The sequence below is a fragment of the Perca fluviatilis genome, chromosome 12 (genome assembly GCF_010015445.1).
Source record: "Perca fluviatilis chromosome 12, GENO_Pfluv_1.0, whole genome shotgun sequence".
Classification (NCBI taxonomy): Eukaryota; Metazoa; Chordata; class Actinopteri; order Perciformes; family Percidae; genus Perca; species Perca fluviatilis.
The window spans coordinates 604,324-676,412 of NC_053123.1; the positions used below are offsets into that span (position 1 = coordinate 604,324).

The following is a 72,089-nucleotide window of genomic DNA, read 5'->3' on the forward strand; positions in this document are numbered from 1 at the left end:
AAGAATTAAAAGTAAGACTTACTCTGCTAGGAGCTCTTTTTCGGTGCATGGAATTTCTGCAAGTGCTAGCACTCCAGTCCTGCCCGCGCCAGATTCAGGTGAAAGCCTTGATGGTGTTGGACTTGATTCCATCGAGTGCACCGAGGGAACAGCATCGGTAATAAGCCTCACATTGTCCTTACTCCAAAATCCCATCCGAGACTCCAACAAATCTCCAGGTCTATAACTCTCCGGAGTGAAATGAGCACCACAAACGACCGAGTGCGGTGACAGACGCGGCAGTGAAGTCTGCTCACTTCACCTGCACAAAACGCACCCAAAAACGTAAAACCTTGCTTTTCCTACAAGGAAAATGATGTACACGATTTCCTGACAGGCTGGACTTTGTGCAACCAGCACAAACACAATAATTTACCATTATGACTTACATAAACTTTCTCTATAGCTCACTCTCTCTCACCACTGTAGAGTGAGAAGAAACCTATTGTTCACCTCTGCCTACGTCATATGACGCGTTGCTAGCGGGAAAGGCTATTTCAGAGCCTAGCTTAAAAATGGGCACCCTTTCATCAAAGTTTCTGCTTTAGGGTTTGTGTAACATAGCAATTTCTACTTATGTGTTTTTAAAAGACCTCTTCAGACAACATTAAGTATTAATTCAGTTATGAATTCAACCTGCACATTGCTCTTTAAGTTATTACTGCTATTGTTCTAGAACTGGGGTACTATAAATCCACAGCCTGAGGGGAGAGTTTTAAACTGAAGGTGAAGAGGGGTGATATGTGCAGTCTAATATAGACCGGGCCTTGTGGAGTACAATTTTGGTTTGTTTGTCAGTTTGGTGTGGATGGTCCTTTGGGCATTGAAAGGAACCAGTTGAGGTGGTTCAGGCCTGTGATCAGGAGGCTTCCTGGCAGGGAGGAAGCCCAGTGCAGATCTACAGATTTGGAATATCGCTAAAGGCATGACATATCCTGCCCTTTACACTAATGCTATGTTATCGGAACCGGGGGATGTTGCTGGCGAGAAGGAGATCTAGGCCGGTGGTTCCCAAATTTTATTCACAGCAAGGACCCCTAAACCAACACAAATTAGACCACAGACCCACATCTGATTAGAGTTTTGCTTTTGGATGTTTTATTACAGAAAGTGTATGAGCAAATTAGTCATACAATCTGTCATTGTCTTACTTATGGATGGAATTATAGTAAAAAATAAATTATTCCCCCTTTTGCTGGGGACCCCTTTGGATCTCACTTTGGATACCAATGATCTAGGCTACCTTGCTGAGCATAATTATTTCCTGTTTCATTAAAAATTACATAATTTCATAAATTACATTCTGGTAGTTAAAGGTTTTCTACCTCTTAAAAAAAAATGTAACACCGTTTTTATCTGTTTTCTCTGGTCATGTAGCACTAATTTCAAATGTACTTGCACATTTCTACTGCACAGACAGTTTATGAGAAGTTTTTGAGAAGGCCATCTCTCCAGCAATGAACTACTTGTGTACCACGTCTTTGTATGGGCACATGCATGCACACACACATCCACACACACACACAAATACATGTGCTTATGCATGCACATGTGCATGTACATTAGGGTTAGGTACCGAAACCCGGTGCCTAAACGACTGGTATCTACCCGATCGAATTGCAACGCAGATTTTGGTGCCTCATTTTTATGCCAATTAAATGCCTTTTGCGCTGCTCTCTGATGCTCTGAAACGGACGTTAGAGGCAACAAGACCATGGCTGCACATGATGCTAGTTAACACTTCACAGCAGGTAACGTTAGCCTACCGTTAGCTAGCAGCTGGATTAAACACAGTTAAATGCTGACAGCTAAACAGTGTAAAGGGTGACTGTATTTCACTGTAGAGGATTCCGACAGCGTCACCGTTTAGGCACCGGCACCGTTTTAAAAATATTGTTTTAGCACGGGTATCGGAAAAAAAACCAAACGATACCCAATCCTAATGTATATAGACATTTTCATCAGGATTGAGGGACAATTATTTCAGTGCTTAGCACACCTACTGTGCAAACCTTTCAGACATTGAATGACCGTTGCTTGAACGTTTGATCAGGGGGTCCTGTCATGGTTAGAAAATAGTTCCAAAATGCTAAATTGTGTGAATTCTGTGATGTTACCTGGCCGCCTATCTTTTTTTCCTACGATGGTGAAGGCATTGCAATTTTCCCCCACCCTACTCTCCCTTTGATTGGCTAGTACTCGTTCCCTTTGTTGGTTAGGGTTGGTTAGGTTTAGGGTAGAGGAGTGGGATTGGTTAGGATCAGGGTAAGAATATCATGGTAAGATAATCAGAGGCAGAGGAGGGCGGGGAATGCCTTCACATCCTGGGAAAAAAAAAACAACCTCACTTCCTGGATGATCTAGGGACCTCGTGGTATGTCGTTACCAAGTCACCAAGTCAAGTTTGGTCAAGGTTATAGAGGAAGGTGTACATTTGTATAGCATGGGTCTCACGTTTCACCAAAGCCTGTATAACAGTCTATTAAATATGTATACACAGTTGCTACTGAATCAAAGTATACCTCTGCAGTACTTTGTTTTATCTCATGGAACATGTGTCTCTTGATAGAACTACCAGAATATATTTGTTCTCATAATATTACCTCTGAAACTGACCATGTTGCCAAAGAATGTGTTTTGGTTTACAAGTTTCATCACTTAGAAATGATGGATCATGTAAACGAGTGAACATTCTTTGGCAATGTGACCAGAGTAAGATTTGAGATGATGAAGAGAGATCCAGAAGATTTAATAATATGTAATCCATGTTCAGATGAATGACGTATGGGCAGTGACCTTTCTCTGCATGTCATTTTTGAAGCTGTCAGTGGATTTTTACAGGCAAGGGAAAAATGAAGAGAGTGCTTACAACCAATGAAATTGCAGGGTAATGCCCAAGAACCATTGGGGAAAACAGTGCTATAATGACTGAGATGGGGACCATTTAAATACAGTGCTGTGATTATGGTAATGCATTATGTTCATCGATCTATAAATTGCAGGCCCGTCTCTCTGTTTCTCTCTCTGTGTCTGTATGTGTGTGTGTGTGTGCATATCTCACGAACTATTAGTCCGATGGATGTCAAACTTGACAAGTGTCTTGCTACGGGCATGTGTAAGTGCAGTGCAAAGTTTGATGTTGTTTGGATTAGAAATGCAAAAGATATCGTTAAATATATATCGGTAAAAGAAGCACACATTGGCTTTTGCTACTCTAGTCTATGCCACTCCCACTCCTCACACTGAGGAACAGAAAGCAGCGGAGGTTTGGCTGCTAAAATGTGACATACACCTCAGACCCACAAAAATTTGCAAAGTTGCACTACTTTGGACTGTCTTTGACTTTGAATAAACAAACGACAATTCCCGAATTTAAAGACGTTTAAGAATCCCACACATGCAAAGCACAACCAGCTACAGGCAACAAGTGGCAGACAGATGCCTATAAGTGGCCTCACGCTCTGTCTAATAAATATGTGTGTTTATTAACTAATATGTGTGTCCGTGTTTGGGGGGAAGGTAACCTGCACATCACACGCAGACGCCACAAGCAGAACGCTTTACAACAGCGTAATTTCAGAGATTATACACTGATAACATTACCGTTGCCAAAATACCCCACGAATCAAATCCATACTTCACCGTTAACCGTCAAGCCACTAAACTTGTATGGAAATTAACACCTATGGTGAAATGTTAAATTCGTTAACGACCATACGACACAAGACAACACGAATCTCTCTCTCTCTCTCTCTCTCTCTCTCTCTCTCTCTCTCTCTCGCATTTTAAAACACACATAGCAATCGTGATGCTTAATGCACTGCTAGCTCTTTATTCGGTCTCTTTTGTTGATTACTTATTTAGAGCCAACACACTTCCTGCAAAGCACAATTTTATTGCCGTACTATATGGCACATTTCCCAACTGGCATTTTGGCTATTGATGATTTCAACTGCCAGACAGCTACACGTGCTACCTCCAAAAGGCATATGCTCCCTAATGTAAAAGCTGGTAGTGGTGGCACACAATGTGTTAAAGTTGTGTGCCTGCACAACAGAAACAATGTCAATGGAAAGTCAATTGGGATCTAAAAAATAGGGAGCAAATAGTAAAGCATGCACCCCAAAATTAATACATTTTTAATATTTGTTGCATCAGTGATATTTAATTATTGCTGAACTGGAAGCAGACAGTGATGCACGTGACAATGCTGCACGTACGTAGGTGTTTTTACTTGCATGCTCACAGGCATCTGCTTCAGAGACAATGGCGGAGCTAATAAAGTGGTGTGACTGTGCAAACATCTTTGATAAAGCTTTTATTCTTTTATGTCACATGTTCATTATTAAGCATGGCATATAACTGCATAATATCTTAAAGGGGTGATTTCTCATGCAAGATGTAGAGGTCAAATATGGGCCGTTTTACGAAAATTGATGTCTAATTGCAAATTTTGTCCGACTGTGTGTCGGAGTTCAGTGGCCGGTGCTGCCTGTGTTGCTGCCTCGCCGCCTGGCCTGCCTTCTTTCACAGACCCCGGCCTGCTGTGAGCTCGATTGAGCTCCGTCACGGCTGGCAGCCCACGGCACTCCATACCCGCGCAAAGTCGCTGTTTTGTGGGTTAATGGACTACCAAATGCTGCTGCCTGGACAGAGCTCCAGGGCCTGCAGCTCCCCTCTTCCTGCTAAATGCCCCGTGTGTGTGAGTGAGAGCGCGGTCAGCGAGCTTGTTACGCCAGCAATCTCTTACCACAGGTTCCAGTTAATCTTATAATGTGTGTAATGATAATGTGTTGAGTTATTTAAACAAACGATCTGTGAAATTGTCCGCGAGTCTAATTGATAGAGCCTGCGGCTGGATGGAGCTCTATCAATGAGAGCTAGCTAGCCTCCTCTTAGAATTCCTCTGAAATTCACAAAAAATTATAAAATTGAAATCGGACACCATTGTTAGCTTTATAAGATCTTGGGGTAGAGGTAGAGCTTAGATCGGGCCCAAAAAATCATATGTTGTCACTTCCCACAACTTGTTTAAAATGGTTCCATACTTCCGACTTTCCTCCAAACTTGCTCAAAGGTAATTCTCCTGTTTTTCTTTTTTTCTTTACATCCCCAAGCTCCATGTTGCACTTAAGCTCCACCATACAGCCCGCAGCCCCGGTGTGATGTGTGCGAGACGAGGAGACTCCGCGCATGACACATGTTGCATTTTGTAACTGTAGTCCAACTTGTGTAACTTTTTGGACACATTTGTTACTTTGGCCTAAATATAGCCTATATAGATACTAGTTCTGATTATGGCATAGCTTTCTCCCCACCCAATTAGGCTAAAGTAATGATTAAAAAAACACAAATGCTTGATCAAGGGCCCGGTTTATCTATCCCCGAGGATAGTGGCGGAAAATAACGGCCCGGGCCGGGCTCAGGTCGGGCTCGGGCAGAGAATCTAAACTCTAGGTAGAGGTTATATAAGTGGCGTGACGAAATTCAAACTGTAAATATACTCAAATTACGCCGAAAATTAAGCTTACTATCCGTGATTTGTAGCTACACGTAGCTAAGATTGAAGGGACAGTCGCAGCTAACGAAAACCTTAATGTTCACAAATATTCATTAACTTGAAATCGGACACCGTTGTTAGCTTTATAAGATCTTTAGGTAGATGTTGTAAGTGGCATGACGAAATTTGAAATACGCCGAAAATGTAGCTAACTAGTCGCAATCTGTACACACAGGATTGAAGGGACAGTCGCAGTTAACAAAAACCCTAGCTAGTGTTCACAAAAATTCATTAAATTGAAATCTGACACCATTGTTAGCTTTGTAAGACCTTGGGATAGGTATGATATAAGTGCCGTGACGAAATTCAAACTGTAAATATAGCTACTATAGTTATGCCGAAAGTGTAGCTAGCTAGCAGCGATCTTTTCTCATTGTATAGAATTGGACATATAGGTAGCTGCTCCTCCTAACAAAACACCTGACGTTCATAAAAATACCTTACATTGAAAACGGACACAACCTTAGCTTTGTAAGACCTTGGGGTAGCTGTGATATAAGTCCCGTGACGAAATTCAAACTGTAAATATATTATAGTTATGCCGGCAGCCGGCCGCCGGCCGCGGAGCCCCGTATGCATTAATCCACAAAGGGTGACTTTGCCCTGGGTATGGAGCTCAGCAGGCTGCCGCTTTCTCGTCAGACTGTGTGGAGCTCCTAAAGTCCGACACGTCTTACCAAATTTGCAATTAGCCATCAATTTTCGTAAAACGGCCCATATTTGAGCTTTATATAGTTGATTTCTCGCATAAAAAAGTCTCAGAAGTTAATTTGGTAATGAAACATTGCAGTGTTTGGAATATGAGATTCTGTCGCTTCTCTAATGTGTGGGTATGGGGGATTCGCTCAACCAATCAGCGCGCATCTCTAATATGTGTGTATGGGGGATTCGCTCAACCAATCAGTGCGCGTCTCTAATGTGTGTGTATGGGGGATTCGCTCAACTAATCAGCAGAGATGGGAAGTAACGAAGTACAAATACTTCGTTACTGTACTTAAGTAGATTTTTCGGATATTTCTACTTTACTTTACTACTTTTTTTTGTGGCGACTTTTTACTTTTACTCCTTACATTTTAACACAAATATCGGTACTTTCTACTCCTTACATTTAAAAAATTGGCTCGTTACTTTAGTTTTGTACAACAGGTCGTAATGTCGGAGAATAGCGCGACCAGGGCGCCGCGACCTGGGTATGTGTTTTTAACACCCACACTTTTCCCGGTGATCGCTGTCTGCCCCCTGTCATCTCATATACCAAATATGGTCATTTCCTTTTCATCAGCAACCAATCTTGAAAGTCAAAGGGGGATTATTTGATTCTAAAGCGCAATCTCATTGGCTGATGCCAATTTCTGACAACGTGATTCGCTTAGAATGGTCACGGGGACGCGGTCTGACATTTCCGCCGTAGTTCAGAATGTCAAGGAAGTGCGACAACGGTCGAAAATCACCTCAAAGAAGACGAAAACAGTTGTTATCAGCAAGAAGACACAGGGGATTACACACTAAGACAGCAGATGATGAAATGTCTTCACATGAATACGTTGATGTGTCAACTATTGTTCAGAAAACAGGAGTTTTCAGACGCGGAGGGTAATCAATCAATCTCTCCCTCTCTCTCTCTCTCTCTCAGCAGTTTACAGAAATCCATAGCCTAGCTACATGTCATATATTAAATATGTGGGTGTCACATATATACTATTCTACTATAATTACTATAAAATACTAAACCAATCTGTAATTTTGGGATCCTAAGTGGTTGTGAGTCCCTCAGGCTGTGGCAGGCAGATCCATATTTAGCTGTCAGTAGAGCTGCTGTTCCCTCTCCTAGGAGAACTACCAGCTTCTCTTCTGGTGTTAACTTTGGGAAGTTTTATGTTTTGGGCTATTTTTCCAAGGTGTAAATCTCTTAGTGAAGATACTTTTTCCCAGTGGAGGAGGAAGTGCATCTCTGACTGACCCAGTTGGTGGTCACTGAGCCTGTCTCTCTCGACCTGTCTGTCTGACCCGGTTGGTGGTCACTGAGCCTGTATTTAGTATGGATGGTAACTGGGATTTTTTAGTTATGCAACGTTAAATGAAAGCTAATATGTACGAGTAGTTTCCCATGTAAGAGGTATAACGTTCCGTAATATTAGCTGCGTTATAGCATTCATAATGAACGGATAAACGGATCATAATATAATTACGTATGTGGTAATTTGCATAAATAGCACAACAGATCTAAACATTGGGTATAGCCAGGTGAAAATGTAAAAGTAAAAAGACTTAATGTAAAGGTCTGAATGGAACCCATTTAGGCTACCCATGAGCATTAATACATAGAGGCAGGAAGAAGTGCTTTAAACCAGTATTGATTATTGAGTGTATTAAACCAGTATTATTATTATTACAGAGATGGGGTCTGGGGCTGAGTCAGTGGGACTGTTTCTGGGGGATGAGTCTGAGGGAAGAACAAGGTAAGGAGAATGCAGAAGACAAAAGGTAGGTCGAATAAAAATGTAACCCCCAGAAACAGTCCCAACGGACCCAGCCCCAAACCCCATCTCTGCAATAATAGGCTAATTAATAAATGCTGGTTTAAAGCACTTCTTCCTGCCTCTATGTATTAAATTGCGCATAGGTAGCCTAAATGGGTTCCATTCAGACCTTAATATTAAGTCTTTTTCTGTTATATGTCAACAATATATGCGTATTGGAAACCAGCATCAGCTTTAAATACGGTCCTAATCTAGTCCTCACTAAACACGTTTCAAATAATTTCCGGGTAACGTTTTTTTTTTCGTGTGTCATCAATAGGCTACCGAATTCAATCTAATTGGATACTACGTTGTTGCATGTAACGCACCACTACAAGACGACTCGACAGATTCGGCCGCATTCTGCATTCATTTGGCGTGCAAATAATTGCAGCATGATGGTGGTAACGTTAGCACTAGTAGTATGGACGGCGACATTATTGAAAATGAAGAAAACAGAGATCCCAGAGATTAGGCAGACAAGCAGCAAGACATTCCCAATCATCCCTGGCCTTATCTGAGAGAGATGTTTGAGATAGGCTAGGAGGCGCATCGTATGACTCCTGGCCAATGTGCTGTGTAACTCTAAAAGTATGGGGAACTTCTTAATTAATCTATGTTTAGTAATTCATATTGTATCCTTTATTTTCTTTTTATATTTGAGCACACACACACACACATGTAGATTCCTTTACATGTTAAGGGGACGAATAAAAAAAGAGAAACTTGATCTGTGAATTCTCACAGAATCACAATTAAATTCATATCTTGCTACTCAGTCAGAATCTTATTAAGTTGGAGTCCCAGTCTCTGTAACAATAATCATATATGGGATGTTTGGCAGACATCCATTTAAAATGTAGACGATGGCATATAAAGAGCCTGGTTTTTATGTCCACTGAAGTTTCTCATCTTGCACTCTAGTAACGTGTGTGGTCCAGGTAGCTTTGCATAAAAAGTGGTTGTCATTCGCAAGGCTACTTTTACTTTTATACTTTAAGTACATTTCAAAGCCTGTACTTTGTTACTTTTACTTAAGTAAAGAAATTAAATCAGTACTTTTACTTTTACCAGAGTATTTTTTAACACAAGTATCTGTACTTCTACTTAAGTACGGGAAGTGAGTACTTTTGCCATCTCTGCTAATCAGCGCGCAGCTCATCTAAATATTCATGACCATACCATATTTGGAAGAAAAGCTCTTGTTACAAATAGGGCCAAAACAAAGGGATGCATAAGGGCCAATAAAATATCAACCAGGCCATTTTCAGCCCAACCAATGTTACATACCCCATTAGGAGACCATAAGGAACAGTGTGAAATACCCTATATAATCATTCTATCACCACTTTGGTTACTTAAAATGTGAGAGAGAAGAGAGCCATGTAAGAATCAGTCAACCATATTTTCAGTTTCGGGAACCAAAAGCTGATGCCTTAAAATAGTCTTGAGCCCTGCATGGGCATCCATTGGGAGAGATGAGCGCACATCCCATCAGTGTGGAGATTCTCTCTGACCTCTGGCAAACCTTAGCACAGACGTGCACAGTTTGTCCCTTTTTACAAACAGAGGTAATGCACCAAACTAGTTCACTCTCCTCAGAGCTCTATAAAACTGTTGGGTGCAGCTTCGATATATGATGTGCTTCCATAACCCCAAGCCCCTGAAAGCACTTTCATAACAGCTGTAAATGGGACAGTGAAAACAGGACAAGCGTGTTACTGGGCTGTGGTGACAGATTGCATCCAAGCTGTTTACATTGGACTGAGTCGGACATAAACACTCTCTCTCTCTCTCTCTCTCTCTCTCTCTCTCTCTCTCTCTCTCTCTCTCCATCAGGGTTGCCAGGTCTGCGGTTTTCCCCCAGAATTGGGCTACTTTAAAAGTGTTGCCGCGGGTTGAATTTTTTTGTCCGCTGGTTGGGTAGACACCAGACCCACACACATACAACTTGCCCCTGGACAGAAACCAAGGCAGCATTGTAACGTCAACAATGCTTTCATTTACATTTCTACATATTTAAATCTGTGAATTTGTCACCTACTACTGTTGGTGTAGTTAGTTACCTTTTTCAGTAAATTAATCATTATCTGGCGATGCCACTAAAGCTGAGGTAGGGGTAACCATGGTTATGCGTCTCCAACCGGCAAGGAGGCTCTCAGGAAGTGACGTTGAAAATTACAAGGGGGTAAGCCTCTCTCCGCAACGCGTAGCTCCTATGGCGCTATTTTGATGCTACCTAGCTCTCACCCTCCGTTAGCGTCCCACTGACTGCCATTCATTTTGACGTCACTTTGACAGCGAATAACTTTACTTCTGAAGCGTTTAAAGACTATTTGTCTATTCTTTATTTCTAAAGAAACACAACAATGTATAAAAGGCTCCATTACTTTGTATCTCATGTTATGGCTCCGTAGCAGACGTTTTTGTAAAAATAGGCTAACAATTGTGTCATAACCACGCGACTTATTGTCGCATAGTACAGGAATTACCATATAGTACAGGAGAAGCTCACAGGCAGTTTTGACTTAACATTAGCTGTTTAAGTTTAATTACTAATGTTAACTAGCTTTTTTTCAACTTTTAGTTAGCAATAATTAGCCTGTGCCTATGTTATCTCCTTACATATACCTACGCTCTCCGTCTCTGTAAGATTCGGAATGATTGAGATTTCTCTTGACACAGCTACCAGAAGACCTACAACTTTCAGACAGGTTGCTCACGTCACACTGGAGTCTTCAAGCCATACCTGTCAAGTTTTGAATTTGAAAATAAGGGAAATTTTTCGGCGCCCACCGCGAGCAGTCCCACCACCCCAACCAAGCTCCAGTATGGCTCACATTTTAAGACAGGTGTACAAGAAAGCTAAAATCACCACTTGATGCAGAATGCTGAAAACATTTACAATTTATAACATTGCTTGTCTTTACATTTACATTTTATTTTCATTCCACACATTCTTTTCATTTCATATTGCTTTTCTTTTACAGTTTTTCTCTTCATTTCACATGACTTTTCTTTACTCTTTTAGTGAGTTATTGTACAAATGTGTTGCAGACTTTGCATTCTTTAAGACTGTTTTGGAAGGAGTGTATTTGTGGGCTGGGCCAGAGTGGTTCATGTTACATGAGAGTAGAGCGCAGACAGTTCTGTTGTCTAACGTCATCCTATTCTCTGGAACAATCTTTCGTACCATGCTAAACACCCTTTCTCAACTTGCATTGCTGTGGGGAATGCATAGTAAAGCCTTCAGAAGTTTTGGCAGCGCACCGTCTCTGTCGTAGCGTCCATCATCTGTCTCTGTTTTTTTTTTCTTTTTTTTCCCTGCGTTGTCACTCATCATCTGACCTCACACACTAACCTCGCAGCAACTGCCACCTACAGCACCTGTAGTAGCTACTGCCCATATATCTATGGGCTACTGCCTACTGCAGGTTATCGCGAGGCTAGTGACAGAGCTCAGATTGGGAATGTTTTTTTTTTTTTATTCTGCTCGGGCCCGGGCTGTTATTATTTTTAATAACGCAGGTTAAAATACGGGAGATTTATGGGAAAATACTAATACGGGAGGACGGCGGGAAAGAAGAGTAAAATACGTGACTTTCCCGGCCAAAACGGGATACTTGACAGGTATGCTTCAAGCTCAGTTTGCAGCTGTGCAGTAACGCTCAGCCATCACCGGAAAAGTGCTTCTAATAGACTTCACTAGTCTCCGTCCAGAGCAACGGGATCTGTTGGTCCATTTCCTTAACTGCTGCGAAAAATTACAGCTTAGTACGTCCGAAAAGATACACTACTGTTTATTTACACAAAAGTAGTGTTGAACGATAGTATACATATTGAGTGGGTAGTGCATAGTATGTTGAGTTGGGCTGGTTTTGGGTTGGCTTTGATTGGCCATTGGGCTGGTTTTGTCATACAGACCTGGCAACCCTGCTCTCCATATTATCGCCTCTTCTCTCCCTCTCTCAGTCCGTGTGTGTCTCTCTCTCCTCCGCTCTGGAGGACACACAGTGGCTTCTCCTGGCAGAGCTCTCTGCGCTGGTGCTAGAGTCAAAGGTTAAATATGTGACCTGGCCATGTCAGGATCGGCTGCAGGTTCATCCAGACTAAAGATAAGACTCTGCAATGGGTCCCTGTGTTTTCTACAGTCAGAGTCGCATACAGAACCAACTGTGTTGGCTGTGTGTGTGAGTATTTATATAATCTGTCTGCTGTGGAACTCCCACACTATTCATCTCTGCATAATGGATCTATAGATAGCATGTGTATGGGTGTGTGTGTGTGTGTGTGTGTGTGTGTGTGTGTGTGTGTGTGTGTGTGTGTGTGTGTGTGTGTGTGTGTGTGTGTGTCTGAAAGTGTGCATGCGAGTGCCCGACGAGGTTGTGAATGTGGATTTGTGTAAACAGCAGTTGAAATGCTTCCCCTATATGGTTCACAGCCCCAAGTCTTCTTCTGTTAACATTAATACTGCGAGTCATCGGCTGTTAGCAGCCAGTCAATTTCCCTTCATTTTATCAATAAAAGCAGCATCTAAACTAACCAAAAGGGGTGGGAAAAAAAAATCCATTCATGTATGTATTGTGATTTTTTTGCAACAATTTTTTAAGATAGTGCAGATAGATAGGGAAAGGGAGGAGAGATGCAGCAAAGGTCCGCAGGTTGGATTCAAACCCGGGCATCTGCCAAGGACTCAGCCTACATGGGGCGCACACTCTACCAGGTGAGCTAGAGGTCGCCCCATTGATTTATTTATTTTTACCAATGATTTACCAAAAATTTTCAAAATCGGCACTCATGTACCGTGAAAGAATCAAATCGTCCCAGCCCTAGTAACCAAGTCTCTAATGATGATATAAAGTTGAGCAATTTTAATGTTTGACAGGAAACCGATAAGATCTCATCATTGCCATGTTTTTGAAAAACAGTTATGTTAAGTTTTGATCACTTTATTAAATTTGCACCAGCGCGCCCCCCGACCCCCCCCCCCCCTCCTCCACGCAGTTGCTAGTAGCCAAGGAGGACATGGAGGATTAAAAAAACATGATGGACTCTTCAGAAGAGGTTTTTATCTTCACTTGATCTTCTGCGTGGGAAAGTTACCAGACGCCACAATCTTCTGAACATAGTCATACTGAGAAATCCAGAGAGAGTTGTGTGAAGCTGATAGTCTTAATTAGCATTGTAGCAACTCATTTAGCAATGGCTTGAGTGTAACGGATGGCCATTAATATAAAAAAAGTTATGCACTAAAGCTTTAAACTTATCTATAAAAGCCTACATAGCCAGGCTCCCCAGGTGCTCGGTGACCTAGTGGTTCCTCTCAGAGCTTTGGGTTCAGTAACACGTGGAGCATCCAATCCTTATTAGGACAAACAGCTTTCTCTGTTCGGGGAATCAACATGTGGAATTCCTTACCTACTGAACTCAATCTAGATCCTGATCCCTCATGTTAAACTTCTGCTGAAACTGTTTTTAAACAGGGAGCAGCCATGTAGTCATGATTGATCTGCTTCCTGTTTCATGATGATTTATTGTATTAGTCTGTGTCTTGCATTGTTTCGTCTGTATTTTCTTGTTGAGTACTGAGTTTTGCATTTTAAGGTATCTGTTGTTGAGTTTGTGTTCTGTACTGTCTTGTATGTGAGTATTGAGTTTATTATATTATAAAGCCCATAGGGAAGGGCATTCCAAATGATCTTAGGCTATAAATGCAGTGGTGTGTGGCCATGCTACATACTTGTCCCTTTACAAATAAACATGAAATAAACAAACTTTTTTCAATAATGTTACATAAACTAGACTGCATGCTACTGTACTGCTGTTTCATTGTAGTAATGTAATGGAAGCTTATGAATTGATAACATTTTATGTACTTTCTAATACTGTATATGATTTTTAGTTTTTTTTATTGATTTAGTTATTAAAGGCCCTATTTTATCTATTAGTCTATATAAAAGGTCTATATAAAACAAATTGTTGTAAATGTGCCAGAGTTAGGCAAAAGGCTATATTTCATCTGTAGTTCCTGGACAGATGTTACATACTGTATTCGCCCTAAATAAGAATACAGGGTAAAAAATAAAAGAAGTTATTGAAATAGTTCATAAGCATGTGTGACCGGATGAGGTTTTTCCCCTCCCTCTTACCTGCACACAGGAGGGTGGATCAGCATACCTGCGGCTCATTCCGATTGATTGGTAGAGGCGGGGACATTATTTAAGCCTGTGTGTGTGAACTCGTTCTGTTTGTCTTCTCCTGCTGGGTGTCTGTGGAGACGTGTCCAGGTTGGCGTGCTTTATGTTTTTGCCGCTGCCCTAGGTCGTCAGTCTGCTGCGGTGTGGTAAGGGCACTTTTTCCATCTTTTGTGCCTTTTTATTGTTCCATGTCGCCGTGCATGTGGCACTAATGTGCATTCTTTCATATAGCTGACCCTGTCGTGGTTGCGGATGTCTCGGTGTGGGTGGATGTATGCCTGGGCTGCTGGCGTTGGGTGTCTCGGTAAGCTGCATGCCTCCCTCTTTCGACCCATTTGGGGCGTTATCAAGATCTGACATAGTCTTATTTGTTATAGTGTGGGCCGCTGTGTGTGTGCGCGAGGTGGGTGCCTCCGCCGGGGTCTGAGGGTGGCCTGTCCTGTAATTCGGTAAGTTGCTGTGTTTGCCTGTTTGCTTTAAATTCATTGCGGTCCTGTTTTAATGGTGTGTTTCACAACACAGCTGGACCGGGCTGCAGCCTTATACATGCTGCTGTGGGGCTATCGTGGTGCCACGACTAATTAAAGGGCCAGTACTCCCGGCGCGTTCTTCCCCCACTGAAGCTGTTTTGGATTCCGGTAAAAGTTTCTGGATTCCGGCAAAACTGTTCTGAATTCCGGTAAAACTGTTCTTGAGTCCGATAAAAGTTTCCTGGACACTAGTACAAAAATGGTCTGAATACATGTACAAAAGCGGTTTGGATATATTAGATATTGGCTATTAACTGTTGTATATATTGCATGTGGGTTTCTTTTTGTTGGTTTTTTTCTTATTTTGGTTGATTTGCTGTTTTCTTATTATGCATGTTTGATTGTTGATTTGAATTGTTTGTTTCTTGTTTATTTTCCTAATTATCACTTACATTTTAACAGAAAGATTGCTATTTTAAAAGAATGTTTAACTAAATAAAATTGTATATTTTTATAATTACTTTATTGTCTCTGACCCATGATTTTGATGAACGAATCTGTGTGCTGTAAGGATCTTGGGCCTATCCCAAGTGGCGTTGTCGGCAGGATCATCAAAGCATTAAAGGGGCAGAGACTATATATATATATATATATATATATATATATATATATATATATATATATATATATATATATATATATATATATATATATATATATTTATTTATTTATTTATTTATTTATTTATTGTAAACTGTTTAATTATTGTGTTGTGCTTGTGATCCAGAACAGCTTCAGTGGTGTTATTAACATTTCCAAATTTTCATTTCTCTGTGGAGCTTTCGGTTCAGCTTCCTTAGCTGTCATGGACGAGTAGGTGCAGCAGCTAAAAGAACTCGTTTTACAGCTTCAGGCAGACAACGGGCGACTCCATCGGGAGTGTGTTGCTTCTTCGGACCCCGGTGGCAGTGCAGCCCATTCGGCTGCTTCAGGCAGCGGTACCCTACCCCTGCCCCCGCGGTAACAGAGCGGTTGGTGGTCATTCCGAGGGACCGCATGTTTAACGGTAGGAAGGGTTTGGGAATAGCCGAATGGGTCGAGGAGGTTGAGGCATGCATGCATGCCCAACACTTAACTGCTGCTGAACAGGCTCTTTTCATCTTCGATCATTTGGAGGGAGAGGCAAAGGAAGAAATTAAGTTCTGCTCTAGTGCTGTTCGAAGGGACCCTGTTAAAGTCTTTGCCATCTTGAATAACATTTATGAGTGTGATCAGTCCTACATCGCCTTGCAACAGGTTTTCTTCTCCCGGCGACAGCTCGAGGGTGAAACGTTGAAGGAGTTTTCTTTAGCGGTCATGTCTTTAATGGCCCGTGTTAAACAGCAAGCCCCAGATGGTATCCCCAATGCTGATGTGTTGCTCCGGGACCAATTTATTGAACATGTTCTTGACTGCTCTCTTCGCCGTGAGCTTAAACAACTTGTTCGTCGGGCTCCGACCATGGCTATGATGGAACTTCGCGCTGAAGCCATGCGGTGGGAGCGTGAAGGCTTGCCTGGTGGTGTGCGAGGTCGTAGCTATTCACTGCCTTCAGCTTTTGGTCTTCAGTGTGGTGTGCAGAGTCGTGTTCAATCTAGCCCTCGGGTCTCTCCACCAGAACCTACTCTAGGTGAACTGATGGATCTGATGAAGCGTCAACAAGAGCAGTTGAACCAACTTACCCAGACTGTAGCTTCCCTCCGGGCTCTGCCCTCCCAGGGATCAAGGTCCCTTTCTGGCCCTGTCATTTGTCGAAGGTGTCTGCAGCCTGGCCACTTTGCGAGAGACTGCACTGGGGAAAGGGTTTACCGCCAGGGTCCAGATAGGTCAAGTGGTCAGAATTCAGGCAGTACTAGGCTGGCTTTGTCCAATTGGCAGCCAGAAAACTAGCACCCACTGAGCTATTGAGCCACAGCTCAGGTGGGGAGCCCTCAGGCTCACAGGAAGGTGCGGCATGTGAATTGGTTGCCTCATGCCCAAATATGGATGTTTCTATTGGGGGTGGGGTGAGTGTTTCCTGCTTGGTGGACACCATGGACCCAGTGTCCACCATCACTGAGTCTCTCTTCATGATGCAGTTCGTACCTTGGGGCCAGGATTGCCTTCGCTCTTGTAACTGGCTTCAGCTTTGAGCAGCAAATGTTCTGGCAATTCCCTAAATCGGCTATTTAGAACTGGATGTAGAGTTGTGCGGAAAGGTCATGCCCCACTGTGGAATCCTGATGGTGAGGGATCCCCCTGGTGCTGTGTCTTCTTCGGAATCTTGGGGATGAATGTCATCCGTTAGTCAAGAATCAGAGTCCACTGCCGGTACAGTGAGAGTTCGAGGTAGGAGAGCTGTGCGTGTACCAGGAGGCCACATGAAGCTGTTTGCCAGTACCTCTTCGGAACAGTTGGCAGGTGAGACTGTTCTGCTAGAGCCTCCTGAGACTGGGTTTCCCGCTGGGCTGCTTGTTTCATCTTGCCTGGTGCGGGTCATCCGTGGCACGGTGTATGTTCCTGTGGTCAATGTGGGGACGATGGCTGTTCTTCTTTACCCACGGACTGGTCTGGGCAATCTTAGCACAGCACAGGTTGTCAGTCTGCCGGCTGGCATGACTGAGGATAGGATCACTTTGGTGACAATTAACATTCAAACTGTTTCTTCCTCTTTGCCTGATAGGGTGGAGGCTGTGGCTCTGCCTGCGCTGGTTGATCCAGATAGGGGGGAAAAAGTAAGGTCCTTGTTGAAAAAGTATGATTCGGTCTTTGCCACTCATGAAAACGACTTGGGGTGTACCAATCTTCTTTCTTATGACATACCCTTGCTTGATGAGATCCCAGTCAGGCAGAGATATCTCCGCATACCGCCTTCTGAGTATGAGGCAGTGAAGACTCCTATCAATCAGCTGCTTGAGTCCCAGGTCATACGGGAGAGCTGTAGTCCGTACGCTTCACCAATTCTGTTCGTGCGGAAAAAGGATGGAAGTCTGCGCTTGTGTGTGGACTATCGTTTGCTAAACAGCAAGATTTGGAAGGATGCATTTCCTTTGCCGCGAATAGAGGAAAGCCTTGATGCGCTGTCAGGGGCCCGCTGGTTTTCAACTCTTGATCTTGCCAGTGGTTACAATCAGGTCCCTGTTACAGAGCAAGACAGGCCTAAAACAGCCTTTTGTACCCCCTTTGGCCTTTTTGAGTTCAATCATATGCCGTTCGGCCTGTGTAATGCACCGGGCACCTTCCAGCGATTGATGCAGAGGATGTTTGGTGATCAGCAGGGTCAGTCTCTCTTGCTTTATCTCGACGACATCATCGTGTTTTCATCCTCTGTAGATCAACATCTGCAGCGTCTTGAGATGGTGCTCAGGCGCCTTCAGACCGAGGGCTTGAAGGCTAGGCTTGAGAAATGTTCCTTTTTCCAACAGGAAGTGGGGTACTTAGGTCATGTCATCTCATCCCAGGGAGTGTCTACTGACCCCAAGAAGTGTGAGGCTGTGGCTGAGTGGAGACGACCACAGAACGCATCTGAGCTGCGCTCATTTTTGGGGTTTGCCAGCTATTATCGTTGCTTTGTCGAGGGGTTTGCCCAGCTGGCGGGACCATTGCATCGCTTGGTGGCTGAGATGTCCTGCAAGAAGTCCAAAAAGGGTGCCAATAAGGCTCTGGAGGCTGTATGGACTCCGCAATGTGAGCAGAATTTTGAGGGGCTGAAAGACCGGCTTGTCTCCGCTCCTGCGTTGGCATTCGCAGACTTTTCGCATCCCTTCATTCTAGAGGTAGACGCTAGCTATAGTGGCCTGGGAGCTGTTCTCTCCCAGGAGACTGACAGTGGGGTGAGACCGGTGGCTTACGCCAGCAGAGGACTTCGGCCGACGGAGCGCAATACGGCGACTTACAGCTCCATGAAGTTGGAGTTCTTAGCTCTTAAGTGGGCTATGATGGAAAAGCCACTTTGGCCCTGGTCTCTGTGCTCCCAGCCCACTCAGCTTCTGATCTCCAGTTGTTACAACAGAATTGTTGAAGGAGATTTTGGTGTTCTGGCGAAAGAAATCTCTACCTACCGCAGTTGAACGGCGGCATCTTTCTAAACCAGCTTTGAAGATGTTAACCCAGTGGGGGCGCCTGGTGGAGAGGGATGGGGTCTTGTTCCGCCGGGTCCTTCGCTCAGATGGGGGGGAGGAATTCCTCCAACTCTTGCTGCCTGCAGTTCTCAAGCGGGAAACCCTGAGTCTGCTTCATCAGCAACATGGCCACCAAGGTATCGAAAGGACCACAGAGTTGGTCCGGCAGCGTTGTTACTGGCCCGGGATCCGGAATTGGGTGCAAGAGTGCGAGCGGTGTCAGGTCGCTAAGGACTCTGGACAGGTGCCACATAGTTTTATGGGCCATCTACTTGCCTCTCGACCAAATGAAATATTGGCCATTGATTTTACACTGTTGGAGCCTTCTCGAAATGGGTTCGAAAACGTGTTGGTCATGACAGATGTGTTTAGCAAGTTCATGATAGCTGTGCCTACACGTGATCAGACGGCCTCTACTGTGGCCCAGGTTCTGGTGGCTGAGTTCTGGTGGCTGAGTTTATAAGTTTATAAGTTTGGTGTGCCAAGCCGCTTGCACTCCGATCAAGGGAGGAGTTTTGAAAGCACTTTGATCCAACAACTTTGCTTGATGTATGGGGTAACCAAATCTCGTACTACCCCTTACCATCCGGCCGGAAATGGGCAATGTGAGCGCTTCAATCATACGCTGCACAACCTTCTTCGAACATTGCCCTTGCCACAGAAGCGGGATTGGGCGTCTTGTCTACCTTATGTCCTCTTCTGTTATAATACAACCCCTCATCAGGGTACTGGGGAGTCCCCCTATTACTTGATGTTTGGTCAAGAACCAAGGCTGCCCATTGACTTCCTTTTGGGGCGTGTGGAAGAACCAAGGCTGGGTGAGGTGCAAGGATGGGTGGCGGAGCACCAGGAAAGGTTGAGAGTTGCCTTCGATTGTGCTCGTGAGTGGCTGCTGACAGCGGCAAGTCGTCGGAAGGAGCGGCATGATCAGCATGTGAGAGATGTGCCGCTGTTGGTGGGCCAGCCGGTGTATGTGAGGGATCATGGTGCCAGGGACCGTCATAAACTGCGGTATCTGTGGAGCTCGGAGGTTCATCAGGTGGTGAGCGTTTCATCGGGAGGAGCAGTTTATGCGGTGGCACCGGTGAACGCACTGCACAAAGTAAGGAATGTGCATCGCGACATGTTGAAGGCTGTGGTACAGCCAGTTGAGGTTGATTTTCTTCCAACTAAATCACCATCACCTTTTGGGTGTGGCTCAGCTGGACGAGTCATCAAATAGTGACTTGTGGCTATTGGTGTCCAGTACTACACCAGGTGCTCCAGCTCCTGGTCCCCCGGAACCTTCCACAGCAACTAGGCCAGATCAGGGCCTGTTCAATTCTATTTTTCAATTCAATTTTATTTATAGTATCAAATCATAACAGAGTTATCTCGAGACACTTTACAGATAGAGTAGGTCTAGACCACACTCTATAAATTCCAAAACCCCAACAATTACAGTAATTCCCTCAAGAGCAAGCATTAGCAGTGGCTATTGCGACAGTGGCAAGGAAAAACTCCCTTTTAGGAAGAAACCTCGGCAGACCCAGACTCTTGGTTGCTTCCATCTTTTCAGTCACAGTCGCAAGTGCCATTGTCCTTTGGCCTCGGAGCAGCCTAGTACGAGTGGGCAAGCTATGCGTCGCACCACCCGTCCCACTGCCGGTCATCATTCGAATGTTCATCGGCTTCCTCAGCCTGCGAGTAGTACGGCTGGTGGTCTGGTTGGGAGACCTCCAGACCCAACGTTAAATCTTCCATCGGTCATTTTTCGGTCTTGGTCGTGACCTAAAAGGCCGCCTTTACCGTCGGGACGACGATACAAAAGCGAAGGGTAGATGTGACCGGATGAGGTTTTTCCCCTCCCTCTTACCTGCACACAGGAGGGTGGATCAGCATACCTGCGGCTCATTCCGATTGATTGGAAGAGGCGGGGACATTATTTAAGCCTGTGTGTGTGGACTCGTTCTGTTTGTCTTCTCCTGCTGGGTGTCTGTGGAGACGTGTCCAGGTTGGCGTGCTTTGTTTTTGCAGCTGCCCTAAGTCGTCAGTCTGCTGCGGTGTGGTAAGGGCACTTTTTCCATCTTTTGTGCCTTTTTATTGTTCCATGTCGCCGTGCATGTGGCACTAATGTGCATTCTTTCATATAGCTGACCCTGTCGTGGTTGCGGATGTCTCGGTGTGGGTGGATGTATGCCTGGGCTGCTGGCGTTGGGTGTCTCGGTAAGCTGCATGCCTCCCTCTTTCGACCCATTTGGGGCGTTATCAAGATTTGACATAGTCTTATTTGTTATAGTGTGGGCCGCTGTGTGTGTGCGCGAGGTGGGTGCCTCCGCCGGGGTCTGAGGGTGGCCTGTCCTGTAATTCGGTAAGTTGCTGTGTTTGCCTGTTTGCTTTAAATTCATTGCGGTCCTGTTTTAATGGTGTGTTTCACAACACAGCTGGACCGGGCTGCAGCCTTATACATGCTGCTGTGGGGCTATCGTGGTGCCACGACTAATTAAAGGGCCAGTACTCCCGGCGCGTTCTTCCCCCACTGAAGCTGTTTTGGATTCCGGTAAAAGTTTCTGGATTCCGGCAAAACTGTTCTGAATTCCGGTAAAACTGTTCTTGAGTCCGATAAAAGTTTCCTGGACACTAGTACAAAAATGGTCTGAATACTTGTACAAAAGCGGTTTGGATATATTGTAGGCTATTAACTGTTGTATATATTGCATGTGGGTTTCTTTTTTTTTTTTTTTATTTTGGTTGATTTGCTGTTTTCTTATTATGCATGTTTGTTGATTTGAATTGTTTGTTTCTTGTTTATTTTCCTAATCATCACTTACATTTTAACAGAAAGATTGCTGAAGATTGAAAGAATGTTTAACTAAATTTTTATATTTTTATAATTACTTTATTGTCTCTGACCCATGATTTTGATGAACAAATCTGTGTGCTTTAAGGGTCTTGGGCCTATCCCAAGTGGCGTGGTCGGACATTTTTAGCTCGAGTGTCATAGGCCACTCGCATTGCCACACATGCAAAGCAATAAAGCAATAAATACATGCTAGTAAAGTGTTCATGCAGAACATCACTATGCTCCATTTTTATATACTATTTAAACATGCAAAGCGAAGCAAACAACACACAGCATGAAAAGCAATACAACTATTGACTTTAAGAGACATATAGCCTTCTAAACAAGACAGCAGTAAAACGTGAGACAGTAGCATACCGCACACACATAAAAGATACTCATATAAAACAACACATGAATCACTCTGGCACAATAAAAACAAGGCCACAATGAAAGACATGCATGCAGCATTTTCATCTTTTATGCAAATAATTACTACCCGAAATTTACCAGAAATATACCCACTGGGATTCAGAGTCCTGCGTCAGACAGCTGCATATCGCTTTCATTGTTTGTCATTTCATCACATATAGTTGGCGTAGAGCAATATGATGAGCAATGAACATCTGGAAAACATGGAGTCGATGAGGTTGAGAAGAGTTAGTTGAGGCTTTCAAGTTCTTGACAGCTTTAATTTGACAAAATGCATTTCTCAGAAATTATGATTTTGAAAACAGCAGCAAACACGTTTGGGGTCTATTTAAGATCTGATGTAATTTTACTTTCATTTAAAATTTTGAATTACTGATATATTTTTTCTTTAAGGCTGCTCTGGTCTGTTATTAAAGCATTTTAATGACAATAAAATTGCACAACGTACAGACTTTATCTGAAAAAAAACATGACCCTAACTTATCAATACAAAATGCCATGGATGTGTTATAAAAACTGGATACAGTGTTGGAGAAAGTTCTTTCGAGGAATGATTGTAAAGATTTACAAAGAATATGTTTAGGGCATTTCCTCTCTAAGTGGGATGTTTTGGTTCTGATTGGTGGGATTGCTGTGGACAAAGCAAATTAGCAAATTAGGTTTAACCTTGTATCCAGCTAATTTAAATAGCTCACGTTACTATATTGTGTGAACAGTTATCTTTATTTATGTGGCGTTTTCTTTTGCGGGGTGCAAATGTTCCACTAAAACAAGTTCCTTCCTTTATTTAGCAGAGCCACCACCGCTGCGTCCGGAGCTTAGCGCCGCCCAAGACAACTGTGATTGGTTTAAAGAAATGCAAACAATCCAGAGCATTTTATTCTCCTATCCTTATTCTGCAGCCTTGTGGAGACTAGCGCTCTGTTAACTTGAATGGAGATTAAATGATTTAATCTTGGCGCTCTTCTAACAGCCTGAATAGATCAAATTCTGATCGTGGAACGAGTCATTTTGCGGGGGTTTGTGATGCTTAAAAAAAAGTATCCACTGATTTACAGACATCTCTTTAACCATGTAAGTCTATGGGAAAACTTATTTTTGGGCCAGAGGGCATCACGTGACGGGTTGGGAGTTGCAATTTCACTGTTTGGCCGCTATGTTCAATTTGCTTCAAAGCCTGGCGCCTGCAGAATACACAGAGAAAAAAAGTTCTTCCTTCTTGTTTTGTAATCGCAGCATTGAGAGGCTCAGCCACTTGTCTCCAGAGCTCGCAATCGTCCATCTCTGTGTTGTTAGCAGGGCTAGCCTTGACCTTGACAACCAAGCAGCCTGCCATCACACGTCATTAACATTAACAACAGTCTGCCTGGTGTGAACTGCTGGCTATGGGAACCTTCTGGACTTTTATGGCTCCAACTGCCTGTCAGGTTCTAACATGTAGAAAGAGGAAGTTGTATTATCTTCACTGCTAGGCTAATGGTAGGCTGCATTCATGTTAGAAATGCCTCACAGTGCAGTGGTTGACACCCACACATCGGAGCAGTGCTGTATCAGATTCTGTCAGAACACTGAGGAAACTATTGTCCGCACTTGTACTCTTGATACCCTTAACACTCTAACTAATTGTTCTCTTAATAATAACTGGGCTGAAAATTCAAGAAGTTATTAACCCTGTGCATCTGTTATCATGATGGGTAAAACATGTCAATGTTTTGTTAGGAACAACTGCCTCATAAAAAGTGCAACATAGAACATTTAAAACTGATGGTGCAATATGTCATTCATCTTACAAACTGTATTAAAGTGACATTTTGAACTATCTTATCTATCATAACTTCGCCGGTTGGTTTTTCTTTCTGAATGGCTTACAATTCACATTCCATTCACCGTCAAGCATGCTGAAAAACAAACACTGGCTTACAGGTGCACAGAGTGTGACAGAATATGGAGATGATCCTAAAGCTTTATTTTTAGAACAAAGACTTTCAGGAACTAAGGAGCACCAGGAGCTAAACCAAATAACTAAAAGTTCCATTTGTGCATTAGGGTTTACACTCCCAGACAGCGTAGAACTGTGAATATTAGAAAGATGTTTCAGATAACAAATGAAAAAACAACGCTGTCCGTTAAGACCCAATTTAAACTGGTGACCAAACAGCAATGCAACATTGTTGTTTGTTGTTCATTAGGTGTGTTTCCATCAACTGGTTTAAAGCAGATAAACTAGAAGTTGGCGCTTTAGGCTACACATGGCTGTAATCCACCAGTAAACAGAGTGGAAGAAGTCGAGGTTGCTAACCCAGAAACAACAAATCGCCTTGGCCATCTAACCCGTCTACGAGAGAAAACAAATGGAGAGAGAGGTCTTCAGGATTTGGGTTCAATTGAGTAAGTTTGAACTGTTCCTTTATGTCAGCCAGTGTTGGCCATGTTTCATGCTGTTGTAACCCTGTACATTTTGGCCCAATAAAGCCCTGAAATGATCTTTAATGCAAACGCTTAAACCTAGAATAAAGTGCAATATCTAGTTCGCCACTAGGTGGCAGTGCACAATGAAACGTTCTTCTTCTGCTGTTCCTGGCATTCGTTCTTCTGCTGTTTTTTCTGGCATTCGTTTTGCCTTCAATAAAGCCTGAAAAACGGGAGCTCGAGCAGAAGTAAATATTACGATTAAAGTTGATCTAGAAGCTGAAATATATCCTCGAGGTTGAACTATATTGAACATTATACGACATCTGTTGTAAACAAAGTTATCTCGGTGAGTGAAACTATTATTTTGTGTTGATTAGCTTGAAGCTAAAATAGTGAAATGACTAAAAAGTTACATTTCAATGTTACAGTGGATTTCAGTGGATTAAAAACCAGTCTGGCTATCGACAATAGCAGTGGATGTTACCCCACAGGTACATTTTGTTGTATATTCTAATGTTTAGTACAATGAAAAATGCATTTTAAGGAAATAATTTTGTTTTGAGTCAAGTATGCCAATTTTGAGTTACTATGCTATACTGTACTTTTGTTTGTCCAATTCCATTTTATTGATTTTTGTTTTAAGTTGTATTATTAGGGCCCGAGCGCTGACAGCGGCGAAGGCCCTATTGAAACTGAAGGAATTATTGTTTCTTTCTGTTATTTTCCCGTCAAATGAATTGCCTTTTTGAGGGGCTTAACATATTCAAAAACTCACCAAATTTGGCGGCCGCATCAAGTCTGGTGAACATTTACGTATTTTAAGGGTTTCGGGAATAGGCGCACAAAAATGGCTCGCTAGCGCCCCCTAGAAAGTTAAGAAAATTGAGCCCCTGCAGTGCGTTTAACGTAGACTCACGAAACTTGGTACACATATGTATCATGTCAAGATGTACAAAAAACTTCATTAGAGCCATACCCTAAACCCAACAGGAAGTCCGCCATTTTGATTTCAAAGTTCGAAATTAGTGCGATTTTGGCCATTTCCATGTCATACTTTAACGAACTCCTCCTAGAGATTTCATCCGATCAACTTCAAACTCGGTCTGTGCCATCTTAAGATGTTAAAGATGAAAAGTTGTTAAAAGAAAAACTTTTCGTCATAGGGGTGGCCCGTGGTGGGGGTTGCCATTTTGTGTGTTTCCGCCCGAAACAGGGAAGTGGGTGTAACTCGAGTTATGCGTTGTCCGATTACCTCGAAACTTTTCAGGATTCATAAGAGTCCAACCCTGAGGACAAATAAAGGCCGATATTTACTTAAAGTCATAGCGCCCCTAGTGGCAACAGGAAGTAGGCCTAAAAGTCAAGGTGCTATACTTTAACGAACTCCTCCTACAGATTTCATCCGATGGACTTCAAACTTGGTCTGTACCATCCCAACACCTTAACGATGAAAAGTTAATAAAAGAAAAACTTTTCGTCAGATGGTGTGGGCCTGGCGTGGTGGCCATTTTGAGTGTTTAGCGATGAAAAAAGAAGTTGTTGTAACTTGAGTGTACGTTGTCGTATCTGCCCGAAATTTCTCACAATTGACAAGGGTCCAGGCCTGAGGACACCTACAGGCCAAAATTGACTTTTGGTCATAGCGCCCCCCGCTGGTATCAGGAAATCTGCCTTATATGACAAACATCATCCGATTTACATGAAACTCAGAATGTGTGGTCTACATGTGATACTGAGAAGCCCCCTATAATATGGCCACGCCCACTTACTCAGGCCCCGCCCCCTTTCATAACATTTGAACCGTTTAAGGTAGAGTCTTGTGTGAGGTGTCATTGAACTCAGCAGAGACTTCATTGGTGATGGTTTGGCCCGCCCCCTAAGCTTTAACCATGCCCCCTTTTATAACTAATGACCCGTTTGATGCAGACCCTTGTGTGAGGTATCATTGAACTCAGCACAGACTTCCTTTTTAATTGGTGATGGTTTGACCCGCCCTCTAAGCTTAAGCCACGCCCCCTTTCATAACATTTGAACCATTTAAGGTTGACCCTTGTGTGAGGTATCAATGAACTCAGCAGACAGTTCCTTCTTCATTTGTGATGGTTTGGCCCGCCCGCTATGCTTTAGCCACGCCCCCTTTTATAACTAATGACCCGTTTCATGTAGACCCTTGTTTGAGATATCATTGAACTCAGCACAGACTTCCTTATTCATTGGTGATGGTTTGACCCGCCCCCTACGCTTTTGCCACGCCCCTTTTCACAGCTAATGAACCGTATGACGTAGAGTCTTGTGTGAGCTATCGTTGAACTCGGCAGGGTATTCCCTTTTCATTGTTGAAGATTTGCGGCGTCTGAGGGCCGCGCGAATGCACGGTCGCAAGGAGCGGCGTCCGCCGGTAACCCCGACGCGCGCAGAGGCGCGAGGGCCCGTCTATCGCTGCTCGCAGCTTTAATTGAACACATTGACTTTTTAAATTATGAAAAGATGAAAAAAGGACATTTAGTTGAGCATTAGTTAATTTTCTGCACATTTTTGTGTAGACTGTTTTTTTTTAGGCTTCTTCTGGTCCCGGATCCCTGATGTTCTTTCCATTGAAGCTAGATTCTTCTCTGTTCACCCTGGTGCCTGGTTCCTTGGTCCACTGCCTCATCTAACAGCGCTGCAACGGTCCCATTGGGTGGTTTGATATGGACGCTAAGTATTGAAGGGGTGGTTGGACAGTTAAAATATTTGAGTGCACTCAAGGGTAACTATTTTTCTTTGGAAAGATTGTCCTTTTGTTTTTTGTTTCATGAGATCTCAAAAATTGTGGCCGATTTGTGAATATTAATGGTAGTAATGCTGTGGGAACTGAACTAAATATAGAATTTTGAATAAGAAAATAAGGAAAATAATTTTAATAAGAACCTCATTCAAACTTTAATCTGTTGTGCTGTGCTTCATTTGGGGTGGAATCTGTGAGTTTTCTGGCCGTATGATTAGTACAAAACCAACCTCCTCATCGAATCTAGATTTAGATAACTCCTACAATAGATTCTTAGCCTGCTTATAAGCAGAACTACCACCGTAGGGTTACAGTAGTGGCGAGCCAGCCAGGAGGTTGGTACAGTGTGTAAAATCGACTCCACCCCAAAGTTGAAGTACACTAAGATAGCGTTTACTGCAAAATGGATCTTTGCAATCAATTCAATGTGCATGGGCCTAGTTATCTATATGTCATAGGCATAGACGAAGCCTATTCTGATGATGACATTACAGAGTTCTTTAAAGTTAATGGGGACATTAAGAAAGTAGTCAGAGTTCCCAACGACCCAGAACAACCCCAAGGCCGTGCACTCATTGAATACACAGCAGAGCGAACAGTATCCAGACTCGACCCAGTACAACTAGGTAGCCTGCCCAGTCCCAATGATCCAGCAGTTACCTGGTGTGTCAAGACAGTCCGTGAGTTATACCAAGAAGAACTCGGACGAGAACTCGCTCAGAAATGTTTAGCTGAATTGAGCGCTCTTGCTGAAATTAGTAAAGCTGGCTTTTGGGAAGCTCTTCAAAGTGAACTGCAGAGTGCCCAGTCCCAGACAGAACTTGCCCCTCCACAAAGCCCAGATACTCAGCTACAGCCCTCTGAAAATCCTGTTGCTGTCTCCACAAATGATAGCAGTGCAGATGGTGATATGCAAACCAACAGGGATATTGCTAATCCATTTGATGCAGTCACTCGCAACATCCCAACTACTGTTACAAGGAATCCATTTCTTGATGAAGGCACCCACCTCATGTCCAAAAAGTTATTGTTGAACATTTTATTCGCCGTGACTCCACACCATCTAGCTACAGTCAAAGCAGGATCCGTACATTTTCGGGGCGGCTGCCAAAACCAAATGGGGAAGTTGATTATGATTCCTGGCGTACTCAGGTAGACGTACTTCTTAAGGACGTGTGTGTCTCTGATTCACAGAAAGTAAGGAGAATATTGGAGAGCCTCCTCAGCCCAGCAGCGGACATTGTTAAGCCGCTTGGGACAAATGCAACACCTCAAGCTTACCTTACCCAGCTCGAGTCCGCATTTGGAGTGGTCGAAGATGGAGAGGAGCTATTCGCTACCTTCCTGGGCTCTAACCAAAACTCAGGTGAAAAACCCTCTGTCTATTTGGGCCGTCTCCAAACTCTCCTCACCAAGCCATAACCAGAGGGGGAGTTTCAGCTGCAGAGTCTGACAAGTACTTACTCCGGCAGTTCTGTAGGGGATGCTGGGACCAGAGTCTGATCATTGGCCTGCAGCTCGAACACAGGAGACCCAATCCCCCCTCATTCCCAGAATTGTTGTTGCTTTTGAGAACGGAGGACAGGAGAGCAGCAAAGATGGATCGCATGAAAAAGCACCTTGGAAGCACAAAAGCTGCTGCACATGTTCATTCAGTTATGAGCATGCCAGTATTCAAACCTGAAGCTGCCCCCACTATAACAAAGAGACAAGAGACAGATTCTAAACTAGAAAAGGAAGTTGCAGAGTTGAGGAAACAGGTTGCACAGCTAATACAGCAAGGAAAGAAAGCAGAAAGGCATGAGGGTGTGCAGAGCCGTCCAGCCCAAAGTGAACTGCCTGCTAAGACTGAAAGTTTACTCGCGCAAGCTACCAATAGAGACTCAAACCCCCAATCTCTGACACCACCTAAGCCCTGGTTCTGTTTTAAATGTGGAGGTGATGGCCATATCGCTGCAAAGTGCACTTTTGAACCCAATCCAGGCCTTGTCCGGAAAAAGAATGCTCAAAGAAAAGCAAAGCAAATTCTGGGCCAAGCAGGCAACCAACAAAACATCTTTAAACTTCTAGAGGCTCCTGCCTTGGGACGACCAGGAGCTGAGGACAAAGAATGTCCCATAGCAATGGTTCACAATGAGTGCTCTTCTGAAAGCAGTAGTTCTTCTGGCTGCAAATTGCGACCTGGACTTGTGGGACCTCGTTGCATTTCGAACATCTCTGTTGGGGACATGAAATGTGATGCCATTCTCGACACTGGATCCCAAGTAACTACAATTTCAGAGACTTTTCATTCTAAATACATGTCAAACTTACCTGTTAAGTCGATACACAATCTTCTCGAGGTCGAAGGGGCTGGAGGTCAAGCAGTGCCTTACCTGGGGTATGTGGAAGTCCACTTAACATTCCTTGAGAATGTTACTGGAACAGAAGAGCAAATGTCTGTTTTAGAACTCATTGTCCCTGAAAACAAGTTCAATAGCAAGGTTCCTGTCTTAATTGGCACAAATGTCTTGCTCGAGTTATACCAACGTGGAATAAGCTATGACAAATCCAAGTTTCTCAGAAGATCAGACAGTTTTGCAGTACTACTCCAACATGTGGCCCGAGTACGCAAAAGTGAAGCCAAAGCTTGTCTAGTGAAATTGCACGGAGAAAAGCCCATTACTATTCCGGCAAGACACAAAATGTGTCTTTTTGGAGATGTTCGAGTCGGAAAAGCCAATCCCAATATGACATTTGTCGTTGAACCCCCTGAATCCTCCTTCCTGCCGGGTGGGCTGTTCATTCAGTGTGCACTAATAAACATAAACACGAGAGCTTCAAACAAGATCCCTGTAGTCATCAGCAACACCACAGATCACACTGTCACCCTACCTGCAAAGTGTGTTATTGGTGAAGTGTCTGCAGTTCAAAGTGTAATGCCCATGACCTCCTCTGCACAAGTCGATTCACAAACATCAAAGGGCAAACATTCATTCAATCTGGATGACTCCCCAATGCCAGAGGAGTGGAAGACACGCATACGAGATAAACTGAACTCCATCCCTGAGGTTTTTGCGCTTGATGAGCTGTCATTTGGCCATACCACCGCCGTGAAACATACCATCCGTCTGCAGGACGAGACGCCTTTCAAAGAAAGATCCAGGCCGATACACCCCAGTGATCGAGAAGCTGTCAGACAACACCTTAGAGAGCTTCTGGACGCTGGTATAATAAGGGAATCCGAGAGTCCCTTTGCATCCCCACTGGTTGTCGTGAAAAAGAAAAACGGAAAGATCAGACTATGCATCGACTATAGGAAGCTTAACAGCCGCACTATTAAGGATGCTTATGCTCTTCCTAACATCGAGGAGACGTTTTCTGCCGAGTGGAGCAAAGTGGTTCTCGGTGATGGATCTAAAATCTGGTTATTACCAGGTGGAAATGGTGGAAGAAGATAAACACAAAACTGCGTTCACATGTCCATTAGGCTTCTACGAATTCAATCGTATGCCGCAAGGTGTCACCAATGCACCTAGCACCTTTCAGCGCCTTATGGAAAAGTGTGTTGGTGACCTACATCTGAGCGAGGTTTTGGTGTTTTTAGATGACGTCATTGTCTTCTCCCAGACTCTAGAAGAGCACGAGGCAAGGCTCCTGAAGGTGCTTCATCGTCTCAAAAGCTATGGCCTAAAACTATCCCCAGAGAAGTGTCAGTTTTTCAAGTCCTCCGTGAAATACCTGGGCCATATTGTCGACGCTCAATGAGTTCACACAGACCCAGATAAAGTGTCAGCTCTGAAAGATTGGCCCCGCCCTGGAAACAGAGAAGAACTGAAACGCTTCCTCGGATTTTCAGGGTATTACCGAAGATTTGTGAAGGGCTACTCAAAAATCGCCAGGCCTCTCAACGCTCTCACCGCTGGGTACTATCCACCTAAAAAGAGGGGTAAAGTTTATAAAACACTGAGACCCAACACCGGTATAAGCCCCAGAGCACCTTTTGGCTCAGAGTGGACACCTGAGTGCGAGTCCTCTTTCAGAACACTGGTTGAAAAGTTGACATCGGCCCCTGTACTCGCTTTCGCAGATCCCAAGCTCCCGTATGTGCTACATACAGACGCTTGCTGTGAGGGGTTAGGAGCAGCTCTTTATCAAGCTCAAGATGGAAAGCTTAGAGTAATAGCCTATGCCAGCAGAGGCTTATCCAAGAGCGAGAAGAACTACCCTACTCACAAGCTAGAATTTCTAGCGTTAAAGTGGGCAGTTTGTGAGAAATTCTGTGATTACCTGTATGGTACAGACTTTTCAGTCCTAACAGATAACAACCCGCTTACCTATGTCCTTTCATCCGCAAAGCTCGACGCAGCCGGACACCGCTGGCTAGCGGCCCTCTCAACCTTCAGATTCAACATCAAATATCGAGCTGGACGTGCTAATGGTGATGCGGACGGACTGTCAAGGAGACCTCAAGCAGCTCCTCAAGAGGATCATGAGTACCTACAGGAAAAAGAATGGATCAACTCAATGACAAAACGCCTTATAGAGGGGGAGATTCCATCTGATGCAGTCTCAGCTGTATGTCAACGCGATTCAGTAACCATGCACTTACCTGTCCTTGCTGAGTCCCTTGTTGTTGACGCCTCCTCCTTATCTGATCTATTCACTGGTACTGGACAGGACACTGTACCTGGCCTGACAAAAGAAAACTGGCATGAAGCACAAAGGAACGATCCATCAATTGGGAAAGTCATCACCCTGGTCGAAAAAGGACAAAAGCCCCACTTCAAATCTGTAAAAGCTGAGTCACCTGAAGTCAGGTTGCTCCTTCGGGAGTGGGATAAGCTTGAGCTCATTGATAATGTCCTTTACAGGAAGTGTTTCGACAGAGGAAACAAAATTCATCAGTACGTCTTACCCGAGGAATTCAGAGAAAGAGCTCTCAAAGGCTTTCATGATGAGGTTGGTCACCTAGGACCAGAGCGTGTGTTCAGTCTTGCTCGTGCCAGATGTTATTGGCCTAAAATGAAAGAATCAGTTGAGAAGAAATGTCACACATGCGAACGTTGTTTCAGAAGGAAAGCTTGGCCACAAAGAGCAGCACCCATGGTGAATATTAAAACAACTTACCCGCTAGAGCTTGTTTGCATGGACTACTTGTCCCTTGAACTCGACAACTGTGACACCAGAAATATACTAGTCATCACTGACCATTTCACCCGCTTTGCAGTAGCTGTGCCAACAGAAGACCAAAAGGCCAGATCTGTTGCTAAAGCTCTTTGGGAAAACTTCCTGGTCTACTATGGGTTCCCTAGTCGCCTTCATAGTTATCAGGGACGCGACTTTGAATCCCACACAATCAAGGAACTGTGTTCACTGATAGGGGCCGAGAAAGTGCGCACCACCCCATACCATCCTCAGGGGAATCCTGTGGAGCGCTTTAACAGGACCCTTATCAGCATGCTCAGTACCCTTGACGAGAGAGACAAACATCACTGGCGAGACTTTGTGAGGCCTGTTGTACATGCGTACAACTGCACCAGGAATTATGCAACAGGCTACTCACCGTATGAGCTGATGTTCGGCAGGCAGCCGACTCTGCCAATTGACCTCATACTTGGCCTGAAACCTCCAACTGAGACTCATACAACTAACTCAGAATATTTCCAAAACTTGCGCCAGAGACTCAAAGAAAGCTATGCACTTGCTGCAGAGAACTCCAAAAAGTCTGGAGAGAGAAATAAGCACAGATTTGATGCCAAAGTGAAAACTGCTGAATTAGAAGAAGGGGATCGTGTCTTGGTGAAGAATGTCAACATCCGTGGCAAACACAAGTTAGCCGATAAATGGGAAAGGCCCATTCATATCGTTGTGAAACGGATTGACTGTGGTCCTGTGTATGTAGTCAAGCCAGAAACAGGGAATGGCCCTCGGCGTACACTCCATAGGGACTTACTTTTACCATGTGGATTTCTGCCAGTTGAGACTACTCCCGATTCAGTGCCACATCGAAGTAAACAAACTCAAATGTGCCTGAGGAGTGGACAGAACCAAGAGATGGAATGTGACTATTCGGACAGAGAAGAAGAGGATGATGGCTACTATGTGAATGAACCTCCACAGTTCACCACATGGGGACCCTATGTGCAAGAGTTCCAAGTTATCCCCGTCAGTGGCTCCCAGTCTTCTCTGAACCCGATGGCTCCTGACTTCAATTCGCCAGCACCCCAACCAATTCCTGATCACTCAGTTGCACCTCTTGACACAAATACAGCTGTCCATCAGTTCCCAACCCAAAGTGACCATGTCATAATAGACATTCCAGAAAATGGAATATTCCAAAGCACAGTGGTCACAGATCCGACACCAGCTCACGACATGGACAGTGCTCAGAACAGTTTCCCTGTAATCCCAAAAAGGCACTCAGAAGTTACTTGTGGGGAAGAACAAGGTGAGCCCAGACGCCCACACAGAGAAAGACGTCCCCCACCTAAGTTCACCTATGAGGAGTTAGGGAGACCTCTAATCCTTGCCCTTAGTCAGTTTTTTGGGAAACTCCAAGACATTATTCCTGACCATCAGATACCTTGTCAGATTAACACACATGCAGGGACTCATGTGGTTTAGAGGGGGAGGGTGTAACCCTGTACATTTTGGCCCAATAAAGCCCTGAAATGATCTTTAATGCAAATGCTTAAACCTAGAATAAAGTGCAATATCTAGTTCGCCACTAGGTGACAGTGCACAATGAAACGTTCTTCTTCTGCTTTTCCTGGCATTCGTTCTTCTTCTGCTGTTTTTTCTGGCATTCGTTTTGCCTTGAATAAAGCCTGAAAAACAGGAGCTCGAGCAGAAGTAAATATTACGATTAAAGTTGATCTAGAAGCTGAAATATATCCTCGAGGTTGAACTATATTGAACATTATACGACATCTGTTGTGAACAAAGTTATCTCGGTGAGTGAAACTATTATTTTGTGTTGATTAGCTTGAAGCTAAAATAGTGAAATGACTAAAAAGTTACATTTCAACGTTACAGTGGATTTCAGTGGATTAAAATCCAGTCTGGCTATCGACAATAGCAGTGGATGTTACCCCACAGGTACATTTTGTTGTATATTCTAATGTTTAGTACAATGAAAAATGCATTTTGAAAGGAAATAATTTTGTTTTGAGTCAAGTATGCCAATTTTGAGTTACTATGCTATACTGTACTTTTTTTTGTCCAATTCCATTTTATTGATTTTTGTTTTAAGTTGTATTATTGAACACATTGACTTTTTAAATGATGAAAAGATGAAAAAAGGACATTTAGTTGAGCATTAGTTAATTTTCTACACATTTTTGTGTAGACTGGTTTTTTTTTAGGCTTCTTTTGGTCCCGGATCCCTGATGTTCTTTCCATTGAAGCTAGATTCTTCTCTGTTCACCCTGGTGCCTGGTTCCTTGGTCCACTGCCTCATCTAACAGCGCTGCAACGGTCCCATTGGGTGGTTTGATATGGACGCTAAGTATTGAAGGGGTGGTTGGACAGTTAAAATATTTGAGTGCACTCAAGGGTAACTATTTTTCTTTGGAAAGATTGTCCTTTTGTTTTTTGTTTCATGAGATCTCAAAAATTGTGGCCGATATGTGAATATTAATGGTAGTAATGCTGTGTGAACTGAACTAAATATAGAATTTTGAATAAGAAAATAAGGAAAATAATTTTAATAAGAACCTCATTCAAACTTTAATCTGTTGTGCTGTGCTTCATTTGGGGTGGAATCTGTGAGTTTTCTGGCCATATGATTAGTACAAAACCAACTTCCTCATCGAATCTAGATTTAGATAACTCCTACAATAGATTCTTAGCCTGCTTATAAGCAGAACTACCACCGTAGGGTTACAGTGTCAGGAGACGAAGACACGCTGTGCAGGAAGACACAGACAGCGGAGTTAAATGTTTGCTACGTCAGAACTTATTCGACCCATTTAGTCAATCAGTTCTTTTTCCTTTTTTTAAGATAATCTTTTTGGGCATTTTAGGCCTTTATTTGTATAGGACAGCTGAAGACATGATTGGGGAGAAAGAGTGGAAATGACATGCAGCAAAGGGCCGCAGGTTGGAGTCAAACCCCCGGCCGCTGCGTCGAGGAGTGAATCTCTATATATGGCCACGCGTTGTACCAGGTGAGCTACCCAGGCACCCTAGCCAAACATTTATTTTTCCGACAAAAGTAGGAAGCTCTCTCAATCGAGGATATTTTATTGAATTTTGCCGTCTCCATACAGCTTTTCTAATGCACTACTTCAAAATAGGTGAATGGAAACAGCACTAAACATTTAGCAAACTCCACCCCAATAGTTCCTGGCTAATGGGACAGACTACCCCCGGAGCAGGGACTTTTTTTGGGGCCTGGAACTAGTGGGCTATAAATTGTTCAGAGCTAACTGAGGTGAGGAGACGGGGCCTGCCTGGAGAGCTCTGTGCAGAAAACAGTTCCTTGCTCCTGGGTTGTAGCTGTCTGCATGGCAGAGCTGGCAGAGTGTACTGTCATGAGAGCTTTCTCATGATGTTGGTCATGTGGGTGTGGAGGCCAGAATCGAAGGAGAAAAAAACATATAAAGAAGGAAAAGAGGGCAGGGAGGACGGAAGAAAGAAGGGAGTACTGAACTGGAGGGTGGAGGTGATGATTGAACACATCCAAGAATGTAGAGAAGGAATAAGGTAAGGAAGGGAGGCAGGGAGGGAAGAATTCAGGGAATGAGTAAAGGAAGGAGGTAGGTAGAAAGGGAAAAAAATATGTCTCGGAGAGAAGAGGACAGAACCAAGAATGGAATTGACCCTCATGTTGTCCTTGGGTTAAATTTGACCCCTTTTTCAAAGTTTCTATTCCAGAAATAGGGGTTTCTTTCAACCAAATTTCCCAAAAATAACATGGATGGTTCCATACACTAATTGACGATCACTATAACTTTCATGTATACCTGGGTAAAAATCTGTGATGATCCATGATCATATGTTCCTCTGATCTTAACTATTAGTCAAGATAATTCATAATGTCTGCTTATTTTACTCAAAAATTAGGCATCATTTCATATAAATGAGAAATATATATAATATAATATAAATCAATTCCAACAAAAAAGTGTACTAGTGGTAAAACGTTATGAAGTTGGCTAAGAAGAATTGTAATAATTTATAGGCTACTTTAGCTTCATAAACCTGAAAACCTGAACAGCACATGGTCGACGGGAAGACAATACGACGGTTAAATTAGGAAGGAAGGAAGGAAGGACGGAAAGAAGGGCATTGAGCCAAGGAAAGTATAGGAAAAGGCAGTGAGGGAGGGAGGGAGAAGGAGGGAAAGAACCATTGGGAAGGGGTGAATACCATGACGGCAAAGGAAACAAAAAAGGTAGGAAAAGAAGGATAGAAGCAAGGAAGGCACTGGAAGCCAGGCAGATGGGAAAACAAAGAGACAAGCAAAAGTGGATAGCGTGAAGGAAAGAGGGTGAACAGGAGCGGGCAGATGGGGGAGAGATGGGCATGACAAAAGAGAAGGAAAAAAGAACATCCAAAGGAATCGAGGTTGGGAGAGAGGAAGTAGGAGATCAGCACACTTTCTGGCTGTCGGGACATAACAGCTTTTACCAATGGCCGCTATCCCTCTCCTATGTCAAAAATAATCCCTAGTTGTGCCAAAAGGTGACCCGGGAAAAACAAACAAGGCACCCAAAGCTCTGGTCTTGAAAAATAAGCTTCTTCATCTCTTGTGTGTGTGATCTTCTCAAGGTTAGCTAGAGTTAAATGCAAAGGTGACAATATGTGAAAGCAGGGAACAACAAAACGAGAAGTTGACATGGAGAGATTCTGCAGAGTGCAGGGGGAATGCACAGTAGTCAGCCCAATTTTAACTGCCTGCTGAGGAAATGTAAAAGATTTTATTGGTGTTTAAAAGAAGATCTGGGGGAATGAGGGCCTATTGTAAGCAGCTCTGCAGTGGAGCGGGGGTGGGTTTTTTTGCGGGCTAGAGGATTGTGCAGGGCTCAAGAAGCTTTGAAACACAGGGGTTCAGGATCAGCCTCCTCAGCTGTAAAAAAACATGAAGGCCAAAGCTGTTTTATTCCACCCTAAAAAAGGGCCTCCTGCTGCACAGCGCTGTTTACACAAACGCCTTTTATGTGAAGTCACCAAACTAGAAGTGATGGTATTAAGAATGCACAAAAAATGATATTGTTTCCAGCTTCAAAGCAGAGGGGAAATCTGTCCTGAGGAAATTATTTGCACAGCCATTATTGTGAGCTTTGAGTCTTTATCCTTATTTGAGTTTTGACCAGGCTTTTGTTTATCAGTTTGCCTGTAAAAACAACAAAACAGTTTTTCCCTTTTCACAAAAGGGCCTTTCCTGCATCTTCAGGACTGTTGCCCGTGCTGAAAGTATTTGCCAAAGTGTGTTGTGAGCTTGTGACCTCTCTCAGGGTTGCCAAAGAAGAAAAGTACACATGTAATAGCTAAGTCATATACCCCATGTACAAAATCCAATTCACTCAAAAGACAAGTATTACAATAAGATAAGGCTACATCTACACTACTACGTTTTGGCTTGAAAACGGAAATCTTTTGCCACATTTACACTTTGCATCTACATTACTCCGGCATTTCTGAGCCCCCAAAACAGACACATTTAGAACACTGCTGTCCCTGTTTTTGTATGAAAGCTCTGGGGTTGCTTTGTAGTCTGGACGGGCACAAACGGAGACCTTTGGTCAGTCTTATCGGTCAGGTAGCTTACAGACCTTTCAGTAAGAGTTCCACCTCGTCTTTGCTCCAAGCTAATAAATTCCTGCTCTTACTTTTCGCCAGTGTTCTTCCGCCAAAGTATTTCCAGAATTTTCAACTTATGCATCCATGATTTTCAACCGCAGAGTAACGTCAGACAATCAGCTTCCTTTTCACACCGGCACACACATGCCCAGTTTATGTGAATGGTCATGTGATATGTGTTGTCAGATGTTTTAATATGGACAGAGATTAGTTCTGCAACTGGATCTGGAAACTCTTGTGTGAACAGAGATCACAAAATGCCGCTTAGAAAAGATAACGTAGTGTAGATGAAGCCTAACTGATTAAGAAATATTACCTTACATTACCACATTGGTCAAGTTGCTATCCAAATATTTAATTTGGATAGCAAATTTCAACTGAATTTTCAGAAAATCTGCAAAAGAAAAATTGGATTTCCATCCACTGCAGTCATGTGAATATATGGAATTGGGCGCATCAAGTAAGAGCAAATTCCCCAGTCAGGTGCAATTAAACTATTGCAGAAGAAAAGTATTATGTAATTAAAAGAGCACCAGTAAAAAACTAAACTGATGTTATATTTTTTTATATATAATTATGTGGATAATATGATGGATCAAAAGGCATTTCTGTTCTGTTTGATGTATTCATTTGAGGAATGTTCCAGATCTTTGATTGCACATCTGATGTTTTTATCTGCAGCTGTGTTTTACACTCTTCAGTGGAGCTGAAGCCTGAGTGGACGTTTGAGTCACATGTGCGTCACTTCATGTGTGTCAGGATTTATTTCCTCTTAAACTTGACTATCATAACTTGATTTTCAGACAAAAATAGTTATAGAAAAAAAAAAGAGAGCTAGAGAGAGAAGATCAACCCCTGGCTTTGTTTCTCACCTCTGCACAGCTGGCCAATCACGTGTAAAGTGGGTGTGAGAGTTGGTTTGTTAAAGTTACATAAATGGTTGGACAATCCGATGTCAGAACGGTGTGGGGGAGAGTGGGGGTTATAAAAGATACCATGAGGATGGCGTTTGAGGTTTTGAGTGAAATGTCTCAACAGCTATTGGATGGATTGAAATTTGACATTCATTCCTTCCGTAGAGGGGATCCTTTAACCTTTCATGCACACCACACAGACTTACTTGATGATCGATTTCATAGAATATCCTCTGGATCCTCTCTGTATCTGTTTTTAAAGGTGCAATATGTAATTACGACAGCTAGCGTTTAAAATGGTTACTGCTGCAGTCCAAATTGAAAATTCTGGAGAGAGTCGTCTCCCCAGGGCCCTCCTCCCCAGACTTGAAGTTCATGGGGGTTGCCAGGTTGAGAACGGAGCATCAATTGCGTTTTTCAATCAGCACAATGTCAATGTAAGCTAGATGTTGGTCTCGCATTGCCATACATTACTCCACAGCGCAGCGAAGTAGCTAACATTAGATGCTGGCTATGTTTACAGTCATAAAAGCCTGTGCTCTGTACCTGACTGACAGCCATCCTTTCTCGGCTTAAAAGTACTGCAACAACCACTAAAAATACCCTGACCTCTGTGTCCTTTTGGGCTATAAGCTGTCTCCATCTTTCAAACACATATCCAATATTATCCTTTGTTTTACCACGTCTCTGGTCATGTAACAGAAAGATGTTTTTTTTTTTTCTTTTTTCTTTACATTTCTTTTTTATTAATGGTATCCAGAGCATTACAGAAACATATTCACCATTAGCGACATCTTGTATTGTTCCCAACACCCCTACCCTCTCAAAAGTAGGCAACAACTACACAATTAAAGGACATATTCACAAAAATAAATAGGGACAAGCAATAGAATCCACATTAGTAATATCAAAGAGCATCTGGCCAACCTCCGGGTTATTACCCGTCACATTTCTCATGGATTTCACATGTAGATAATAAAAATAAAAGACAAACAAACAAACACTTGCCGGTCTTTTGATAACTTGTGCATAATCTTCAATAAAAGGTCTGTCTGGTACCACAAATAGAACTATATACATTATAGAACTGGGAGGAATGTGTGTACTTGAATTAAATGCATATAGTATACATTATATAAAGTCTACTCTTCTGGGAGCAAAGTATTTGGTAGTTTGAGATAATATGTCAATCTCTCTGCAGTGTCGCTTTTGTTGGGGGGGTTATGAAGAAACATACAAGGTTCTTCCAGCAGAATTTCCTCCAGCGCAAAGAACTAGTGGTTTTCCATTGTGTTTGGCAAATATTGTACCAATCCTAACACACATAATTAAGAGACAACATAATTACTCTCACTATCCCATTTTTCCTTAATATACAGAGACTCCTGTGATTTTCTTTGTGAGAAAAGTTGCTACATAGCACGTATAATTTTATGGGGAGCAGATGTTCCAAAAATACGCTTCAACTATAATAATAATAATAATAATAATAATAATACATTTATTTTTTATAGCACTTTTCTAGACACTCAAAGATGCTTTACAGTTTTGGTTACAAACAGACTAAACAGACTAAACAGACAAGGTACGTAGACAAGGTTACATGACAAAAAGAAAAGGAAACACATAGGGGCATGGACAAGCAAAGGCAAAGCAGGGGAGGTGGACAATGAAAAGGAGGATAAAACTGGGAAAGATTGTTAACAGGGAAAAACAAGTTCAAAGAGGTGAGTTTTGAAGGTCTGTTTGAAGGATGGTAGGGTGCTTGACTGTTTGATGTGGTCGGGCCTGAGGAGGCAGGCGGGAGTGTGGCGAGTGAGGAGGTCGGAGAGGTATGGAGGGGCAAGGTTATTAAGTGCTTTGTATGAGAGGAGAAGTATTTTGAAGTTGATCCTGTGTTTGACTGGGAGCCAGTGGAGGTTGTGGAGGACAGGAGGGATGTGGTAATGCGCTGCGGAGATCCACTCTACATTTATATATTTTACGCGAGGTGTGTGCGGGCTGCCCTTTTACACAGAAATGGATCATAAAGTGTCTATATGTCTTTAAAATAAAACTACCGATATACAAGAAACGACTTAATGACTGTCGATGAGCGTATTGGCAGTTTGGTTTTGAGAGTTTCAATTTTTATTTCTTGTTTACCTCCCCTGTGTCCTCTGATAACAGCTGACAGAAGATTGATGTTTCACAGCTATGTGCCGGCTGCGTATTTGGTCAAGCCACTTGTTGAATGGCCTGCATAGATTATTGTGTTTACAGGTTGCACTACGCTTTGTTCACATGTGTTCTATTTCTATTCTTATACTGAGGGAGATTTTGTAGATCAAAACGTTACCTTGACAAGAGAAAAAGGGAAATAAACTATTAGCTGACGCCTAACAATGTGCATACCTCCGATGTGCCCTGCAGTATTCTCGTATTTTACCATCTTGGCATGAAAGGTAATTGGAAAAATCTGATTGAAGGTGAAGAGTCGATCCAGACACACAAGCACAAACATGCTAAATATTAATTTGTGTTCCCACAGATATACATTTCTCTGGAAAAGGGTGCTGATTTGTTGAGAATTTGGAGATCATAATTCCTAGTAGGCTATTCAAACTTACTCTATGTCAATGTGATATAATAAAACAAAATGGTGATATTATCGGTTGGCTTTCACCAGAATTATGTTGTGTGCTGAATAACTTCTGTGCTCTCTACTGTTAAAGGGATATTTCACTGCTGGAAAGATGAATATGTATTAAATTGGGTCATTTATGTAGTAGAAATGTGAATTTTTTTTAGAAGTTGGTGCCTTCTATACCGAGAAAAGCCAGAAAATGTATTTTTGCCTCATGTGGATGATAGACAACAACTCCCAGAATGCACTTGCTTTGCTTCCCTACAAATCCATTCCCAAGCCACGCCTACCATTTACAGACATGGACACATAGCATAGTCAACTATGAAGATCAATTCAAGTGTGTTTTGTTGTCATTTCAACCATATACATGAAACGTTTCACTGTGGCTCAAGTGGTGTTACACATTTAAAATATATAAAAATGACATTATATAAAAACGACATACAAAACAGGTTACATTTAGTGCACACACATTATAGGCTCCGTAAAGTTCAGCTAACACATTGGTAGCATTAGCGCTTTAATGGGCTGTAAACATAAGTACAAGTATAAACACAGCTGTATGTAAACATAAGTATAAGTATAAACACAGCCGTAAATTTGCATGGAATGTAGAATGGTCGACATTTAACAGTCACAAACTCCACCAGCGTTTAGCAGTAGTTGGAGATAAAAGCACCCCATTTCTGCATCAGTCCGTGTCTATGTTAACAAAGTCCACCTCCATGATTCTTACCCAGAGCAGCATCTCTATCTGCTCGGAAAGCTAGCAGGCCTGGTAGCTGGATAGCGGAGTCCATTACACTGTTGTTCAGCCATGTTTCCACAAAAACAAAAACACAGCAGTCTCTGAACTCGTGTTGGGAGTTTCATTGAAGTTGGATGTAGTCCAGTTTGTTGTCTAATGAGCGGACACTTGCAAGCAGTATAGATGGGACAGGTGGCCGGCTAGCGTTAGCTTTCCACCTAGCTCGCCTCGAACTCCTACACACCACTGTCGATGTCCCTTTCCCCGGTTAGCGGCATCGGGCGACACTGCAGGCTGAGGTGCTGGTCTCCGTAGCAGGCGAAGCTCGCGTAGTGTGTCGAGTATTCCGTCTGTAATAAAGTTTCCTGCATATTCTCCGATCTGTACCAGTGTATCCCGGTGGTACACATGTGCGGTAGTTTGAATGCACATAATTGTTTTAAAAGTTTGCTGCTGAAAAGAGAGAGCCTGTTAGTGTAGCTTAAAGATGGCTGACACTCGACTCACATCGGCTAGTGACAAGTCCCACCCCCTATGGGCGGGTTGAAAACATGCAGAACTAGCTGGCTGTAGTCCATCGACTCTGAGCAAAAATGCCTCCGATGACGCTAAATGACGATTTTTTGCGTCATCAGAGGCTTTTTTCTAGACCCATAACAGGGCTCGACATTAAGGCTTGTCCGCTTGTCCGGGACAAGTGGATTTTTTGTAGGGCAAGTGGAAGAGAAATTTACTTGTCCCACTGGACAAGTTAAAACTAAAACAAACTAAAATACCATGTTAGTTCACGTCATGTGCCACTCATTACGTCTATGTTACAGATTTGAAACGATAATTTCTTTCCCCCGCAATCCCGGTCAGCGGACCGCTAACGTTAGACCCAGCCCACTGTCCAGCTCGTTCTCTGTAAGCAATGCAGCATGAAAAGCACGGTGAACCTGCCGTTGTTAGTTAGCTAACGTTAGCTTGTTAACTCCGCCTTAACGTTACCTCCTCGCCACATCGTTGACAGAAAAGGAGAGACCCGGTGCTAATACGGCACCGGTGCCTTAACGACCGTTATCTACCGGACCGAATTGCAACGTGGTGCCACTGAAATGCCTGCGCTTCTCTCGGATGCTCCGAAAACGGACGTTAGAGGCAACCTAAACATCGCCGCGATGTTACGCTTAGTTAACACTACACTCAACAGCAAGTAACGTTAGCCTAGCGTCAGCTAGCAGCTGGAGTAAACAGTTAAAATGCTGACAGCTAAACGGTGTAAAAGTGTGTCTGTATTTCACTGGAGAGGAACATATGACAGTGTGCCGCTGCTGTTGTCGGAAAAACACAGATGTTGCGTTCACTTGAAATTCGCCCCGCCAGCGTCGTGCTGCATTCAAAGTTGTTGTAAAATACCCGTTTCCTATCCAGCGGTTGTTTTTGTCGTTTAACAGGAACTTACTGGTGAAATAAGTTATTGTTATAAGTTATTGTTGTTACATTTTTAATAAATCATTTAATTTTGCCTTAGCAATAAACAAGCCGTTCTATAATGTCGTTTTTTGTTGCTCCTTTTTGAAAAATAAAAATAAAAATATGCAGATTAAATATCAGGTAATAATCAACTGTAAAGTAACTACACCTTTTTACAAGGATCCTTTCGGTAAATCAGCCGGGTAGAAATTTGTGAAATTGTATAAAAAAAGTTAACACCAACATTTAGTGGCAAAATCCATTGTTATGTCTACAAAATTATTTTAGATATAGTAGAAGTCACCACAACCTCTGGTCAAAATATTGACTTAGTATCTCAGAATATAAACTAAGAATCTCAAAGTAATGAGAAAATGTCAAGTATTGACTTAGAATCTCAATATATTGGCTTAGTATCTCAATATATTAATTTATCTCAAAATATTGACTTAGTATCTCAATATTGACTTAATATCTCAATATATTGGCTTAGTATCTCAATATATTAATCTCAAAATATAATTAGAATATTGACTTGGAATCTGAAAATAATGACAAACTTTAAAATACTGACTTAGAATCTCAATATATTAACTTCTGCACACCGGCGTGCAACATATAACTTTGTATTATGGAGTCTGGAGATCCTTTTTTCTTGTTGAAGGGGAAATCTATTATTGGGACACGTTTGTTTCTACTGTTTCAACTGAATTGTATTAATGTTGATAGTGTTTGGATGCTTTCAACGGTTTGTTCAAATTCTGCATTAGCAAAACACAATCTTTTGTATAAAATGATGAATCTTTACCCGGACAAGTAACTTTTGTGCATGGACAAGTGAAATGTAAATGTACTTGTCCGAAGGACAAGTGCCTCAAAAAGTTAATGTCAAGCCCTGCATAATACAGAGATCTCTCGCCTCAGGGGGACATGAGGGAAGGAAGCACGGTTATTCGAAAATACTACCGGGTTTCTGCTGATACAAAGCTGAATGCTAATCGGTGAAGTATCCCTTTAATGAAACTGCATCTCCAGGTGTAAGCTGTATGAAAGCCCAAGATCTGGAAGGATAATGTGAGATAATCTGCTCAGGTGGCAACAAGACACTCATAAAAAAAAGTGTTTTGTTTGTATGTAAATGTGTATGCGAATGAAGAAAAAAAACTAGAGAGCAATGTAAACACAAATCATGAATACACTGTAGTTTATTTTGACTAAATTCAACATACACCATCCTGCTGCCTGAAATACTCGCTAGAAGGTTTAGAAAGCTGTTATCTATTCATTTGTTAACAGTCACAGTTAGCGTGGTCTTAGTCTCGCTTTGCCAGATCATCCACATGCTGCGGAGTGGTGGAGGGTCTGGCTAGTCCACACAGCATTCCTGGATGGGAGAAAAACGTGCTCTGATTTAATGGCCTTTCTTTAAACCAATTACAATAGTCATTGTCACGCTAAGCTCCGCACGGAGCCACTGTAAAATAGTCGTGCGAGAGAAAACTCAGATTGGACAGATAGTCTAGCTAGCTGTCTGGATTTACCCTGCAGAGATCTGAGGAGCAGTTAACCATAGTCCTCATAAAACCATCCATCCATCCATCTTTCCACCGCTTATCCGGTGTCGGGTGGCGGGGGGAGCAGCTCCAGCAGAGGACCCCAAACTTCCCTTTCCTGAGCCACATTAACCAGCTCCGACTGGGGGATCCCGAGGCGTTCCCAGGTAAGGTTGGAGATAAAATCTCTCCACCTAGTCCTGGGTCTTCCCCGAGGCCTCCTCCCAGCTGGACGTGCCTGGAACACCTCCCTAGGGAGGCGCCCAGAGGGCATCCTTACTAGATGCCCAAACCACTTCAACTGGCTCCTTTCGACGCGAAGGAGCAGCGGCTCAACTCCGAGCTCCTCACGGATGACTGAGCTTCTCACCCTATCTCTAAGGGAGACGCCAACCACCCTCCTGAGGAAACCCATTTCGGCCACTTGTACCCTGGATCTCGTTCTTTCGGTCATGACCCAGCCTTCGTGACCATAGGTGAGGGTAGGAACGAAAACTGACCGTTAGATCGAGAGCTTTGCCTTCTGCCTCAGCTCTCTTTTTGTCACAACGGTGCGATAAATTTAATGTAATACCGCACACGCTGCGCCGATTCTCCGACCAATCTCGCTCCATTGTCCCCTCACTCGCGAACAAAACCCCAAGGTACTTGAACTCCTTCACTTGTGGTAAGGACTCATTCCCTACCTGGAGTAGGCACTCCATCGGTTTCCTGCTGAGAACCATGGCCTCAGATTTAGAGGTGCTGATCCTCATCCCAGCCGCTTCGCACTCGGCTACGAACCGATCCAGTGAGTGCTGAAGGTCACAGGCCGATGATGCCATCAGGACCACATCATCTGCAAAGAGCAGCGATGAGATCCCCAGCCCACCGAACTGCAACCCCTCCCCACCCCGACTACGCCTTGATATCCTATTCATAAATATTACAAACAGGATTGGTGACAAAGCGCAGCCCTGGCGGAGGCCAACCCTCATCTGAATTGAGTCCGACCTACTGCTGAGAACCTGGACACAGCTCTTACTTTGGTCGTACAGAGATTGGATGGCCCTGAGAAGAGACCCCCTCACCCCATACTCCCGCAGAACCTCCCACAGTATCTCCCGGGGAACCTGGTCATATGCCTTCTCCATATCCACGAAACACACGTAGACCGGATGGGCATACTCCCAGGCTCCCTCCAATATCCTTGCGAGAGTGACGATCTGGTCCATTGTTCCACGACCAGGACGGAATCCACATTGTTCCTCTTCAAACTGAGGTTCGACTATCAGCCAAACCCTCCTTTCCAGCACCTTGGAGTAGACTTTACCAGGAAGGCTGAGGAGTGTGATACCCCTGTAATTGGCACACACCCTCTGGTCCCCCTTTTTGAAAAGGGGAACCACCACCCCAGTCTGCCACTCCTTTGGCACTGTCCCAGACTTCCACGCAATGTTGAAGAGGTGTGTCAACCAGGAAAGCCCCTCCACACCCAGAGCCTTGAGCATTGTGGAGTTGTTTGACTACATCAGTGACTTTTGCCTGGGAAATTGACAACGATCCCCCATCATCCTCCAGCTCTGCCTCTAACATAGTATTAGTCAGATCCAGGAGTTCCTCAAAGCACTCCTTCCACCGCTCTATTACCTCCTCAGTTGAGGTAAACAGTGTCCCATCCTTATTGTACACAACTTGGATGGTTCCCCGCTTCCCCCTCCTGAGGTGGCGAACAGTTTTCCAGAAACACCTTGGTGCCGAAAGTCCTTCTCCATGTCTTCTCCAAACTTCTCCCACACCCGCTGCTTTGCCTCTTTCACGGCAGAGGCTGCAGCCCTTGCTCCGAAGTCCTCTGGGATAACATATCCCGGAAAGACTCCTTTAGTCGGACGGCTTCCCTGACCACCGGTGTCCACCACGGTGTTCGTGGGTTACCGCCACTTGAGGCACCTAAGACCCTAAGACCACAGCTCCTCGCCGCAGCTTCAGCAATGGAAACTTTGAACATTGTCCCCTCGGGTTCAATGCCCCCAGCCTCCACAGGGTTGGACGAAAAGCTCCGCCTGAGGTGTGAGTTGAAGTCCGCCCCTCTCTTCACCCGAGTGTCCAAAACATACGGCCTCAGATCAGATGAAACGATTATAAAATCGATCATTGACCTTTGGCCTAGGGTGCTCTGGTACCAAGTACACTTATGAGCATCCCTATGTTCGAACATGGTGTTTGTTATAGACAATCCATGACTAGCAACAAACAACCACTCTGGTTTAGATCAGGGAGGCCATTCCTCCGCCTCTCCATGTGTCTCCATCATTGCCCACGTACGCGTTGAAGTCCCCCAGCAAAACAATGGAGTCCCCCTCTGGAGCCCCATGCAGGACTCCACTCAAGGTCTATATACGAATACTCCGAACTCTTGTTTGGTGCATATGCACAAACAACAGTCAGAGTTTTCCCCCCACAACCCACAGGCGTAGGGAGGCGACCCTCCACCGGGGTAAACTCCAACGTAGCGGTGTATCCCCACATCCGCCCGGTGCCTCACACCCTGGGCAACTCCGGAGAAGAAAAGAGTCCAACCCCTATCCAGGAGTATGGTTCCAGAACCGAGAGTAGAGGTAAGCCCCACCATATCTGTTCCGTGAGCGCTCCACCTCCCGCACCAGTTCTGGCTCCTTCCCCCACAGAGAGGTGACATTCCACGTCCCCAGAGCCAGTGTCTGCTGCCCGGGTCTGGTCCGTCGAGGCCCCTGACCTTCACTGCCACCCATGTGGCAGCGCACCCGACCCCAGCGGTTCCTCCCACAGGTGGTGGGCCCATGGGATGGAGAGATGGGGGCCACGTAGCTAGGAACGTCGTGGATATAGACTAGAGTGGTCTGAGACGTTACTTTAAATCACCCACACACAAGCTACCCATAGTTTCACTGTGTTATTGTTCGTACAATCATTAAATATTGTAGTACAAAATAGTTGATAACATGTTTCATTACGGTATTACATATAAATACTGTAAAAGTATTGCAGTAGTAGAGAGAATCCTACAGACCAATGTGGTACAAGTATCTATATATAATACAGTACTTTATATATAAAGTATATATACAGATTTTTACAATCACTTTGCTAGTAATTTCAGAACATTGACGTAATTTTTCAAAACTCTAGACACAAAACTCAAAACGGTCATCACTTGTAACACAGGCTGTCCAGTGTTCAAAACATTGCATTGTGCATTCATATCTTTAAATAAATCTTGCACTTGCACAATCATTGGTTCAAAAAACTAATTAATTGTGAAATACCATTGAAACGTTACTTTAGATCACCCACACACAAGCTACCCATAGTTTCACTGGGTCATCGTTCGTACAATCATTAAATATTGTAGTACAAAATAGGTGATACATGTTTCATTATGGTACCAGATGTAAATGCATCCCTGTAAAAGTACTGCAGTAGTAGAGAGAATACTACAGACACAGTGGAATCATTGAACAAAACCTGAAATGTATTGATGAAAAACAATAGAGTACGATCACAACATAGGTTTATTTGAATCAAAGCAAAATAATTAGCTACAAAACAGAAAAAAAGACAGTACTGTAAAACATCAAATGCAGTGTTCCTCAACTTGCTTGTACTGTAAAAAGCAAAACGAAGAAGTGATTACTGTACTTCTACATCTTCATCAACTCTGTCTTGTGGATTTGGCCACAGGTTGTCATCTACATTGCAATTAGCCAAACATCTTGGAAAAAACCTTCGGGCATAGCAAACAATGTGGTACAAGTGTATATGTATATATACATACACTATATATATAGAGTATATAGAGAGATATATGTTAGAGTTTTGAAAAATGTGTATTTTGATCATTGGTTGTGAGTTTTGTGTTGAGTTTTGAAAAATGACGTCAAGGTTCTGAAATTAGTGTCAAAGTGATTGTAAAAAACTGTAATTACGACCTAAGTACAACCCTTTTGAACCATGCGCCTGGCACACAGACCATTTTTTCCACCGTTAAACTAGCATTAGTGGATTCGTACACGCCCTAAACGCACCTGCACCAGGCTCTTCATGCCGTGCGCTTAGATCGTTAAAATAGGGCCCTTAGTGTCTTTCAATACTACTCCCTCCTGTTGTTGCTCTTCATATTTTGTCATCTTACAGCAGGTGAGTAGTTGCTCTGAGCATTGAATATTGGCACAGATGGGTGATCCAGCTTGCCAATGGATATCGGCCTACTGAGCCAACTAGGAGGAAGAGTACTACTACTGCCTCATATCTGTGGTAGAGATAACAACTTATAACACCCATTTAATCGGCTGATAACATTCAGAGCGGGTGCCATATATTAAGTAGATAAGCTGGAAAGTATTGAGCTCTGGACTAACAAATTGCCTTTTAGAATCACAGATGAATGCACTATATCGGACACGGACTATGCTTGCTAGTTGGAGTAATTCACTGTTGTTTTTGGTCTTTTCATGGAATCAGTTTTTAACGCGAAAAATAGGGAAGCATCAGAGAAAAGGTCATCAGAACTTTCTACAGTGAACAATCCCCAAATGGCTATATGTTCAAAATTGGAACATCCGCTATCAGGCAACAACAAAAGGGCAAAATAAACAAACAACAAATAGCATCCTCATATTATGAATTTGACTCCTATTAAACTATTTCTTTATGTATTCTTAAAGGATAAGCATATTGTTATTCTGTTTTTCTCATTGTCTACAAATTACATGAAAAGACCAAAAACCCCAATGTGTTAGTTTAGTTGTCAATTCATTCAACTTCCCTACCCTGTCTGTGGCACACAGCACCAAGCCCATTAGTTCCTACCAAAAATCTTTAATTGATAACTCTAATTATATAACAAATATTTGACAATGGCGAAAAATTAAACTTCTTTGAAATAGTAATTTTCTGTGCAGGTGGGCACTGTACTTAAAGCAAATATAACTCAAACAGGAATAAATAGTGCATCTGTTGGGGACTATTTTCAGTGGTGGATTAATCCATATTTGGTGCCATAGTAGTGCGTGTTTGCAGCAGCGGGACAGTGTATGTGGGATTGAATCAAAATAAACTACAGTGTGCATAAAGGAAAACGGCCTGGCTCACTATGATTTTGAAAGTTTTTAGACAACAATGGAGATATATCAGGCTTACACAGACAATACTTGTTAGTAGGATCTATTCCCTGTTGCTTTGGGTATTACACACTATTTGCTGACAGTAGGGAAGGTATCGAATATCGCAAGCCTTATCCTTTAAACTGTTTAGCCATGACAGTGGGATACTGAGTTGTACACTGAGCTACAGGAGTAAAAGAGCAGCAGTCAGTAGCCGTGTTTCCATCAACGTATTTTCATGCACATTTTGAAGTATTGCATTAGAAAATATTGATGCAAAAATTTTTTTTTACGCTTTTACGTTTGAGGTGGCTTTTGCCTTTTGCGAAAAAGTGGGAGGTGGAAACAGTTTTGCCGAATAAGTTGTGACGTAGCAAATACAGTATGTAGGCTAACTCACATGACTACAGTCCCGGTATCCATCGGATGGGGGAAGGATCAGGATACGGGTCCCATCAAGTGCGCCGTATACTTGTGGCACAAGGTGGGTAGTGGAGTTGTGGTGCGCTATAGCCTGTGCCTCAGCCATGTCGGGTAAATTGACAAATTGAGTCGTGTGGCCCTGCACCCCGCGTACACCCCGGTGAACGGTTGTCTCACTGACACCAAATGTCTCTGCCACACAATGCTAGAATGCTACCTCTCTCCACTTAGCCAAAGATCTTAGCTTCTAAAATCTTTGATTTAGCAAGCCGGTTTGCAATCTACAACCATGCGTAACGTCAACTTGTGATGAAACTACGCTTTGCTTAGTGTAGTTTATTCACTCTAAACCAGTTGATGGAAACACTTCTAATACGCATTTAAATTTTTTTTCATTTTTGCGACATAAAATTTCACTTAAAATTCGCTTGACAATTAGATGGAAACATGACCATTGTCTGACATTTTCCTGAATGTCGACTCATAAACTGATGGTGAAAGAACCTTTGACATGAAAATGGTCCTGGACACTGTGTAGCTGACAGGAATCTTTACCATTCAACTTAGCTCCATATATCCAATACAAAACAGCTTCTCAAGAAACCATCACTGAAGTACAGGGGCTGCAGTCAGGGATGCTTAAGATATTTAGCGTGGCAGTATATCATAATTTATTTGATTGTGTGTGCTGTGATGCAATGTTGTGATGAGAGAAAGTAATGAGTTAGCAGACTTTATGCAAAATGTCAAGATGTCCCATATTTGGTGCCTAAGGCCCTACTGTTTCTGTCAGCTTAAGTACAGCAGTATTTTTTTTTTAACCTTTATTTATCCAGGTAAGTCGATTGAGAACAATTTCTCATTTGCAACAACGACCTGTCACATTCACACAGTTACAGATTCATATCTGGAAGCTGCCCAGTACAACCCCAGTCTTCTGCTGGCCACTGAGAAGCTCCACTGCCTCGCTCAAGGGCACCTCAGTGGTGGTGTATGCACATAACACATACACAAAATACCTAGCAAAATGCTTATCTTTCAGTGTTGCTGGGTGGTAGCATGTTCTATTTGGAATTGTGGTTGTCTGTAGTCAAGCAGCAGTGATTACTGTTTTGGAATATTTTTTTCTCGAGCAGAATGTGGGGCCTCTGGGCTCTCATTTTCATCATATGACAAAATAAGCTCCCAGCACTGTGTTTTGGTGTGCTCTTTTTTTCCCCACAAACTGTACAGTCGGCTGTTTACTTCCAGAGAACTCAAAGCAAGGAAACACTAGCAGATCGAGCTGTATGGGTGTATCCAAAGCGCAGGGGATAGTTGACGTGTGTGAACACGTCCTGTAAGAGAACCGTACGATCCCAGGTGATGTCCTCATGGACAAACACATGACTTACTCCAAGTCCATGTGATATGTGTCCCTGTGACAATGCAAAAATAATAATTAAAGCAAAGAGTAAATTCGTTCATTGTATCCATGCAAATGTTTATGATTGGTGTTCTATGAAACCATTAATGTTTGTATTACACACCACGGAGGCCCACTGCTTTTTGTATCTTAGCCATGACGTTCAATGTCTAGGTGGACCTGATGCAGTCAAATGACAACATTTACAGTGTGCTATTATTCAGGACAGAGGCAGTCCAGGTGTTTTTTTTTATGGCTTGGAAGAGGGAAGCCTCATCACAGGTGCTGTTCTGAGCTGAATTGGCATCATGATGTCACTCTGTTCTATGAGAACGAGTGGCCATAGCTGAACACAGCTGCAAAGTCATTCACAGAGTCCAATTCAAGCAATCAACAATCGATTGACATTTTAGATTTTTTGGGGGGCATTTTAGGCCTTTATTTGTATAGGACAGTTTAGACTTGAAAGGGGAATGACATGCAGCAAAGGGCAGGTCGGAGTCGAACCCTTTGCGTCGAGGAGTAAACCTCTGTATGTGCTCTACATTTTCCTTCAATATATTTCAATTTCATTACTATTTTGATTGATGTAACACAGTAGAGGTTCAACATATTTGCATTTCATAAAATGTTTTTGCAATTGCTGTTTTAAATTCAAGGCAGTGGGAATAAAAAAACTTGCCTGGCACCCAGGAAGTGATGCTTTTTTGTTTCGACTGCAATCTTCCTAGGCAGTTTCAATTACAACACCTTAATTGACGTGACTCTGACGACTCCCATCGGACCTTAATTATCACATTGTGAATGATGAAAATATTTTAAATCAGACTATGTGACTTTGGCTTAACGATGGTCGCAGTGGCAACAACAGTTAATTACATGATAATGGAAATGTCATTTTTATGAATCTATTTCATAAACAGGAAGGACATATTTTCAGTATATCTATCTAAAGTTGGCAAACATTCATTTGAATTTGTCTTTATTTCAGATCAACAAAGGTCACTTTAAAAGATTTTCGTCAGATTTTGAGAGACTCTAGTCAGGCTCATTCCACTCGCCATTTCCGGGTGAGTCCCGACTGCCCTGCCGCCGACTGAACACGTCATGTCGGCCAAAATAAAGAACGATGGCACCGAACACACCGAACAGACTCGAGTCACTGACCTCGCCAGACTGTCCAACGGCCGATTATCGGCCTGGTGCGTGTCAGGCTTAACACACATTTGCTCATTGCCTCTCTCATTGGAGGGACTAAGGCACGAGGAAGGGAGGCAGGTGTAGGAGTCAGGGGATGCAATCTAAGGGCTATGGGATACACCTATAGTCTGCCTTCAAATGTCTGGTGCCCCCACAGCCAGGCTAAAAGAGCAAGTACTGGTCCCTCCGACTTACTGCTTTTAATGATCCCAAGATTTTAATGGCTGAGAATATTGAGAAAATATGCCAAAAGAGGGCTGGTAAATGCAGTTCAAAACAGATTTCCCCAAAGATATATGACCACGGTAAAACCCATAACAATTTAATCTGTTACATGATATGATGCATGCTGACTAATCTGAAGTATCAATGGATCTTTTGATTATCAAGAGTAGAAAACATTTTAGCAGTTAATTAGCCACCAATATAGTGCCTGTAATCTTCAGTTCAACAATGTGTCAATCATTTGTTTCTGTTGCAATGACAAGCTGTTGCTGTGTCCAGGATGTAAAACCCTTCTTGGGTTTCCTTCCAACATGCTCCTCATTAATCCCTAGGGGAAAATCTAACCAGATTCCAGTTAGTTCACCCGCATGCCTGCAAACAATTAAACAATCAAAAAGAAACCATTCCTGGAGGAAGCTGGCCTATTATTCTGAATTACAGTTTGAGAGATTGCATTACCTTGTCTTGTTTCACTGAGAGCTGCATGCCTGGTATGACTTGTGTCCCATGTGTCCCTGATTAACACGCCCCTGCTGGTTAATCAAGCTCACATTCTGCCAAGACGAGTTCTTCCTTCTTCAACATTCAATCTGGTCATTCGCCAAAGATCTAAATGAACCTACTGGGCAATACAAAATGTAGTAGACTAAATCATATCTACAGGCTATTTCATCCTGTGTTAAGCTGCAAAGCCTTTAAAATCTAAGCTGTTACATTTTAAATGGTTCTGATGTGGGTTGTTTTTTTTTTTTTTTTTTTTAAAAAAAATGTGTATTGAAAAGCAGCAGGATATCCCAACAGCATCATTTTGGGGTTTTTGGGGGGGGGGGGCCGCAGCAAAGGAAGGACATCCGTGAAACTAATCAACCCAAAACCACAGAGCCCCTTAAGTGGCCGGATTCACATATCCTTACGCATGGGATCACCCCAGCCAGATCCTATATCTAATAGGGGCAAAGTCCCTTAATCAGGCTTTAAGTCATCTTTATTGACCATGAATTAATTCCAAGGACCCCCCACAAATGACTTGACCGAGATGGACATTTAATAGCTTAATGATGGAGCAATTAATCTGTCTAAGAGCTTTCTTTCTCCAATTCTGAATGTAACCCATGTATTTTGTATGTAATTTTTGAATTTCTGTATGTTTAGCCACACTAGCGGTATGACTCAAGGGATGGCAGTGCCGGTCTGTCCGTTGGTCCGTCCACCTCCACTGTTGGTCCAGACTAAAATACCTACAACTATTAAATGGACTGCCAAGAATTTTAGTACAGATGTTCATCGTCCCCAGAGGATGAATCATACTGACTTTGGAGTTCACCTAACTCTCCTTAGTGCCACCAGCAGGTCAAGTTTTCACTTATCTAGTGAAATATCTTAACATCTACTGGATGGATTAGTACCAAATTTGGTAGAGTTATCATGGTTCTCAGATGATGAGTTGAAATGAATGGTGAGCATCTGACTTTTTCTTTAATGCCACCATGAGGTGGACTTTATGGGTTTGAGTGAAATGTCTCGACAGCTATTGGATGGATTGCTGTGACACTTCATACAGACATTTATGTTGCCCTCAGGAAGGATTGTGCTAACGTATGTGATTCCCTGACTTCATTAGGGCTATCATTATCGTCAAAACTTAGATTTTTCCACTAATTTGGTTTATGACCAAAGACCTGCAAAGCTAATGACATTCCCATCAGCCTGTAATTTAGCAAATATTAGCATGTTAACACCAGGGGTTCATGCATAGACTGTACAAGTGAAGCCAAAACATCTGGATCGCCCCCTAGTGGCTGGCTGCAGTATATATCATAAACCCCACCTCTCCATGTTAACGGATAGGACATGGGCAAAACCAAAAAATCTAAGTACACATCAAATACATTCTTCCTGAAGATAGTTTCTATCATTTTAGGTACTTCTGATCACGTTGATGTTTCTTCAAGTGTTAATTTTTCTGATCAGTTTGGTTTTTATTAGTTATTTGATGCTATAAAAACGGGGTGAAACTTCATGATTGACAGCTGGGATTGACTCGTGATTGGTTGGGCGGGTGTATGGGCGGGACTTTGATACTGTGGCTCCAGCGCCCAATCACTACTGCACAGACTCTGGCTCCAAAATTACAAGATAGTTTGGTTTCACTTTTGTACAGTCCAGTGGAGATGCATCGTCCATTTGTGAATACAGTTATTAACACACTAAACTAGGCTGGTGAAGATAATGAACATTATACCTGCTTAACATCAGCATGTTAGCATGCACACGTTAGCATTTAGCTTAAAGCACTGCTGCCTAAGTATAGCCTTGTTTTGACATCGGTACATGTCCAGATGTGAATTCTGTATTTGGCATGTCAGAATAGGAAAGGCAACATGTGTCACTCTCATGTAAACAGTAGCTAACGTAATAAAGTGGGTTAGCCGTCGCTGTTCCCTCTTAGCGCACTGTGTCAACAACAATGCCCCATTCTGTTCCTCAAAATAGACATTTCCTGGAATCAATTCACTCAGTATCTCAGATTGGGAAATGGAGTGGTGGGAGGGTTGGTGGGAGGGGGGGATCAGAGCTGGATTAGAAGGAAGCTGTAATTTACTGACTGGGAGCTAGGAAAGAGCTTCGCATCATCACCACCTATTTCTTGGGTCATCCCCCTAGGGCCATGGAACCTCTCTACTCTTCTTATTTTTCTTCTCATTTTGAATTGAAAATCTGTGCTTTATGCTACAGTTACTGTACAGTACTTTGATAGCACATAACAGTCTCATGGGCATTCACAGTTGCTGAAAATCTGTCTCGGGATAATAAAATTGACTGGGCTTGCTATGTTCCATAGTTTTGAAGATGTTTTACTTTTTAGTCTAAGCTCCCCTTACCTGACTACATGCTAAGTCCAGTTGCTTTTGTTGGCCAATTGCTGTGCACCATGTGGCCTGAAAGACTCACAATCTGCCTCATAGGAAATGCATTATTCCTAGAGGCTTAACATTTGAGTCCTGGGCCAAGCAGTTTTGGCAAATACCTTTTAATGGTTTGTTTTGGCATACATGCTGTAGGTACTAGATTGAACTGATGTTTAGACAGTCACAGGGAAGTCAGTTTACTCTCATCTGGGGGTTTAAGCAGATTGCAATAATATTAAAAACTTGTAACAGCCATCCTGCCTGTTTGTAATGTAAGAGAGTATGCCTCTCACTGTTCTTGATGCAGATGTGAGCAGCTGTACATCTTCCCCAGTAATACAGTGAAAGCACCTGGCAGCTTAAAGCTCTGTTGGAAAATCCTGGTAAACAAACAAGTTAGCAAAAGGGGGCAAATCACTGTTAAGCCCAGTAAAGACGGCTGCTGTTGGAATAAACCCTGGCGACTAGAGAGCCAAAGAGCGCTATTACTTCCAGAGTCCCTCTTTCTCTACCCAACACAAGGTCAGTATCTGAGCCTACCCAAGTCCACCCTGCATGGTGTCTGAGTTCATGTCGAGAGCCAGCCAGGTCCTCCACCTCTTAATATTGCTGTTCTAACTGTGCTAGGAATGTTTGATGAAGGAAATGCCACCGCAAATATTATAATGTGGATATTTTCAGTGACAAATTATTTTCTGTTCCGTCCCTTTGTTGAGCCCTCATACCTGACTCTGCTGAGTTACCAATGAGTTGTGGAGATTAGGGGAAAGCTCAACAATGCAGCATCTTTGTTCCGTCTATTTTGCCCTCTGTCCCTCTTTAGAAATCTTTTTTTTTCTATTCCTATAAGGCTCGCCCCCTCCTCGCAGAGAAATCCACAGGGGTTTTGACCATCCCACCTGCAGAGAGAATAATATCCTAAATCCATATTAGTGCTCTTTCCCAAAAGCTTTGGTCAACAGATGGTTTACCCAAATCCCCCAGGCCTCCCATCCACCCCCCCCCCCCCCCCTCCCCGCCTCATTTGACTCTGAGCTTGGACATGCGTTGGCAGGGTCCTGTTATGATAAAGGGAGATTCCATGATTCCCTCTCATTTATGTATCTATTTATTTATTTATTTCCAAATCCTCATATAGGACAGAACCATAGCATTAAAACAAAGGAAGACAGGATTTGACATTATCTTATTATAATCTCGCATTACATTGCACAAATATAATCACAATCAAGCTCAGGACAATACAATATCAAGGAACAGTGATTGAGCATGATTGCATAAAAATAAGCCTTTTCATCAGGTAGCCTATGTTGCTCAATCTGAATTTCCTGCAATCAACATGTTTTGATTCACACATCACTGGTGATTTTTCTCAGCTAGCTATGAGATAAGCAGTAAGGATTGCTGTGCCAGAACCAATTAGGGCTAACCCAACGCTGTTCAGGAAGTGTCCCTGCTGCTGGCCTTTGCAGTGTTTGGTCATTAAGCCCCAACGGGACTGGCTGGTTGATTGTAATCCTCGGGCGCTGGAACAACAGCCACACTGTGGTAACCCCCCCCCCCTTCCTCAGAAAACAAGTTAGGTGAAGATGCTTGTCATGTGTCGAGTGGCTTTGTTGCTCACTTGTTGTCGCTGGGAAACAGCAGAGCGACCAATCAGTCAAGAGTCATTCCAACATGTTGACAGACACATAACAGTCATCTAACCTGAGCAACTGAGACATTTAAAAATGTCAACTGAAATATGTTTTTCTGTCCCACCTGTGTTGGGTAAGGTGTCACCCTCTATTCTCTCTATGACAGCCTTGCGTGAGTTGGATGCTCCTTGTGAAGAAGTTTAGAAAAAATGACAACAAATGCAGCTTTATTTCTGCAATAAAAATCTAAATGTATCTGGAACAGGAGCAATCCCTTAAAGACATTTAAGAACACCATTTGGTTCTACTTTCAAGGCATAAACACCTCACATACTACAAACATGTAATACTTGAGCCTTGTTTCCTTCGCCCATACAGTAGATTGCATGTCTCCCATCCACGTGCCACTTAACAGTACATAAAGCAGCACAGTATATTTTGTTAAAACTTGCCTCAAGAATGTTCTGAAATTCTGTGGGCTCCTATTTGTGCATTCCAGGAAGGAATGCCAGGAATGGCAGCGTTGCAACACAGACCCATCGCATGGGACATGCCAGGCAATAAATGAGAGACTGATTGATGCACCAAAGTCAATATTAAACAGTGTTGATGGCATTTTATTCAGTTGCTAGTTTACACGTTGACAAAATGACTATACTGTATATTACATTATTAACCAATATTGGTCAAATTAAGGATAAAATATGCTGAAACTTTTTTGTACGTCTTTTTACAGTATTAATGTAGTTAATATTGTTCCCAGGAGCTTTTGGAACAGGTAGCATGTTATCTGATATGTGTGTGTAGAAGCTTGTTGCATTATGTGCTGTAATTTATTGTATAACATGTTTTCATGTGCACTGATATGATTGTGTGAAGTGCATGTGTGGAGATTGTATACTTAGTGCACCGCAGAGAGCATCATATTGCAGCCAGTGTGCACGTCTGAGTGCACACAGCGCAAGCATGCACAAAGCGGCATGTACTGTACATTACGTTGCATGCAAATTCGATCTGTTTGATCTCTGACAGGAGATGTTAATACAGCATGGGAGTGTGACACTCCTACTGTACCCGTCAGTGCCGAGTGTCACCTCCCGGTGCCCTGCGCATCCAAAGCTAGCACGCGATCCTGTGTCCGCCGCTGTCAAGATGCTGCAGGTGCTTTCTGCACCAGCTTTCCCACAATGAAGGGCACTGGGAGGCATGGACACCTTAGCTGCCTATTCAGCCAACACAGTGCACAGGGCGGGTGAGCAGGGCCGGGCCCCTCCCCTCTCAATAGCACAGGGCCGCTCCTCTCCCCGTAGCCCAACAATGGGCACTGCTATCGCTGCCTGGCTACACAAAACCAGGGCGGGGACCGGCCAAGTGCTCATAAAAGACCCTGTCACTTTGACACTGGCAATCAGAGAGCTCGCCTTTATGAAAAGCATACAGAGGAAAAAATAGGGCTTTTCTCTCAATCTCTCCCTCTTTCCTGCTCACTTTCCGATTCTGAATTCCTCCTTGGCCTTTTGTCTCTGGCCTTACCTGTGCCTGATGTGACATGTTGAAGACCGTGTTGGATGTGTTGGTGTCAGGGGAGTGCTCTCTCAGGGGGGTTGTCAGCTGGAAACAGCAGGATGGCGCAATGTTTGAAACTGTACTACTGTATCAACAGACCCTTCGAGATGCTGGTGTCCAAAGTACACACTAATACTAGAGCTGTACAAGACTGAAGACATTCTTAGTCGACTAACACACGTGATTTTGTCGACTACACGATTAGTTGATTTATTGAACAGATCTATAAAACTCAGAGCTAAGTTACCACAGATCTTATTCACAACTTCTTTTTTTAGCCATGGGGTTTGGGTAAATACAAATGTAAGGAGTCAAAAACAGATCAACATCATGCAAGTCTCATCACTTTGCATGCATGCTTATACTGTTATTTTTAATCATTATTGAAGCAGGCAAGGTAATCTAGAGAGAGTTTGGAAAAATGTCAATGTCTAATTGACTGAACTAACTGAATATATTCATTTTATGAGTTTTTTATGTTGTATTAGATCCCTAATATTAGATCCCTGGAAAAGCTTTCAGTACAGTAAATAACAGGAAAGAGTTTACTGGGCTTGCCGGCAGGAAAAGGAAAACGTGCACATCCCAGTTTGTAAAGGTACTTTATTGTCACATACACATAGCAAAATTCATTCTCTGCATTTAACCCATCCCTCAAGGGAGCAGTGGGCAGCCATTTACAGCACCCAGGGACCAACTCCAGATCTGAGCCAGTGCCTTGATCAAGGGCACTGACTGGAAAACCTATACACGTTTTTGATGGTGGGGGAAACCGCAGCACGGCCTAGATTCAAACCTAGAACCTTCTTGCTGTAAGGCCACAGTGCTAACCACTGGGCCACCGAGCTGCCTGCTGTTGTATCAACAGGTTCTCCGCCACATCCCAAAAAAACATGGAAAGCCCAAACAGAGGCTGCACACTGCATTCAAGACGGAATGTGGATGAAGTTTTGAAACCTCAAACAGTGATTTTTGTCTGCATGAGGAGCAACGTTTGGAACATTGCTGTCTGGGTGTTTTTTCACTGTGAGAGCAATACAAAGTCTGTATGGGTTTACTGCTGGAAACATATTAATGATTTAAGGAATTTGTTAAATTGACCAATATATTCAAGTAAAAAGTCTATTAATAAGTATAATAATACTGCAACAGTGTTCTGATCCATATATAAAAATGCATGGTTGAATAATCAGCATATATTGGAACATAGCTAAACATGGTATTAGCTTTAATGCTTTTTGAATATACTTTATTACACGGCTTGGTTGAATTATCCATTCGGATTGGTCAACCACGGCTTTCTATGATCTGCTATTTCTGTATAACAGACTGTTGCTAAGTATAAAGCCCGGGACACATAGGGCCGAAAATCGGCCATTGGACAGTCTGGCGAGGTCTGTGACTCGAATCTGTTCGGTGTGTCCCGTGCCGTCGTCAGGCGAGCAGAATGAGGTGACTAGATCTACTAAAGAAACTAAATCTGACGAAAATCTTTTAAACTGACCTTTGTTGAGCTGAAATGAAGACAGATTCAGCAACTGCACGGCTTTTTTCGCTTAAAATGTTTTCAGAAACATGTTTCAGTGTACTATTTTAGTACAATATGAGATTGTATTCTGAACGAGCCGCCATGACAGTCTGGCTTTGAATTTCTGGAGAAAACGAACCCATGTGACGTGTTCATCCAATCAGCTGCCGGTTTTCATTTCTTGGGCAACAATACAGAGTAGCACCGCCTGCTGCTATGGAGACGTATTACGTTTCTTAAGTCAGTGTTGCCTCAGTGTGTCCCGAGGCAGTTTTTTGGACCTCGGGGACCCGACTGATCATTTCGACTGGCTTTTCTTCCGAGGGTCGGCCGTCTGGTTGGTGTGTACCGCCTTTATGAGACCGTTGCCATGGACGGAGTTCAGATCAAAGACTCCATGTGCTCATGCGGAGCTCATACCGCTGAACAGTGGATCAAAGGGACAGGGAGGGTGGAGGAAACTGGGAGTGCAACAGTGCAAACAGAGCCTTGGTTAGCTCCATGGTTAGCTTTCTCACCGGAGCAACCTGGGGCACGTTCAATCTCAAAACGGTGTGCACCGTGTTGCTACGGTTTCTGTGTTGAACGACATGTTTCCTTGGAAACGGTGTGAAACGGTGTGCAACAGCTTTGAGTTATGTTTTCTCTCGTTTGGTAGATGTGTCTCTCGTTTAATGGCTGTGTCACAGCAGGTGATACCCAATCAGCAGAGACGTGTCTGTAAACTTGAGGTAATAAAAAGGCTTGCGCACACAGGGTGTTCAACGCACCCCCGTTTCAGTTGAAATAAACGTGTTGCTATGATTTGTCGGGGCTGAACGTGGCTCTGGCTTCTGCTGGAGAGCGGTGCTCATCAGCGGTAAAGTTAACCATCCCAACTGTGGGAACCCTCAGAGAGCCCTGTATGAGTAGCCGTGTGATAAGCAGGATAATGTAGAGCAGAATAATGATTGGCTCGATCATTATTCTGAATTGAACAGGCTGATTCAAGACCCCTCCGCTGTCGGGGTTCTATGCAATAATGGCTGGATTGCTCTACATTATCTCTAATGTTTTTTGTAAGCGGCTTGGACAAGTGTATTATTGCGTGTGCATGCATTAAAGTGCCAATATTGCTCTTTTAACTCTGACATGCATATAAATAAAGACGGGATGAAAGTATGTCACTGTATTGTACAAAAGTAGTGCCTGTATAGTGCATCTACCTTGGATTAGCTTTTCAATGAAAAGTTGAATTTTACCATCAGAGTGATTTTCCCCAACAAATATTTGGATGCTGCCGGGGCCAAGCGGGAAGACAATATGTTCCATTCTCCCTCACCCTCTTCATTTTGTTGGCATGTGAGCTTACAAGGAAAACCTAATGAAAAAAAATGTGATTTTGTCCTTGCCTCTCAGGCTCTACCAAAACCCATTAGGAATTCAATAATACACAGATTAATATTTCTAATGTGGTTTGTTCCATTGTGAACCTGTGAGGAATGTGGCACTGGAAACATTAGCATGCTTATTTCCACTGTTGCAATAAAACCATGCAGACCAGAGTCCATAAAATCCTTCATATACCCTGCTTTAAGATTACCACTTGCTAAACTACCCCCTCCCCCCCTTGCCTGTTTTAGGATCACCTAACAGATCCAGTGATAGATTTATGAGGACAAGAGTCAAAGCTCCACTCTTCTTGGCGTTCGTGGGGAAAAAAAAGGCTTCAGTTTAAATTTAGCTCCATTATTTGATTGTGCACCGTAACCACCATGTCTCATGTAAAACTCGAGGGAGGCCATAAAGCAGCTTCTAAAACAGCACCTCACTGTACACATTTAGCACGTTTTGTCATTTTCACTAGGGGGAAATGTTTTTTTGCAACTGCTCCTGAGACTGCGATGAATGCCTTGAATGTTGTCCATGTCCCCCGTGGCACCGTCATAAAAAGTAACATGCGTTTTCCCGTCTCTGATTGCTGGGTTAATACAAATGTTTATTCATTTTGATTTCCCAGACAAATGTCTGAAAGCCTTTCGGGGCTTTCCAACTTCATGCCACTGTGCTAGCTTCTTAAACTACAGTAAGCTATCTGTCATACTGACGTGCGCTGTTTGCAGTATGTTTCTCATTTAAACACTTTAATCTGAGATGCAGACTGACTCATACTTCGGAATGGGCCAGACTGGACATACATTGTGTCACAATGAATTAGCTTGTTGTGATTACAGTGTAGGGTTGCAAACTTGTGCTGCTACTGCGCCACAAGAACCAATTTTCATACATGAGGTCATGATGATCATTTGAAAACCTCTCTCCGTAGGAAAAGGGACAGCCTTTATAAAGGTAGGATTAGGTAGAGCTCGTTCATGTATGGACTGAGAGGCCACGCTGAGGCCCATACCTTCTGGTGAGAACACAGAGCCTGATCCCAAGAAAGACAACAGCATCAATCATGTGTCAAATGCTGAGCTATGTTTGTGTTTAACTGACAAGGCCCTCTTGCAGTCCTGTGAATTATGGCTACTGTCTGTGTGGAGCAAAGGTGAAAATAACATGACATTTCTATGAAGCCACAAATCTTCGTCTTTCTGTCCATATTGGACAAATCATCATGTTGTGGTTTACATCTACTAGCGTGCATATTTTTACCTATTTTATTCTGATTCATGTAATACTACAGTGCTTGTGTGTTAGGTTCATAGACTGCTCATAGATTGCTCGGATATCCGTTGCCTTGGGCTTCCTTTGTGTTGGCATTTTAAACTCTGGTGGATTTGTGAGGACTCTGGTTAACTGCTCCTCAGATCTCTGCAGGGTAAATCCAGACAGCTAGCTAGACTATCTGTCCAATCTGAGTTTTCTGTTGCACGACTAAAACTACTTTTGAACGTACACGTTCCACCAAAACAAGTTCCTTCCTGAGACTATTTTGCAGCGGCGCTGCGGCTTTTCCCGGTGCCTAGCACCGCACAAGACGATTGTGATTGGTTTAAAGAAATTGACCAGAGCACGTTTTTCTCTCATCCCAGAATACTGTGTGGACTAGCCAGACCCTCTACAGCGCAGTGGAGGAAGGTCTGGCAAAGCGAGACTAGTGCAGCAGTGATTGGGAGGTGGAGCCGCGGTATTGAAGTCCTGTCCGTACACACGTTCAGCCAATCAAGAGTCATTCCCAGCTGTCAAGAATGACATCTCCCACTTACTTTTTTATAGCATCAAATAACTAATAAAAACCAAACTCATCAGAAAAATGAACACTTGAACAGTGTGATCAGAACTACCTTAAATGACAGAAACCATGTTTGGGAAAAAAAATTATTTGACATGTGCTTTGATTTCTTAGTTTGGCCCATGTCCTATCCACTAACATGGAGGGATGTGGATGACCAACACTCAATATTGTGCCTGGACACAACAATGTGTAGACGCAAATGAAGCACTGAAGCTGCAGCTCTACTAACGTGCTGCTCTGCTACGCCTACTTTAATGCCAACGCTCAGTGCCAATGGAGGAAATAGTGTGTCCTATATGTAGCCAGGCATAATGTAAAGTGATGTTGTGTTTAGGTGCCTGACTTTGGATAATGTAGAAAGCAAACATTTGAAAAACCTTAGCATTGGATGGCACGTGATTAGGATTTTGCATAGACATTCAGTGGTTGGTTGGTGATATGGTAAGGTGGACAGATGGATCAACGAGGCTTGTGACTTTGACACCAAGAGTATGTTTCCCATTTCCTGCCAACAGTCAACATTTGTTTATCTTAAATTGATAGTTAATTAAACTTAAATTATTAAACATAATAGCTATTTATTATTTAGCTGCAGACACGGCACCCCTTGTCTTCTCTGCTTCTCTTCATAGTCATCAGATTCATCTACCAGCCCTTATAGAGCTGGATCAGATTTGCCTTGGACCAGCTCTTAGTTATGCTGTTATAGTTTTAGACTGCCGGGGGACTTCCTTTGACAAACTGAGCTCCTCTCTCCTCTCTCTTTCCATCTGTGTGCATCCATGTCCCATAAATGCTTGACACTAACTTAGCTCTGGGGAGCTTATTCCCGGAGTCCTTATGTTTTTTCGCCCCGCAGTTTTCCTTATGGCGCTTTTCCATTACATGGTACCTGCTCGACTCGCCTCGAGTCTACTCGCCTTTTTTGATTTTCCATTACGAAAAAAAGTACCTGGTACCTGCTAACAGATACTTTTTTTAGTACCACCTCAGTCGAGGTTCCAAGCGAGTTGAGGCGAGCCGAAAAGGTGACGTGAAAACCTGTAGGCTGCTGACTGGTCGGAAAGAATGGTCACTGATCACTGCATTGCTAGCGAGAGACGGCATTTTTAAATAGTTTAGCCAGCGGTGTTTTTTTGCTGCCGGAGGCTCCACGCAGAGCTTTCTCCGTAGCATACAAGTGGCCTGATGTTTATACTTGTGCGCTGGTGTGTGCATCAGTGATGTGTGTGTGTGGGGAGCTGATGAGCGAGGGAGAAGTGAGAGAGTGACGGCGATTATCTCCGCAGCGAGTAGCGACTCTAGAGTCATATATATGTGAGAGAAACAAAGTGTCTCCCCTGTTCTTTCTGACCACGGTGGGAAATCTGGAGCAGGAAACGTTAACTATCTCTTTGATATCATGTTGTTTACGGAGACGGAGAACCAGGAAATGAGTCGGGGGAAAAGCCATTAAAGCAACGCTACTAAGCCGCGCCGACGGCAGTCGCTATGACGACCAGCCACGCTGAGGCGGTACTAAAATCTGCAATGGAAAACGGACGCACAGCACGTCGAGGCGAGTAGAGTCGAGTAGAGTCGAGGCGAGTCGAGCAGGTACCATGTAATGGAAAAGCGCCATTAGATTAGGGTGGCCCCTAAATTATGGTTGCATCTGTCGCCGTGGTCCTGCTCCACGCCCTGCTATGCCCTGCTATGCTATGAACTACTACAACTACTATTTCTAGTCATAGTTCCATTATCTTTATTGTGACTATTATTGCCACTGTTCATCACACCCCCAACCAGCACTGTCAGACACCGCCCACCAAGAGCCTGGGTCTGTCCCAGGTTTCTCCCTAAAAGGAAGTTTTTCCTCGCCACTGTCGCACTAAATGCTTCCTTTTGGGGGAATTACTGGAATTGTTGGGTCTTTGTAAATTATAGAGTGTGGTCTAGACCTACTCTGTTATGATTTGATACTATAAATAAAATTGAATTGAATTATTTTACTTACTACTTACTAAAACAATGAAATGATAATGTTTAGTAATAATCATTAGTAATGCTATAATTGTTTCATTTTTTTATACATATATTTTTCATTATTTGTTTTTTATTATTTAAAAAAAATCATTGTTGCACACATAAAATGTTATATAACATATTAAGTATTTCTTAATGATTACCAAATATTTGTAAACCTTTAGGAAATCATTTTTAAACTGTCAATAAACATTATTTGGATGGCTTTTATAAAGTTGCAACTGATGATTGATGACCTTGTTCATGACATTGAGAACATTTAAGTGTTTAAAATTAGAATAAATAGGTAAACAGAAAAAAGAAGCCAACCATATCGGGATGTTAATAATTGTAGAGCAGCTGTAAAATGATAGCTCTTAATGCCCTTTCCATATTCCTTTTTCAATCCTCCCCTACATCTATAGTAACTGCTCCAATGATGTGCTCCCACTCATGTCAACTAAGGTAGGGAGAGGGCGTTGTCACACACTTTTAGTTGGACGTGTGTTATGTTGACAGGCGGGCAACATGTTGTGGTGCTGGGGGTTTTGTGTTGTGTGCGTGTGTTTATGGCGATATTGTGCTTGTTTGGTCGAGCATGACACTGAACAAAAGACTGTTTACTCTGGGTAAATTATTGAGCATGTGCAAATGCTATTTGGCCCCATAAGATCATTGAAGACACTCTATCTTGGGAAGCAAACAGCGGGGCATCTTAAGAGCATAGTTGTGTATCCGCTATTCATGTAAGGTTAAGTTATGACTTCAGGGTGCAGCATGCAGGTGGCTTATTGTGCATGGGTTTTGATTAGGAATAATGCTGTACTGATCATTCAAACAACTTTTAAACATGTTTTAAACCATGTCTATTATGTAGAGTGTAGCAGGAAAGTAGCACCACCAAAGTCAAAGACTTTTCCTTAATTTCAGAGGACCCCAGGCATTTTTTTCTCTTCAAAAAATGCAAGAACAGCTAAAGAAAACTCCCATGTTTCATAGCACAACATTGTGTGTTTACATGAGAATGTTCTCTGTTCTGGAAGGGACCTTGACAGAATGTATATAGTGTGTAGCCACCAAGAGATTTGATGTTTTGATTGCAAAACATGTATCCTCTTGTTGTATATTATTTGCGTCACATTTAGGCTGCATTTAAACTCACACCCTGAAAGATACAAGATTGCATTTGTATTAGCTAAATTCAGTTTTTTTTGTGTGCCTAACGATAATAGACTTTTACGTCATTGGGGATAAGACAGAGAGTAGTATTTTACAGACTTCTGAGGGTCTGCTCGGTAAGATATAAGAATATCAGAACAGAGGCTCTTTAAGATGATTGCCAAAATAAAGGTTTCTCATAAGGAACAGTGATTACAGAGGAAACATGTTTTCTGGGTGTGGAAGGGGCTAATGCTTTCCACCGGCCGACTTCATTCCCATCTGTTGATTGCATCCCACTTTGTGCACCTCTCACTCTGTCCTGAGCACAAATTCTGTGCTCTGAACACATTACAAAAAATCTCTTATTAATTGCTGATGGAAATGGTCTCATTGTTTGACTTCCTCCACAGGGAAGAGCCAATTAGCCAGCCACTGGCTGAAACATTACATCCTGCACACCCACTGCCATGTGGACACAGAAAGTATAAATTGGCCCCAAGTGAGTTTTAGGTTTAGTGCCATTATGTTGGTGCTCCTCAGTTATCAACAGTTCTGCCACTTCTTTTTAAAGAAGGTTTATACATCTAATCTCCAAATGTGGATGTAAGATGTTAACAGTAAAGTCCTTAGAACACTTCTAAGGACACTTAGAATAATGATCTAAGCATGTCATGTTAGCACTTTTTTAACATAAATTAAAGGTGCCTATTAATGTTTTTTTTATAATGGACTAATATCAAAGATTGTTGTTCCCATCAGTCACTTAGACACAAAAATATGGGAAAATACGGTCCAGGTAGAAAAAACCCGAAGTTACCCTTTAGCACTATCAGTACATTAAGTCTGCTGTGTATGTAAAAAGTGAGGCAAATGTATGATCTGAGAAGGTGATTCTATGATCATACAGAAAAAGGAGAAAGCTATTGTTTTCTATATACTGAAGGGACATTAAAGCTTGGGTTCCAGCAAATTAAAGCAATATGCATTGCTCTTAAAGTGATGGTTCGGAGTAATTTCACCCTAGGGTCCTTTGCACCATGACCTCGAGCCAAACACCCCCCCAGAAGCTTTTTTCACCTGGGTCTAACATTGGGAGCATTAGCGTAGAGTAGCGTTATCAGCTGATTAGCTTAGCGCAGGGGCTAATGGACCCACGTTTGTTACCCCACTAATAATGCCCGAAATGATACCAAACGCCTACACTAGTATAAATAGGTTATGCACTCATAAAACGATGGATTGGAAAGTTTGTAAGTACACCAGATGTTTATGTAAATAACACTTCTGCTCTCTGCTGTTGTTGTTGCTGCTCTAAGACGAGTGCTTACGGACGTCTACAAATTACAACACCGAAAAGAGATGCAACAAAAATATTTTTTAATTTAACTTTTTTTTTAAAAGTAAGTGCTGTAGTATAACTAGCAGGAGACAAGTAGTAATTGAGGTAAGTTTGGAGACATTACATTATTTAATCATTAAATTAATAAATATTTTTGTTGTATTTCTTTTCGGTGTAGTAATTTGTAGACGGCCCTAAGCACTCGTCTAACTGCAGGTAGCAGCAGCAGCAACAGAGAGCTGAAGAGAGCAGGCAAGTGTTCATAAACTTCTGGTGTACTTACAAACTTTCCAATCCATCGTTTTATGAGTACATAACCTATATGTACTAGTGTAGACGTTTGGTATCATTTCGGGCATTATTAGTGGGGTCATTTACGAGATACAAACGTGGGTCCATTAGCCGCTGCGCTAAGCTATTCAGCTGATAACGCTACACTACGCTAACTCTCCCAATGTTAGACCCAGGTGAAAAAAGCTTCTGGGGGGGTGTTTGGCTCGAGGTCATGGTGCAAAGGACCCTAGGGTGAAATTACTCCGAACCATCACTTTAAGTGCAGATGTATGCTGCTAGTCTGAGGATTAGAACCAGTGACCTCTAACCTTTTGGCTGCAGTTGCCCCCAAATCATGTGTTTGCACGTCATGGCTCAGCCCTTCTGTCCAAAGCCTGTCCCAGCTGATGTGTGATGTGATGACAACAACCAACATCACCGCCTAAATCCTTCAGCTCCTAAACTGACAGGATTCCTTCTCTGGACTCATGGCACATAGTTGTTGTGGCTCAGAGATCCGTAACTGGACTACGACTAAATGTGGAAGAGGTTGGCTGGGGGGTTGGGTTGGGCTGTGCTTGCAATGTTGACCTGGGTAACCCTGGTGACCCCTAGGCCCATGTCCCCTTAATAAGTGTTGCCCTCCCCGGTGGTAACAGAATGGTCAAACATTATGTCAAGGGTAATTAAGGTCCAAATGCTCCTGACCCTGATATAATCCCCTTTGAAAGGATCTCCAACTGTTTGCTGTGATTAACAAGGACTGCTGCGCTGGGAAGATCTGCTGCTGGTGAGCAGGCTTTATTGGACCCTTTTTTTTTTATCACCACATAAAATGGCCTCCGAGAGCTTCAGAAGATGTCCACAGGTCCCAGAGACAACAAGACGGTGCTTTGAGCTGTCATTGAACATTACCGACCAAATGGCCGGCTGGTGACAGACTTCCGGAGCTGTAAAGGATTCCCTCAGGTCTGAGCACTTTTAAAAAAAACGCCTGTAAGAAACCTACTAAGAATGTATGATTCTGGCTTTTTACATGGCTGATCTTGCATGCTTGTAAGATCAGTAGGATGTTATTGCAACTCTGCAACTAGTTTTATCTGTTTTAATGAACTGAGGTGAAACATTTAAGTGCATAGTTCTTGGGTTGGCTAACCCTAACCTTAAGTTATTTGGTCACATGCTGAGCAAAATAGTAAGAACATGGTGGACAAATTCCTGCCCTAGTACTTCCAAGACTAAGCAACTCAGTATAGAACAAAACCAGACACATTTATTGTGCGGGCATTTATCGTGTCCATAACCTTCCCCTTCACTAACTCAGGTTTTACCCCACTTCCATGACAAACACACCCCACACCCCACCTTGCCCTCGCTCACATCCAAACATTGACCACACGCAAACACACACAAACATCCTTCCACTGGGAGTCCAAAATGACAGACTGTCCTTGCCATGTCCACTAACGGTCACTTTAATGCGCTGGAGGTCACAGGATTAGTCTCGGCGGGTCATCTTCACAGGGCCGGAGTTTAATATGAATCCTACAAAGAGGTCAGTGTCCGAGGGCGGGAGAGGTGCTTGATGATGAGACTCCCCCACACATGCACACAGAGGCCTTAGTATGTCCCCTGTCCGCCCCTTTCCTCACAACCATACCCCAACTCTCCACCCGTTCCCTCCCACCTCCTTGTAACACCCCCCTACCCCTCCACACCCACGCCAGCCGCCTCTCCATGAGGACAGCAGCGCCCTATCCGTCCTTTATCTCTGGGGGCAGCGCAAGTCATGCAGAACTCACGAGAGGAACATGCTGAGTGTGACCTCATTGGATTAGGCTTCAAGATAGGGGAAGGGTGCCTCAGAGAGAGCTGGGGTGGCTTCCTCTGCCTCATGTGCCTTTCCGTCACAGCCAACATTTGCACAAAGTCACGCAGAACAAGAAGATAAATAAGCTCAAATCCATCCAGCCACGGAGTCACTTGAAAGAAACCCTCAAGGAAAGGACACACTGCATCATTCAAAAGCAGAGTCATCGGAAGGTTGGGGTCATGACTTTAAAAGTTTTAGACACCCAGCTGTTATTTTGTTTAACCAGCACATTATAATTTAACTCTCCTCCCAGCCCTGAGCCCTTCTTGATACTTACCATTTCCCTTTGTTTTAGTTTTTTTGGGATCAATATTTTATTATTTTTTAGCACCATTTATCATACAGACATACAAAAGAAATTCCACAATATGTGCCGGGTAATGTCAAGTGGTGCATAGAACAGATGAACACAAATTGAACAAGAATGAAATCCCTCTCCCACCCTCTGCGGTCTCGAGGGAAAAAAAACAAACCTCTTGACTTTGTTCATCCTTGCTGTAGAGCATAACTATGTCTAGGAAATATAATAATCACTGTTTTATACAAAGCTAGTGGGGGGGGGGTGGAGCCAGCATTGAGCTATCATTTTCTTGGTTGCAGTTGAGCCAGCTAGCCAAATCTTCCTCTGTCCCTCAAGCAGGTGTAATTTAGAGTTATCATTAAGTAACAAAACAATCGGGTCAGTAGAGATTAGACATCCTATCACATCAGATATTATTGATGTTGTTTTATTCCAAAAATCATGCACCTGTTCACACTCCCAGAC

The 72,089-nt window shown here is 43.0% G+C and overlaps 1 protein-coding gene and 3 long non-coding RNA genes across 5 annotated transcripts in view; 3 read left to right on the forward strand and 1 right to left on the reverse strand.

The window, feature by feature from the left end:
- LOC120570496 overlaps positions 1-66 on the reverse strand; it is a 1,321-nt gene extending 1,255 nt beyond the window's left edge. The window contains exon 1 of the long non-coding RNA XR_005641070.1: positions 23-66. This is a non-coding gene — a long non-coding RNA (uncharacterized LOC120570496). The remainder of the gene's footprint in view (positions 1-22) is intronic.
- Positions 67-14,331: 14,265 nt separating this feature from the next.
- Positions 14,332-15,144, forward strand: LOC120570378. 2 transcript variants are annotated; one of them, XR_005641052.1, is made up of 3 exons: positions 14,332-14,619; positions 14,693-14,764; positions 14,838-15,144. It is a non-coding gene; the product is annotated as an uncharacterized LOC120570378 (long non-coding RNA). The 2 variants fall into 2 exon arrangements; XR_005641053.1 differs by having other exon boundaries at positions 14,332-14,461; positions 14,547-14,619; positions 14,693-15,144.
- A 1,188-nt stretch (positions 15,145-16,332) lies between these two features.
- On the forward strand, positions 16,333-59,618 carry LOC120570025. The gene is given in 8 exon segments (XM_039818259.1): positions 16,333-18,744; positions 18,777-18,813; positions 18,816-20,145; positions 20,523-20,613; positions 28,551-28,722; positions 30,057-30,743; positions 30,826-33,786; positions 59,395-59,618. Coding segments are annotated over 8 exon segments (7,149 nt in total). The 5' UTR covers positions 16,333-17,097.
- On the forward strand, positions 20,460-21,637 carry LOC120569360. The gene is made up of 3 exons (XR_005640871.1): positions 20,460-21,129; positions 21,203-21,274; positions 21,348-21,637. It is a non-coding gene; the product is annotated as an uncharacterized LOC120569360 (long non-coding RNA).
- Positions 59,619-72,089: the final 12,471 nt, after the last annotated feature.